At 37.9% G+C, this 72,089-nt stretch overlaps 1 protein-coding gene across 2 annotated transcripts; it reads right to left on the reverse strand.

The window, feature by feature from the left end:
- Window positions 1-11,494: 11,494 nt before the first annotated feature.
- On the reverse strand, window positions 11,495-39,414 carry GTPBP4 (GTP binding protein 4). Of its 2 annotated transcripts, none has more exons than XM_036761750.1 (17): window positions 39,297-39,414; window positions 34,485-34,655; window positions 32,501-32,604; window positions 32,272-32,408; window positions 29,106-29,206; window positions 26,505-26,597; window positions 25,855-26,046; window positions 25,704-25,769; window positions 25,289-25,378; window positions 23,804-23,914; window positions 22,266-22,343; window positions 22,025-22,076; window positions 19,381-19,481; window positions 18,129-18,326; window positions 16,902-16,967; window positions 14,244-14,387; window positions 11,495-12,283 (listed from the first exon to the last, which is right to left on the reverse strand). In XM_036761750.1, exons 1-17 carry the CDS (start codon window positions 39,342-39,344, stop codon window positions 12,131-12,133), a joined length of 1,905 nt encoding a protein of 634 aa, XP_036617645.1. In that variant the 5' UTR covers window positions 39,345-39,414; the 3' UTR covers window positions 11,495-12,130. The 2 variants fall into 2 exon arrangements, with proteins under 2 accessions (XP_036617645.1, XP_036617647.1); XM_036761752.1 differs by lacking the exon at window positions 39,297-39,414 and adding an exon at window positions 38,151-38,230.
- Window positions 39,415-72,089: the final 32,675 nt, after the last annotated feature.

The raw sequence follows: 72,089 nt of genomic DNA on the forward strand, positions 1-72,089 counted from the left end.
TCTTCTTTAAAGAACTTTCTTTAATTAAATGCATCTATGTGAATATTTTTTGCCAAACACTGACGATAATGATTGTAATTTAGAGATGGAAAGCTGTGCCCTATAGTACTATAGCTCCTTCCTGTGGTAAAAAATACATACAGCAACATTCATGACAGAAGCGAGTATAATTATGATTAAAACTAGAAGGGTTATCCAGAGGGCAACTCTTCTGATCTAGAGAAACTCTATGGCATGTCTTCCTTTTTTTTTAATGAAAATGAGCTTACTTATTTTGTGCACCTTACATTCATCTATTCATTTAACAAAAAAAATTTGTGTTAATCTGCTACTATTTGTTATTTTTTTCACTTAATAAAAGTCTATTTTCTGTCCCTTCCACCTCTCCCACCCCAATTGAGAAAAATAAAAAGGAAACCCCTCAAACAAATATTTATATAATCAAGCAAAACCAATTCTTGCATTAACCACATCCAGAAAACACACATCTCAATCTGTATCATGAATCTTCAAGAAATGGCATATTTCATCACTGGTACTCTGGACTCATGGATCAGAGTTCTTAAGTCTTTCAGAGTTATTTGTCTTTACAATGGTGTTGTTGCACGAATTGTTTTCTGAGGTCTGTTTACTACACTATCGTTTCATTTAACTCTTCCTAGGTTTATCTGAAACTATTCATCATTTATTACAGTATAGTCCTATTAGGTTGTATTGATATACTGTAATTTATTCAGCCATCCCCAGTTGATGGGAACCCCATCAGTTTATAATTGCTTGCAATTACAAAAAGGTTTATTATACTTTTTGTTCATATAGGTCATTTCCCTCTTTCTTTGATCTGTATTGGGTAAAGGGTGGTATGTCTTTTTTAAGGATTCTCAAGAAAAAACAATGCATATGCTCTTAGTTATCTCTACCTTTGTAAAGTGTGAAACAGAGTGGTTGTGGGAATATAGATACACTGCCACATTGTTGGTGGATATGTGAATCAGTTCAACTATTTTAGAAAGCAACTCAGAACTATGCAAGTAAAGAGACTAAAATTTCCCTACACTCTGAGAGATTTTACGTAAACTCCAAGGAGGCAAGTTCATCTTATACATCTAAATGTTTATAATAGGATTTTTTGGGATAGCAAAGAATTGAAAACAAAGTAGATGTCCACCAATTGGGGAATGGGTAAACAAATTGTAATAAATGAATGAAGTGAAATATTAATTATGCTACAAGAAATTATGACTATGATGAAAATATCTACAGAAGATTCACATGAAGTGAGGCAGAGTGAAATAAGAAGAGTCAAATAAAAACCTCAACATAAACAATGACTTCAAAAATATAAATGTAAAGATCAACCACAGAATAAAATCAAATGTAAATGTTGCTAAATAACAAAGAATAAGTATTATTCTAAAGAAGAGAGGTAACAAGATATTCTCACCCTGCCCCTTTTAAGAAAGAAGAAATCTACAAGCATGATACACTGCACATATCTTCAGACTTTTTCAACATATTTATCAGTTTTGCTGAGTTTTTCTTTTTTTGTCTTTAAAAATATTATTGGTTATATGGGATGGTTCTCTGAGAGGTACTGAAGGAAGGATGTTGAGGGAAACTATGGTATGGAAATAAATGACATCAATAAAAACTTTTTAAAGAAAATACACCCCAAAATCTGAAGGTAAGATATTCTCTCAGTTTTCTACTTTTAAAATTGTTTAAATGATAGTCTTTGAAAGAATTTAAAAAAGATAAGATCTTTGCCTATGCAAAATAAATAGAAATTTTTTTAGTGTCAAATATAACTTTCTTGGTGATGCCCAAAGGAAAACACAATATAAGGTTATCCTAAGTAGTTTTATATCTCTCAAATAACCTTACACTTAAAATTGGCTTACACATTTTTGAAAAATGTTTATTCTAAAGCAAATGTTTCACAGTGTAAATGTTCAGCAGTATTGGGAAGGAGAAGACAGTTATTTCTCTCAGTATTGTTCTTCTTTGAGGCAGCTAGGTAGGTGGCTCAGTGGTCACAAAGAGTCAGATATGACTGAACAACAACAATTTTTCTTAACAGCTTTAGTCAATTAGCTATCCTTGAAAAATTAATAGACATTGAAAATTATCATTATATAAATTTCAAATCTGTTCAAGTATATTATATTGAGACTACATTTTAAAATGCCTTCTTGCTTATGTAACTGTCTTTTGCCCCTTTTAGTACCCCCAGTGCTTACACATAGTAGGTGCTTAATAAATGTTTATTGATGGATTAATTATTGATTGTCATTGCCACATTTCTTGATTTTCAGTATTTATTAAAGAACAGTATGTTCCAAGTTCTAGACTGAATATTAACAAAGTAAATTGAACTCACCAAGGCCCTTTTTGAGTTGATAAAAACAGTCAGTGGTAATGTCACATGCAGTTAGACAAGTTAAACATAAATATGTTTAAAACATTAAGAAACAGAATATGGCATAATGGGGATGATCTCATGAAGTCTATGCTCTTGGTTCCATAGGGATGGATATGCACATTGACTTCCTACTGAGGGAAAGGTGCTTCATTTTGCTGTGATGACAAAGCAAATATTGATTTCCATGTGTACCAGTGACTGGGGATGTTTGTCAGCTGAGCCAGGGAGAGTCACCTCCTCCGTAGGTCATAACAGTTGTGAAAAGACCATCTTTCTTCTGAATGTGTTGTTTTTGGTGCTCTGTCAGTCTCTCTTTGACTTCCAGTCATGGAAGGAGAGGGTTTCTCTCTCCCCATATCCCCCAGCCACCATGGTGTCCATGAGCACATGGCAACTGAACATGTGCTTCATAGGCAAGCCTGAGGCTGGACCTCACACTTTGCGTTCTTCTTATGCTCTGTCTTTCCTTCCCTAAGTCTAGGTCACTGGAAAGCAATCCTGAAAAATGGAGGTTTTGAGCCTTGGTAGTAATCTCATGAGTTGGAGATGTTGGGAGTTCCTTAGTTGGTATTATGCCAGCTTCTCAACAGGGGAGTGGCTTCCTTCATTACATCACTTCTCATTGAAGGTGACTAAAATCCAGCATGCTGAAAGTGGTAATAGATGTATTTATGGAGCTTCTGTAAGGGATCTTTTAAAGCATCAAAACTGGAAGTGGTATCAAAATACTGCAGATGGAGAAATGCTGTCCTGGGGTTTTTTCCTCTTGTGGGAAAAAAGTATATATTTCAAATAGTCCAACAAACTTAATTTTAGTTAATAACAATTTTCTGGAATGTATTATTAAAGGTATGGGTTGGGAGAATTTGGAATGGGAAGCAGTGATTACTAGGAGCCAGCATGCTCAACCAGGAAAAAAAAAGGCACACCAGGCTAAACTTATTTCCTATTTTGAGAGAGTTCCAAGAAGGTAGATTAGCAGAATGCCATTGACAATGTACCTGAGTTTCAGCAAGATAGTTGGCTTGCTTGGTCTGCCACCCACAAGTCTCTTCCCACTACAATCCATCCTCCCACTCAGCTGTCAAAGTGATATTTCATGCAGAGTTCTGACTATGTCACTCCTCCCCTGAGTGAACTACAGGAGCTCTCCACTACCTCCAGGATCAGTTGTAAAATTTTCTGTTTAGAGTTCTAAGATTTGGCTCCCTGTCCCCTTTCCCATCTGCTTATACCTTACACCACACCACATACTTTTCAATCCAGCGATAGTGACCTTGCTGTCTCATGAAAAAGGCACTTCATCTCCCTTCTTGGAGAATTTTCTCTGGCTGTCTGCCACTTGTGAAATGCTCTCCCTCCTTCTCTCTCCCTCCTGGCTTCCCTGGCTTCCTTCAAGTCCCAACTAAAATCCTATCCTTCTATAGGAAACCTTTCCCAATTCCTCTGAATTCTCTTGCCTTCCCTCTGCTGATTATTCCTATTTATCCTATATATAGCTTATTTGTACATAGGCATTTGCATATTGTCTCCCCTATTTGACTGAGCTAGTTGAGGGCAGAAATTGTCTTTTTCCTTTCTTTGAATCCCTGGCACAGTGCCTGATATATAGTAGGTACTTAATAAATATTTACTGATTGACTGGGTGGAGGCGGGTAGGTAGATGAGTAATGTGATGGTAAGGTTGTTGAACTCCTAAGATCCAGGAGTCTTAGGGCAGGGGAAGCCACAGCAAGTGGCTGCTGGCTGCTTAGGACCATCTACTCTTTTTCTGTGTAACATTCAATAAGACCAGTGTTATCAACACGACCTAAGCAAAACAAGAGAGCTTGTTGGATAACTGAACTCAAAGAATACCGATTTATGGATTGAAGTCAGAATATATCAGTCTCTAGTAGAATGCCCCCTTGAGATGTGCTGGATTCTGTGCTAATAAACTTTTTTTTTTAATCAGTAACTTAGATGAAAGAATATATGAGTGTCTTGTGAAATTTGTGGATTAAACAAAGCTGTTGATGATAGCTAACACATTCGATGACAGAATCAGGATCCAAAAAGATGGCAGCATGTTTGCACAATAGGCAAAATCCAATCAGATGGAATCTTAATAGGGATGAATGTAAAGTCCTTGCATACTTGGATTCATGGAATCAACAGTGACTGTAACCTGCAGGAGGCGGGGCTGGCTGAACAAGAGGGCATGTTGTTAAATACCAGACTCCCCTTCCCCTTGTAGCCTCCAGAGCTACAAGGAGTAGAAACAAAGAACCTTGGGTTTATCTGAGTACTTTCTTGAGTCAGTAAAAGGAACAGGACTATGTGTACCCATTTAAGTTGATCCAACTAAGCACCCCACCCCACCACACCACACTCCCATATGCCTTTGTAAAAAGCTACCTCTCCCAGAGGAATGCCATGTTTCCACAGTGCTCCATTCCTCATCAGGTCCTGGATAGCCTGTTGTAGAGGTATCATGGGTGAGAATATCTCCGAAGGTTTTGAAAATAGCTTAGGAAGGAGGTCATGGAAGATTACCCCAGTGCCACACCTCATCCCAATGAGGTTTGCCTACTTGAATGTTTTTCCCATAACCTCCTTCAGTGTCAGACTAGAATCACTTATTGAAGCAGCAAAGGCAAGAGATATGCCAATATACCAAGATGTGGATTAGGTTTCCTAACCCACCCTCACTCTCCTAAACCGAGAGGAATAAACGCTGATCTTCACTGCATTCTCTAGGTGCAGCACCAAGATGCCTACACACCCAAAGGAAATGGATTGCCACATATACTAATCATTTACTGCCCTGAGGATATCAAAGGGAAAGTGGAAAACACTCCATTTCCGTGATCCATCAGATTGAGTGTGTTGTAAATATAGCAGCTCTGGAAAAGTGACCATGGTCTCGTATCCCCAGTCATTTGTGGGCTGGTGGGAGGGTGGGGGCGGGATTGTGCCTTGAGAAATGGGCATTTATACTTTTTTTTGTGTGTGTGTTTTGTTGCTAAGGTATTTCTCCAATTTTATTCTCTTTCTATTTTATGTAAATTGCCCTTTTTCAGCACTATAATGTAATGGCACATAATTAATATAACTGTCTGGTCTGGGAAGAGGATATTCAGAGAGTAAGAAAAGGAAGCTCAAAACATTAATTTTAGTAGAAATGAACCCAATACAGATTAGGAAGAACTTAAATGCACAGTATTAATAGGACTGTGCCCTTATGTACATTAAACCACTTTGAAAACTGTACCAAGGAGCCACAGTCATGATCATACATGATTTAGTAACCACCTTTCTAAAGAAAAGGAGAAATTGGGATACTATAGTCCAAATGGTAAGGAATATGTGCTTATCACCAAGTGTAATTAATCCAGCAGAACTGATAATTCTATAGAGGGAAAAATGGACCTTTAATGAAATAGAGGACTTTTCATGGTGAAAAGATTAGAACTATGTAGAAACTTTGAAGTGCAACAAAAGAGTCAAGAGAAACATAAAAAGCTAAGAATGAGTGAACAATTAGAAGGGACTAAACAAGAATAAAGTATTTATGAGGAGCTGATATATGTCCCCTTAGAATACCATCAACATCGGTGGTCTTGGAGGGAGAATAATTGTCTGGGAGTTCTATTACATTTTGATGATCTTAAAAGGAGAATGCAAAGGGAGATGAAGAGGAATACACTTGGGAGGAGGGAGAAGAAGAATGGGGGAAATTATCTTACCTAGTCAAGGTGTGTAAGGAAAAGTCTCTACAAACAAGGAGAAGGTGTACAGGAAAAGGGCAACCTCGATCTCATGTGAACTGGTCAAAGGAAAGAAGACTCAGACACACACACACACACACACACACACACACACACACACACACACACGCACACAAACACAGTTGAGTGCAAAAATACTTTTCATTCAACAGGGAAACAGGAAGGAAAGGGGAGATGGGAGGAGGAATAAGATGAAGGACAGATTAAAGGAGAGATTAATCCTAAACAAAATGAACTCTAAGGATGTACAAAAATAATTATAGGAACTCTTTGTGTGGTAGCAAAAAATTAGAAAACAAGAGAATGCCCATCAATTCAGGAATGGTTGACAAAGTTATGGTATATGAATATAATGGAATACTATTGTGTTGTAAGAAATGATGAAAAAGATAGTTTCAAAGAAATCTGAGAAGACTTGTATGCACTGGTAAAGAATGAAATAAGCAGAAACAGAACAATTATACAATAACATTATTATACATACACATAGCTTTGAAAGACTTAGGGCCTCTGATCATCACAATGACCAACCATTTTGAAAGGACTCATTATAAAACATGATATCCACCTCCTGACAGGGAGGTGATGGATTCAGAGTGCAGACTGACATTTTTTAGACATGCCCAAAGGAGGACTTGATTTTGCTTGAATATAGATGTTTCTTATAGATATTTTTTTCTCAATGAGTGCAGGAGGGAGAAAATTCATTAAGTGAAAAAAAATAAAATTTAATTTAAAAAAATGTTTAAAAGGACAACATCAAATAAAATAATTTTAAAGAAAAACAAAGCAGTAAGAAAGATAAAAAGAAATTCAGGAGTTCAATTCCCTGGTGTCTTTGATAGCTCAGAGCAAACAAGACTTTCACCCAAGTATTTTTCCACTCACAAAGAGGATGCAAGGGTTGAGCGAGCAAGATGATGCTAGGCAGGGTTTCTCTTCCAAGCAAGTGTTCCTGATAGCTCTTTCTCCCTTGCTTCGAGTGAATGCATTTAGCTCTGTCTTCTTTAATACTGGGCAAATCTGAGTGGCTTTTCCCCACCTTTAACTCCACAGACACAAGCTCCCTATATATCAACCCCCAATTGAATCCCCCTGACCTCTTCTTTCTCCATTACACATACAGCTCAGGTTTGCTTTCGGTTCTGGTCCTGACAACTCTGTATGTATACCAGACTCCCTTTTTTCCTGTCTCTATGTGTAAGTAAGGTGGATTTTTGTTATTCTTTCTTAAGAGTTTAGTTTCCCAGGATCCATGGCCATAACAACCTCTGTTTCCCAGACTCATGATTTGTAAACATCTCTACCACACTTGCACAGCATGATATGATATATAATATAAACTTTTGTGCTTAAATTGTAAATATCCACTGCGACTGCACAGTGAGATATAATTGTGAGATAATGTAAACTTATGAGGCTATTGTAGGCAATATGTTCTTTATCTGTTGCCTTATAAAGTAGGTGGGCACTGGTCAGTGAGTGGGGAACCCTTAGGGTTGAATGAGCTAGCTGGAATGCTGTGCATGCCTTGATTGCCCTCCATCAAGGTTTAGGGGGTATCTGTGTTTGCCTTAACTGCCCCCCATTGAGGCTTGCGGGGATTTAGGGGAGTGTCTCAACTGACCCCATCAAGACGTAGGGGTAGTTGCCCCACCTTCTTGCCAGCCCCTTTGACAAGGGTAGTCAGGGAATACTGTAGGAGCCAGTGGTCCCATTTATCAGTAAACCTTCTTGAGAAGACTAGACTAGAATAAAGTAAGATCATTAACCCCTCCAAAGCTGTCTTCCTGTCTTTTCTGTCTGACCAGATCAAGAGTGAAGCTGTGCTAGCAGCCCTCCTGTGTGTTTACCTGTCTTACATTATGATATTAATTCTTTGGGAAGTGATCTTAAAAATTATGTGAAAGTAGATAATAATTGCTGCGAATTTTTTGCTCACTCACCAATCCAGTCAGAAGAGTCGGCATTTCAGTGAGCCAAAATGTAACACATGTAAGTTTTTCAAAATGTAGTGCGGTTTTTTTTGAAAGTCCTATTTTTCATTTGAAAAATGATGTCCCTAACTCAGTCTAATAAAAATGACATGGCCTAAAAAAAATGTGGGGCACAGGTACTTCATATATCATGACTGATGAGTGAGTAAATTTAAACAGCACAGTCTAAGCATATAACTAACTGGGATAAGAAGTACTTCCTTACATCCTAAGCTTGGACCAGCCTTAAGTCAGGCCTTCTCTTTGCCTCAGATCTTCATCAATCCTATCCTTTGAACACTGTAACATGCAAAAGAGAGCCTAGGAACATCTTAGAATGCAATCAGTGTTATAGATGAAACCTGTGTCTCAAAGCTCATTTGCATGGGACTCTCCTCACTGGTGGAGACTTGATTAATTACACAATGCTGCCTGCCTGGGTGAGTGGCAGAGTTTTTGAGAGCTTGAGAGAAGAGAGATCCCTGTTATCTGGTTTCCAGATTCAAGAGAAGAGATACATAATTCTAGATTCTAGTTCAAAATTTTACAAAATAATACATCTCCCCACCAAAAAAATCAAAATAAGCTGAACTTATAACCAGTTTCAAATCGCTGTATCACAGGGTTAACCTAAGATTTTTAAAATGAAGCATTTTCAGTCATATTGCTCTAAGATATCAGTATTTTATAATCTTTGACTCAGCTACACTGGCCTACATGCTGCTAATTAACCCATCTTAATGTCTTTACACTGGCTGTCCCCCATACTAGAAAGCCCTGCCCCCTCAACTAATACCTTTCCCTATTACATTACCTTCCTTCTGTTCACATGCTCTTGACTGCACGAACTCTATGTACATATGTATGTATGTACACATACAGTATAAACACATACAGTGTGCACACTGTATATCATTTGCCTAGCCATTTACCTGTTTTCTCTCCATTAAAATGTAAGCTACTTGAGGGCCAGGGTTGTTTTTGTTTTTCTTTGTAGTGTGCATTAAAGCACATATTAAGTGTTTTATAGATGGTAAAGTTAAATTGAATACTGGAACCAAACTCAAGAAGACTTGAGTGAAAATCTAGCCTCAGACATTTACTGCCTATGTGACCCTGGGCAAGTCATTTACCCTAATTCCTCAACTGCAAAACAGGAATAGTAACAGTAATAATAGCTCTTATCTCCCAGGGTTGTTGTGAGGTTCAAATGATAATATTTATAAAGTCCTTAGCACAGTGCCTGGCTATGCAGTAGGTGCTGTATAAATGCATATTTCCTTCCTTATTTCTAAATGCTTGCTTTTTTTCTTTTCCATGCCTGTTCAATAAGCAGGGTGCTCAGTACAGAGAATCTTTTTCCTCAATCCAGTCAGCTAACTTTAATTGGCAATTAGCACATTCCTTCCATGCATGCTCTAATACAGAGAACTTAAAACAAATTCACAAGCAGAAACCTCATTATCTAACTAAATCTATCCAACATCTATGTCCTTGCTTATCTCCAGATAATTCCCAATACTTCTCTGGTCATTTAGCTCTGACATTGGAGCAACATGAGCAGTCTAAGATTGAATTACCAAGAGAAAGCCCATTTTGATTTTTTGAAAGACAATTCTAGAAAGGTAATAGCATATTTTGGGTTTATGGGACTAGAGATATCCAGACAAGGGGAACTAGTGGAATGTTCTTCTATATCTCTTTAGTGTAGAGATCAGATCAGAGGTTCAACAAAAACCAAGCCTGCCTGAACATGCAGCAGTGCTATGTAAACGGTTGCCCTGTGAACCATCTCTGTCCTATCCTTGGGTATAAGATGTATAAACTGAGTCTAGCTATTCCAGGTTCTCATTAATCTGGTCAATTTACATATGCCTGGACTCAATGGATTCCTCACCTGAGAAATACTTTAAACCTTGCACATGATGGTAAAGATAAGATTTGAGAACTACTTAAGAAAGATATGCAATACCCAAACAGAAATAGCCTTTTGCTAGAGCTTAGTCTGACCCTGTAAAGGCCTGGTATAACAACGTTGGTGATACTCACAAAACCACCATAAACTAGCCTTTTAATTGCCACACACAGAGTCACAGCCAGTCAGTCAACAAGCATTACTATGTGGTGGGAATTGTGCTAAGAGATACAGAGAGCTGGATAAGAGGACCTCAGGAGCCATTCGGACCAATCCTGCCCAAAAAGGAATCCTCATTGCAACATTCCTGACAAGTCATAATTCAACCTTTTTCTAAAGACTTTCAAGTTGGGAGAAGCTACTTTGTCCTGAGGTTACCCATTCTGCTTTTAGACTGACTATACGAAATTGGGCTTTTTCTTACACTGAGCCAAAATCTACCTTTCTACCACCTTTACCAACTCCTCCCGTCCTGCCATTGGGGGCCACATAGACCAAGGCTAAACTCTCTTCAAATACTTGAACAGTCATGTCACCCCAAAGTGTCAACAGTTACATCCTAGAATCCTCTATGTCTCTGAGTCAGGATAATGCTGCATATAGTCTCCCTGGATTTTAGCATAACTTTTAGTAAATATCAGGCAGAAGTTTCTGCAGCAGTGAGGCAAACTCAGCAGTAAGAGAGATGGAAGGATCCAGTGGTCCTTAGAGCATAGAACTCAAACATGGACACCTTAATAATTTTATGGTGGCCGAAAAGTTAACCAGGAGACAAGCAAAAGGAATTGGCTGAGGGGATAGGGAGTGAGGAAAGAGAAAAGCTGTTCCAGGCCTAAACCCAGACCTATTCTGGGTTTAAAACATAACCTCGGGAACTATGACTGTCTTTTTGTTTTTGCAAGCCCTCTGTCTCAAAAGATACACATGCAAATGAAAGGGTTCTTGGGAGTTGAAACATAAACCTGATTCACTAGATCCTTACAAGAGGGAAGCTACTTCCAGAGAGACAAAACAGTGACAGACATGCGGGAGAGGTCAAGATGATGTGGCAGTAGCTGACAAAAGTGCAGAAAGACGATGCTCCAACACAGGAGTATGTATCCCAAAGTTAGACTTGAGAATGTGGAGAACTAAGCCAATGAGATCATAGTAAGGGTAAACAACAGAGGCAGGACACATTAAAAAACTATTTGAGTGACCCTTGAGGAGGGGTGATCATGAGGATCATGGGGACTAGAGAAGGTTAGAAAATACTATTTGGGCCCAACTCCTAAAGCTTTCAAAATATTTTCTCAAGTTCTGCCTAACCTACTTCCCCCAGCTAAGTATATTCAAAAGACAACATCCTTTGCATCAATTTGTAACAGTAGATCAAAGAGATCAAAAATTTCTAACAGACACCAAAACCAAGTTTAGATTTAAAAATATCCCAAGCTTTACTTAAGACCAACCAAAATTCTATTTGGTTTAAAAATACAGGTCATTCACCCAATTTCCTTTTCCCTGGCATAACTGAATTTGATTATTTATAACAAAATATTTTATAAAAACAAAATGCTCATATGCAAAAAACACTTTACATTAATGGTTATACTTAATAGATTAACTGTATGGAAGGATAATTGCACAACTGATACAAAAAGTCTCTGAGCCAGAGTTCTGACATTTTAATAAAATCTCTTCCTAAGTACTTTCCTTACAGATTATACACCTTTCCATGGGTTTACAGGGTTCTTTTGGCAATATTCTTGAGTCTACCAGGTAGGGATGTTTTACCTTTGAAGAGAAACATTAGTACACAACCCCAGAGCAAGTAGTTAGGGCTTTTCTCTGCTGAAAATCAGCAGAATCATTAAAGGTCTACAGATGCACTACTCCAAAGAAACAGTAAGTGATACACCATATTTATGGTGGTGTTTATTCAGTCTATCTGCAGAGCTGCTTGAGTTGCTTCTCAATTTCCAAACCAATACTCCAGCTCTAAGATGCCACACTTAATAAGAAAATAGACATGACAGTACAGGAGTTTAAGTTCAACAGGGTATTTTTATCTTCTGTCTTTTGTACCAGATTTCCTCTTGCCAGACAATAAATGTTTCGGTTTCATATCAAACACATGTCTATCAGCTTCTCCCTTTCTCCCCAACCGATTCATCTTCCTCTGAGCCTTCTTCATAATGGTTTTAGCTTTCTTCACCATCTGTTAAGAAAATAAATATATTTTAGGATATTCCAAATTAAGATATCACTTAGCCTTTGATATACAGGAAAATTTTCAGAGTAAAGCCAAACATCAGATAGAACCCATCCAAAAAACAAGTTTCTACAAAGGGCATTTGCAACTATATATAATGGTAGACACAGCAGCCTTCCTCTCTTTTCAAAAGAAAAACTCTTCCCAGATTGATGCATTCTTTTTTTTTCTTCTTTTTAACTCAATAAGCACCTGCTTTAGGCAAGAAATTAGAGAAACAAAGATTTTAAAATTACAGTCTCTGTTTTCAAGCTTACATTCTACTGAGGGAGGTGGGATGGGAAGGCAAATAGACAAGAGATGTTCAGGTGGACATATCAAAAAGTTGGGAGTAACAGTAAAGGTTCAGGCAAAATGATCTATGGAAATCTAAGGAAGGAGAGAACAGATTCAGCTCAAGACTTCAGGAAAGGCAACTGGCTTGAACCTGGAAGGAAAAGAAGCTCGAATTGAAAAGCAAAACATCCCAGAAGGGATGATCTGTGCAAATGCTAGAGATGCGGAGCAGTGTCAATTTCAGAGAAAGTCTTGGCTCAAACCTAGCACCTTGGAAGTAACATGAAAGAAGGCTGGAAAGGTACAGTTAAACCTAAGTCTAACGCAGGGATTCAAATAACAAATTAGTATGCAAGGGTTTCAATTCTGGTCAGAATTAACTACACAAATCACGAATAAGAGTCATTTATGAATTTTGAGAATTTGTTTCAAGCCTTCTTTCTCCTGCTGCCACTCCAGATACTTCTGTTAATCAACTGACAATACATGGTGGATTTTGTGTTGATCATTTCACAGAGGTAAGTATATAAGAACATAAGTCACACTATGATGGGTTCAACATACAGCCCATTCATGCCAAAATTGTCAGAAAATATGCCATTTGATAGTTAGCCGTAACAAAAGGAATTCATCCTATCAACTTTAAAAGTACAGAAATGTGCCCCAAATATCCTTAATTTCCCCCTGAAAAACCTGCTAGGCTTCTTTCATTCTAAAAGCACCCCTGATCCAATTAATTCTTCAGGTCAGAGTATCTATTTGAATTAATAAGTTACTGCCAGTAACACTGGTCTTCCTGCAATTTTTCACACAACACTCCTTCGCCCATCCCAGGGTTTCTGCACTGGCTGGGCCTTCCCTTGGCTTCTTCAAGACTCAGCTCAGACCTCTTCTTCTCTATGAGGACTGTCCCTTGGCACAGAGATGGGAGGGAAAACTTGCCATCTTTCTGGGCAGCCTATTCCACTTCTGGACAAATCTAGTTGTCAGTAAGTTTTTCCTGACACTGACTACAAATTTGCAGCTTCCATCCACTCCATGTGGACTTGCCCCTCTGAGGCCCTCTTCCATATGATAGCCCCTGAAAATCTCGAGGAGAGCTACTTCCATTCCCATCCCTCCCTAGTTTTCTCTTTTGTAAATTAATTTCTTGAACCCTGTATTGAAGGCCCTTCACTAGCTTGGCTGCCCCACTATGGACACTACAGAGTGACTAGTTCAAGTCATGCAGCAAATTATTTCTCCTTCCATTTCATCAAAAAGCTTTACCACTTTACTGCCTGTTAGAGCTTTCTTCCATAGAAGACAACATCATTATTCATACAGAAATGTACCTTATCTTCTTTTAATGATTGTTACTTATCTACATATTCTACTATAATTTCTAAAATATGGACTAAAAATGAAAAGAAAAAATTTTAATTCCCAAACACTAAGCTGGAGAACAGATGCTGAAACACACACCTCTCTTCAGTGGAGAAATGGGAGACTACAATTATGAACTGTGACATATAATGTCAGCCATGGTAGTTGTGATTTACTTAACTGTTTTTCTTTATTAAAAGGGAGAACTCAAGAAAAAATTGTAGTATAACACAAAAGACACAAATACAACTTTAATGACACCCACCTTGGCATCTCTCAGACCAGAAACATCACGGGGTGTGCGTGAGCAACTACGGCTTCGTGTTTTCGAAGTGGGAGGAACAGACTCTTCACGTTTGCGTTTCCTAGTAACGCTCTGAGATCTTCTTGCCTGGGTGGCATAGTGGCTCTGAAATTTATAAAAATTTAGAAAAGTTCAGAATTTCATGCCCTCAGGCATAATCCCAACCACTATTTTCTTTCAACAACTCAGGAGGAAAAGGTATTTCTAAAATCACATATTAAATTATATTTGTTTAAAAGTTGAACATAAAAGAACCAAAAATAACCCATCCTTGGTTAATTATTAAGTAAAAGTTTCAATCAGTTTTCCATGCAACATGAAAATATATTACATTACTAAGCCCAGGTTTGTTCTTGTAATCTTGAGAAAAATCCATTCTTAACTAAAATTTTTACACATCATTTCTCTTATTTTAGGATTTTCTTTTACATGAGCTAAATTATTCCAGTGATGTAAAATCACAGGACTCCAACTGGAAAAGAGACCTTAGAGGATAAAACTGACTGGCAGAATGCTTGTACTGTATCAGAAAAACAATATGTATGTATATATGCATACAAAGCAACCATCAAGTAAAAACTGTAATTTCAAGTGTCAATGGGACACAAAGCAGCTGTAGACCTAGAAAAACTTCATGGGAGAAGAGGAATATCTTCAAAAGAAACGGGGAAGTTACAACATAGGTCTCAAAAAAATTGTGAAACAATCAATAAGCATCTCTCTGCAAAGCTTAGACCACCTTAAGATTACAGATCATAGATTTAGAGGTTGTAGGTCAACTTCCTCATCTTACAGATGAAAAAAATAAGCCAGCGTTAAGTGACATAAGGGCCCAAGCAAAACTGGAATTTGAAATTAGGTCTTCTGGAACCAGATCTCATATTCTTTGTATAAAATCAAGATGCCTCACCCATAGAATGAAGAAACTTTAGAATTTCCATTGAAACTAACAAGGGGCAGCTACGTGTTGCAGTGAGTAAAGCACCGGCCCTGGAGTCAGGAGGACCTGAATTCAAATCTGACCCCAGACACGTGACACATGTACTAGCTGTGTGACCTTGGGCAAGTCACTTAACCCCAATTGCCCTGCCAAAAAAGCAAACAAATAAAGTATCTAACAAAAATTTAGTGAGGAGCAGTGTTGGCTGAATAGCATTGAAGTATTTGAGAATGCATTTTACTGAGGACTGCAGGGAGAAGCATGTGAAAGTGAGAAGTATTACTTCACAAAGCAAATAATTACAATCTTTTATACTTGGAGCACAAAATTATTTTCTTGCATATCTGCCACCCTCCCTTTTTTTAAAAATAATTCTTCCTCAATTACATGTAAAAACAATTTTTAACATTCATTTTAAAAAATTTTTGAGTTCCAAATTCTATCCTTACTTCTCTCTCTTCCCCCCTCCCTGAGAGGGTAAGCAATGTGAAATAGGTTATTCATGGGCAAACATGTAAAACACTTCCATATTAGTCATTTTGTAGAAGAAAACTTGAATCAAAAAGAAAGAGAAAATGAAAAATAATATGCTCTAATATGTATTCAGATTCTATCCATCCTTTCTCTGTAGACAGATAGCATTTTTCATCATGAGTCCTTTGGGATTGTCTTGGAGCATTGTATTGCTGAGAATAGCCAAGTCATTCACAGCTATTCATGACACAATATTGCTGTTACTGTGTACAACGATCTGGTCCTGCTCACTTCACTTTGCATCCATTTATGTAAGTCTTTACAATTCTCCCCTTTTTAAATAAATACCCTATCTACTGATGCCTCAGGGTGGCATGGAAATAACTATGTGTTCCTGAATCCTGCCAGCATAGGGCAAACTCTGGCAGAAAGGCTTCAGGTACAAACCCAAATGTGGATTATACTCAAACTACCCCCTGTGAACACGCCTAGCTAAGCCCCAGGATGAAACAAAGGGAAGTCACAAAGCATGGAAGAAAATACTATGATCTGCAATGGTGCAGGAACACCCTCATCCTCACAAATGTGTGACTTCACACATTTGTATTACTCAGTAGATTTCTATCTGAACACAAAAGAGCTACAAATTGTAGAAAAATATCTTATCATTCAAGTAGCAGCATGGAAACATTTTAACAGAAAATTTTAATAACACAAATATGGAGACCTTTTCATTTCACCATAAAGGTCTAAACTATAGCCACTGGGAAATGAAGGTTCTAAAATGCACAAGTCTTCATACAAATTTCCAAATACTTACCAACAATTGTAAACAATTGGTTTCTGAAAATATTTGCCCTCCTAGATCTCTAGTATATATGGTCTTGAAATTTGAGTAAAAAGATCCTGACAACTGCTAAATTAGGCCTATAGTCTATACAAAAAATAGTAGTGTGATTAATAGGCTTAAAATCAGTCATTTCATTTATGTAATGCGCAATCTCAAATTATCAAATCTTTTAAGAGGTTCTAAGCTTAAAATCAATATTGTACGACTAATGCAAGATTATTCTTGTTTTGTCTTTTTGTTCCCATTGAAAGAAAACACCTATATCTCATTCACATTTCTCAAAAAAAATGCCTGGCTTTTCATGTAATGATATATTACCCACTCCTTATAAACAAAACCACCCATACATACTTACATCATCTTTATCATCCATGTCAATACCAAGGCTGCGCATCTCATTCTCCAATGTTTTCCGTTGAACCTAGCAAATAGAAGTAATTAATCATACTGTGTTGCATAGCACAGAAGACAGTGCTAACCTATTTGTGCAAATCAGAACATTTCTTCAAGGTCAATGGGGAAAAAATTTTTTATCATTCTTTAAAAACAATCTATGAAATAAATTCTTCTACATATCTATTTCTTATAATTGGCTAACATTTCATAACAATTGTGAACTACCATTTCTACAACTACCCACTTATGGAAAGCAGAGATGAGAGGGAGTGCATTCCAGGCAAGGGAGATGGCTAGTACAGAGACGGGAGACAAGAGGTCTGCCATGTGTGATGAAAAGCAAGAAAGCTAGTCGGCCTGAACCAGAGTAAGACTGTCCAATCTGGACTGTGCTGAGAAGGGTTTTAAAAACACCAAACAGAGGCTTTTATAATTTGATCCCAGAAGCAACAGGGCAAGGACAGCAATTACAAGGCTCCTGTAGTAATGGTGGCAATACAAGAGATGCTGGACCAGTAAAAAACAACAAGATTTGGCAACTGACTATGTGGAGGGAAAGAAGTACAGGATAATGTAGAGGTTGCACCCTAGGCAACTATAAGGACGGTACTGGTATCCGTAGCAATAGGGGAAATTTTGAAGAGGGGAGCATTTGGGGAAAAGAGAATGAGCTCTGTTTAGAACATGAAGAATTTCAGATAGCTAGTGAATATCCAGTTTAAAACGTTCAGTAAGCATCTGACTAGAACTCAAAAGAGACCTGGGTTGGATACTAAAATCTGGGATTCATCTACAGAGAGATGATAACTAAAATTAAGGGAGCTAATGAGGTCACCAGATGACAAAATTTAAACTCCATCTTAGAGTGTGTTTTGTTTTCTTAAAGAAAGATGCTTCCAGATTAAGAAAAAAATGTTATAATCTTGGAGGTGATTTATGTGAAATGTAGAATAAACTGCAGGGTGACTTTGGAATCCAGTAAAGACTGAAATGAATATAAAGGAAACGAAGAATAAGTAAAGGTATTAATTACATAGAACACAGAAAACAAAGTAGTTCAATGCAATATTGTAACTATTTCCTGACCACAAATATTAACTGAATCGTGAAATCTTCCATCAATACAGAAAAGTATTTAATGTTAGAAGACAATTCATTATCACTCTATTTTTTATTTAAGACTTACCTTTTTAGCAGTGCGAGGCATTCTGGGTCCTGACTTATCTTTCTCTTTAGACTGCAGAATTTTCAGTTTCTTTTTCTCTCGAATTTGTTTTGCCAACTGGTGAATTTCCATCATTTCCTCATCTTCAGTTTCTGATTCACTGTCATACTCTCCAGCAGCTTGTCTTAGTTCTTCCTCTTTCTCTAACTCTTTCAATTTCTTTGACAAACAAGAAATTTAATTTGCAGAAATTAAGAGTTAAGATTAAAAAATGTCAGCAAATTTTGCTTCAGAATCATCTTCCCATACATAAATATTTAAGAAGACACAAAGGACTATGTATTACAGTCTAAGTTTATTGCAACAGCCAAATCAGGCTTTACCCTATGTTTAAAAGATCAAATTGGACAAAACAAACAAACAAAAAAACCTCACACCCTCCCCACCTCCACACTGCACACTTTTATACAAGCTACATAAAGTTCCACCAGAATACAATTAGACAATGTCACCACCCCTAATTTTTAAGTTTGCTGGAAATCATTTACTTTACTAGGAGTAACAGTAAGCTTGGAATTCCTTTTCCCTTTCATCATCTCAATGGTTCCTGCTCACATTCTCTGTTTTACTATAGACATTTTAAACCACTATAAACAGAGGAGTACTTCTTTCAATTAATCTATCTGAATTTCAGCCCTTCAAGTCAACATACTTTCTACTTCTTTGAATTTGAAGGTATGAAAATAATTCACATTTCAAATGGTACTTAAAAAAGGAAAACAACTAAATTTTTCAGTCTAGAGTAACACTAACACACCATATTCAGACCAGAAAATTTGGGTCACATGGTTCCTTGAACAGCAGAGAGCAGAAAAACTAATCATTGTGTATGAGGCAATTTTCACAAAGCTGTAAATGGATCAGAAAAAAATGACCATTCACACCCAAAACTGCTGCACTTATGAAGATATAGCTTTAGGGTAACATCTCTAAAAAGATAAATTAATCTTGCAAAGTGTACAAAGCAATATCTTAACAAAAACCAGTGCAAAACAACATAATTGTTACTATTTACAGATAAGAAAATTAAAGCTCAGAAAGAAATTAAGTGACTAGCTTAGTCAAAATACTGGAGACAGTAATGCCAGAAGCCTTTCCATAATGTTTCTTTTTTAAAACTAATTTTAAAAATATCCAAGAACCTTATCTACCTTCAAATAAGGGAATATCAAGGAGAATATAACATACCAACATCAAAAAGTGACAAACTCACCTCCATAATGTCTGGGTCAATATAATCAGCTATGTTATGGCCTTCCCAGATTTCTGGTATTTTATCATATTTTTCAGATGAATTCATTAGATCCCAATATTCTAGAGAAAAATTTGGAGAAAAGAAAATTTTATAATACTCTCATAATTACATAGAAGTATATGCTTAATATGAGAATCATCAGCATTCTTAATGGAACCTAGATTACTTCTATTTTCAGCAAATTCCCTGAGAGGCTTCACCCTTTTCCAAGTACTTCTTCTTTCTTGCTTTAATGAAGCCTTTCTCTTCGTGACAGTTCTTCCCATGAAATTCTAATGGAGAGTGACCATCCCTCCCACTCACACAGCAAAGTAGATGAGGTTGGCATACTTTGTAGTACTTCATTCCACATCATATTTCACAATCATCTCAAGCTTTCCTCTTCTAAGAGGGGAAAAGTCTATTTCTATCCTCTCTCACTCTCCTATAACCTTTGTCTACTACTCTCTTAAATACACTCATCACCTCTATCTACACTCCACAAACATTAATCATACCATCACTTAAAACAACTACCAAGATAAAGTCAGAAATGTCTCTTTATGACTACAATTTCCTACCTAGCCACCTGATCTCACTCCTACAAACATCTTTTCATTCCTCAGGACATCTAGGTTCCGGACCTTCCCTAGTCTCCTAGTCCATCTCCCTGATTTTTTTTTGCCTGCTTCTACCCAGCTACAAAGATCTGTGTGACCAAGAATTCAAGTTTAGTACCCTTGTACACTAAAATGTCTCATACTCTTGTCTTTCCCCCAGTAGCTACTTTGCCAATCCCTAACCCCAAGTGCCATCACTGTATTTCTTGACTTTAGTTTCATAACTAAGGAGCAAATATATATATATATATATATATATATATGTTTATGTTTATATGTGTGTGTGTGTGTATATATATATAAGTGAATGTGCATGTATGTATATATGTATGTGTATGTATATATATATAGAGAGAGAGCGGACACAGGGTGAGTTGAAGATGAAGGGAAGATAGCTAAAAGAAATAAAATCAAATTAAGCGATGAGAGAGGAATATACTGAGAGAGGGAGATAGGGAGAGATAGAATGGGGTGGATTATCTCGCATAAAGGTGGCAAGGGGAAGCAGTTCTGTGGGAGGAGGGGAGAGGGCAGGTGAGGGGGGGAATGAGTGAATCTTGCTCTCATCAAATTTGGCCTGAGGAGGGAGTACCATACACACTCAATTGGGTATCTTACCCCACAGGAAAGAAGAGGGAAGTTAAAAAAAAGGGGGGGATGATGGAGGAGAGGGCAGATGGGGGTGGAGGTAATCAAAAACAAACACTTTGGAAAGGGGACAGGGTCAAGGGAGAAAATTCAATAAAGGGGGATGGGTTGGGAAGGAGCAAAATATAGTTAGTCTTCCACAACATGAGTATTGTGGAAGGGTTATACATAATGATACACATGTGGCCTATGTTGAATTGCTTGACTTCTTAGGGAGGGTGGGTGCGAAGGGAAGAGGGGAGAGAATTTGGAACTCAAAGTTTTAACAACAGATGTTCAAAAAAAAAAAAAAAAGTTTTTGCATGCAACTAGAAAATAAGATATACAGGCAATGGGGTGTAGAAATTTATCTTGCCCTACAAGAAAGGAAGGGAAAAAGGGATGGGAGGGGAGTGGGGTAACAGAAGGGAGGGCTGAATGGGGAACAGGGCAACCAGAATATACGTCATCTGGGGGGGGGAGGGTAGAAATGGGGAGAAAATTTGTAATTCAAACTCTTGTGAAAATCAATGCTGAAAACTATGCTAAATAAATAAATTTAAAAAAATAAAAATAAAAAAAATCTGAAAAAAAAATAAAAAAAATTTAATTAGCCAAAAATGGAAAAAAAAAAAAACCAAAAAAAAAACCCCATGCTGTTGTGCAGGCCTGACATAGTGGTAGGTAGTGTTATGCCCTGCCCCCACCCTCCAGTTTCTCCTTCTTGCCCCAGCTCTCTGCACTGTTTGTACTCCCTTCTCCACGGACCCCACTTGTTTGTACTCCCATCTCCCCGGACCCCACCATTTGTGTTCCCTTCTCCATAGAAATAATCCACAGAAATCTAATTGTGTTCTTTCCCTTTAAGTACCCTTTCTCTTGAGTAATTACTCGGAACAGTCACATGCTTGAATAAATCCACATCCAAATTTATATCCGGGTCTCGCTCACTTTTTTCGGCACAACGCTAGTACAGTAGATAGAATGTTGCACTTAAGAGTCTAAAAGACCCTAGTTTAAATCCTCGCTCAGATTCTTACTAGCTGTGGTCTCTGGTCAAGTCACTTAACCTTACTCCATTTCAAGTTTTCTTATCTATAAAATGAAATCTTTTCTGCTTCCCTTCTCCTCCCTAAATATGCCACCCACTCCCCTTCTCCTCAGAAGACCTCAACTATTTTCTCCTGGACAAAGGGCTTTCCAAGGAGCTTCTTCAAATGCTCTTTTCCACCTCAAATTTTAGTCTTTCTCCATTTTATGTGAAAAAGTAAAGTTTCTTTCTATGAAAGTATTTCACAGTTTTACTTTGTCAGGCATAAGTCAAATTCAATTTAGTATCTGAATATGTCTTCTAATACCACTTATACTGTACTTACTCTGAAGATCCAAAATATAATCATCTCCCAATTCCAGCTCAAGATCTCGTTCCTAAAGTGAAAAAATAAAGTTATCAACCAAGTTGGCTACAAAAGCCAAAATTCTCACAGTCCAAAATAATCAGTCCCTCCTGGTCAGAGAAAGGAGCTACATCAAAACCTCAACCCCACCACCATGATAGGATAGCCTCTACATTTATGAAACCAATGAAGCTCTTTATTTAAGATAAAAGAGAAGTACCCTTTTCTTTTTGGGTGCATCAGTTTCCATTCTCTTCTTGCGTGCTATCACACCCTCAGGAATGAATGGTGGCCTCTCCTGGAAACATAATTTTGGAGGATTATGCTTAGAAATGTTTTGAGGAATTTTAATTTCAGGAACGTGACAACACATTGCGACACCATAAGAATCAATGAATATGAAAAAATAAGAAGCATAGGAAGATTTAAGAGCTGATAAAGTGTTAAATAGGGAGAGCCAAAAACCTAAGGACGATAGCTATAATAGCTATAATTTTATGACACTTCCAAGATTTGCAAATTCTTTATACAGTCAGGTCAATGAACAATTTTAGGTGACTACTATGCGCCATGCACTGTGCTAAGCACTGGTGAGATGTTGTTATTGGGGTTCAGTCGTGTCCAGCTCTTTGTGACCCTATTTGAGGTTTTCTTGGCAAAGATGTGGGAGCGGTTAGCCATTTCCTTCTCCAGTTCATTTTCCAGATGAGGAAACTGAGGCAACAGGGTTAAGTGAGTTGCCCAGGATCACACAGCTAGTAAGTATGTGACGCCAGATTTGAACTCAGGTCCTAGTGACTCCAAGGCTAGTACTCCATCCACTGCACCACCTAGCAGCCCCACTGGTGATATAAAAAGAGCGAAAGACAGTGCCACAGCCCTCCAGGGCTCATTGTCGTGGAGGAGCTCACAAGGTGCTATCTCATTTGATCTTCACAGCAGCCATGTCAGGTAGGTGCTATCATTATTTTCATTTTATAGATAAGAAAACTTGAAATGGAGTAAGGTTAAGCAACTTGACCAGAGACCACAGCTAGTAAGACTCTGAGCGAGGATTTAAACTAGGGTCTTCAGGACTCCAACACTGTATCCACTGGACTCCCTACCACTATGTCAGGCCTGCACAACACATGGCCCATGGGCTGCTTGCCGTCCACCAAAGCTGCCTGTGGGAGGTATGTTGTGAAGTCCTGACTTACATCCTCTGGGGAGACGCATGTTGTGCAGGCTTGCACTATGTAATGAATGTAAATAAAAATTACAATCAAAACAAAATTCAAATGCTGTGCAATTATAATGACCAAGACCGAATTCCCAAAAGGCAAAACAAGTACAGCTCCTCTTTTTGAAGAGGTGGGGAGAGTATGAGGGGGGAACCCAGCACATACTTTGAGACTCAATCAATGTTTAGCTTTGTGGAACTTTTTGTCTGTCTTTTAAAAAAACTTCTTTATGACAAGGATTGGCATGCTACATTGAGGAGGTATTTGGGGAAATCCAGGTGATTTTAAAAAAAGGTATAAATAAAATCTTTTTAAAGACATGCCTTGCTTATTTCCATAAATTTCTCCTCTATTGAATTACATATCAATTACATGCCCAAAGTCAATTTCTAAACCTCTTTTTCAAGTCTTGGAATCTGAAACTACAAAACCACATTAACAAATCACTGCACACATCAATAATCATTTACTCAATCCAAGTCAACAACCAACAAGATAATCTTACTCCCAAAGCCCTTTAAAAAGAAACGCTTACCTTATCATCTCTTTTGCTTGGTACTGCTAAATGCAATCTGTTCAGCACTTCATTCACTTTATTTCCTTTCATTTTGGTTTCAACTCGATGAGTCAAAAGTCTATCACAAGCCTAATAAGATATTAGGAAAACAAAAAGTCTAAGCAAGAGGTGAAGTTAAAGACTGTACTAATATAGCAAACATAACAAAATACGACTCAAACCTTCCACTGGAATAAAATTAAGATACAAGCAGTCCTTGGCTCACAAATAAAGCTGCTTTCAAAAGTTCACTTGTCAATTATTCAGAACTCAAAGACAAATGTTCTCTTATAAATAATGTTGTTAATAGCAGTTGGAGCATAATCCACAAGACCTTGTTTAACCAATTCAGTTACTGAACCACCAACAGTCATATGTTATGGGTTAAGGAAAGACAGAAGGACAGGGGAGGAAAGAATAAAAAAGGCAGTTTCTCCATTCAGAGCACAAGAGCCCACCTCAAGGCCAAAGTCTCAAAAAATGACAAATGGGTTTCTGCCATCTCCCAGGCTCTCTTTCCATACTCCTCCCATCAAATGGCTGGTGTCCTCAGCTGCACTAAGACTCCCAGTTAACCACCTGTCTGAGGCCTCTTCGTTCCCAAGTTGTCCGCCCATGCTCAAGTTTTCCTACTTTACAATTAAACTCCTATGCCCTGACTGAAGTTAAGGCATCAGAAAGAAAAAAGAAATCTAACTGAACTCATACTGTTCAAATAAATGGTGGCCTCTAGGCCTTCCCAGAGCTTTTTAAGGGTAGCTCCCACAAAATGATTGTTAAGATTTTTTTTCCTTTCTTCTACTTGTTAAAAACCATAATTTCTCTGAAAAGCTTTTTTTCTCCTCTCCACCAAGAGCTGCCAGGGCAAAGACTCCTAGAGCTTGGAGAACAGGAGGGGAAGGGCAGCACAAATAAGTCATGTGTATCTATTGGATCATTTGCAAAACTGGAGCATGCCTGCAGTTGAAATCTGCTAATTTTCACTTACATCACTCTATCAGAAAAGATCCCAGGTGTTTTGGGTTCTTTCCTTGATTCTTTGATATTTCAATGATTTTGAAATATTAAATTCCCATTGATGTCATTACTCTCTCCATGATATAAACTCTAGCTCATTCCCTTCGCCTCGTTTAATGTATCAATGGCCTCTGTATTTGGCTACTATAGCAAGTTACAGCATAAAGAGGTTCTAGAGATACTACAGAAAACTGCTGTTGCTCCTTTATGATAAAACTGACAAATTATTTGCCTAAACAGTGGGGCTTCGCACATATCTAAGAGACATCAGAGCTGCAAGAATGCTTTAAAAAGCTTAAATTACCTCACAGGCATTGCAGTCAATCATATTTAGGAGTTTCAGATACTCAGTTCAAAAGTTTTAAAAAAAAGACTGCGATACTACTTTAAGAAAACACTGACCTTTTTAAAAAAAAGACTGCGATACTACTTTAAGAAAACACTGACCTCTGTTTTAACTTTAATAACACCTTCTTCCGTCAGAGTACTCGTCTCTATAACAGGAAGTCCTTCAGCTTCCAAATCTGAAAATATTTTCTGGAAATATAGAGAAAAACAGAGTATCAGTAAAATATTTCCAGTTCATTACCTAACACAGAACTCCTACTTGTGTTCAAAAATGTCAAATGTTAATTATTCTCAAGGCTACATAGTTGTAAAAAATACCAACTATTTTCAGAAGCAGAAATTCTCTCAGTACAAACACTCATTTATTTGTTTTTACAATTTTTTTACTAATCAAAACACAAATTGCTGGCTTAGAATACGATTCTTGAAGCAAAATTCTATTACAACCAAGGCATTATCTAAGAAAGAATAAGCAGAAATGAAAATGTCCTGAAAAATGAAATGTGCCTCAAACCTGGTTATCTTCTGGGAGTTCAGATATCCTCTTCACATCACATTTGTTTGCTACAATAATAAGAGGCTGATAAGAAAGAAATAATGAAATCAGTATCTTGTTATTCCATTATAAAATAACAACTTTAACCAACCTTAGTTATCAAACACACCTTATTAGCAAAAAGTGGCTTAATATTTTTAAAGAGCTCCAGTTGTTCTTCCAGACTATGCCCACACTGTTCAGACAGATCCATGACATAGAGCACAGCAGCACGAAGGTGAGCCAATGCTGTTATAGCCTGCATTTCAATGGTGTTCCTCTCTTCCAGAGGGTGATCCAGAATCCCTGGAGTGTCAACCACCTAAAAATAAGACATAATAGTTTCCAGACTTCGACAGCCTTCTGTGGTGATTGTATTTTCAAATTACAGAATCTCAGACCTTAGAAGTCATTTAGTCCAATGTCCCACCTCATTCAGAAATTCCCTTTATGACATCCTTGACAGGTAAGTCTTACAACTTTTCTAAAACATATCTAGTGAAAGTGATGTCACCTCAAAAGGCAGCGCATTCTCATATTATGCTGATGACTTCAATGTAACAGTCAACAACAACCAAAAAAAAAAAGTTTCTTCATACACAAGCCCCTCCCCTCCACACTAGATTCTACCCAATCCCGCATAGCTACAGTTCTTTTATACCTAAGTACAAGATTCTACATTCTATTTAAATTTAATCAAGATTAAATTTAGTAAGAAAGCCAAGAGTTTTGTACAGAGTACTAGCATGTAAATTTTCTCTGATTAATAAGAGCTCTCACCTGCCAACGCAAATATCTATAATCCATGTGCCCTACAAACAAAGATTTGGTTGTAAAGGCATAAGGCTGCACATCCACATCTGCTCTTGTCACCTTAAAATAAAACATAATCAGAATTTATTTTCAACCTCCAAGAAAGTAGAAATTATACACTTCTTTTCTATAAGCAACATAAATGATACACATGAATTACTGAATAATTCCATTTTCTAAAGTGGTAATATGTAAAATCCCAATAACTCTTTTCCTCCTACACTCAGGTTTATGTCAGATATCATGTTCAAAGTAAAGTCATGCATATATATCATGGGACAAAGTTGGGATAGCCCTAGAATTCAAAACATTCATATACTAAACAATATACTAAGGACTTCAATTCCCTTCCCGTAACTTTGATGAGAGCACTTGATCTGACTACAGCCCAAGTTCATTAAAATACATTTTTTAAACAGTAGGTCACAAGAAATTTCTAAGTTGGCATTTTCCTCTTGGTGTCAACTATTTCCTAGATCATAAGCTGGCCACTTCCTGAATCTACTTTTCTGAGACCACTAAAATAAGATGACTACTGGCCAGTTTGACTGTCCTAAACAGTATTATATATTGCCAGAAGAGTATACACTAGTGAATAGTATTCTGTTAAGGAAACCTAAAAAAGAACTTGAGTCACCAATTCATTATTTCAATGCATTAAAGAGCAATCAAGTAAAATGCAGTCAAAGTGAGAAACTTAAGACAAAAAAGTAATGAAGAGGCTGGTTGGATTTAGCTCAATAACTACAATATTTAAATAAAAAGAACCCACTATGATGTTGTTAAAATATTGTGTTGGTTTGAATTATTTCACTACAACTAAAATAAAAGGCTACCAATATAATGCTGCTCAGACCAAGGGTATTTCTCTATAACATTAAAACAGCTTAAGCATATCCCATTGTAATTCTGAAAAACAAGCAGTGCTGGACTCACAACCAGGAACCAGGTTCAAATTGTGGCTCTGACAATTCCTAGCTAATCAAGTCATTATGGGCAAGACATTTAACCTGAGATTTTTTTAAATTATTGCTAAAAAGAGGATAATAATGCTTTTACCCCCAGAGATGTTGCTATAAAAGCACTTTTTAAACCAAAAAAATACTAAGTGAGAGGTATCTATATCATACTGTTTGGACAGTTACCCAAGATGCACACCTGATGTTTGGCAATGATGTCAGTGGGTACTTCAGCATTAGAAGCATTAACAGCCCTATGCATCCTTCATTTTGCTTATAGTCTCATTTACAATTTTTTTAAAGGAACTAGGAGCCCTCTCTAACACTACACTGCTTAACTTCATGTTGCTTAGAACCAAATGTGCCAAAAAAATCATAGGATGTTAGAAATGAAAAAGACCTTAGAAATCAACTTAAGAGTGCAACCCTCTTCTTTGATGATTGTTTTTTAATAGGTAAGTACACTAAGGCCAAGTAAGGTTAAGGTTTTGCCCAAGCCACAGAAAGGAAATGTTAACAACTGCACTGCCCAATACACTCTTTGGATAGATTCAACCTTGACCACAGGGATGAAAACCTCTTCCCAACTCCACTCCCTTGAAGGGTGGTTAATAAGAAGTGTGTAGTTTTTTAAAAGTGAGGGTTATTTAAGAAGACACAAAGGGCTAGACTTCCAACAGCTGAAGAGGCAAGGTAGTCTAAAATGTTCTCAGTCCCCAACACAGACCTTGTAGGCACACTTAAACAAGAGACAGAATGAGGAATTAGACACACAAAAAACAAGAAAGATATACACAGAGAGACAAAACCACAGAAAACCCGAAGACATTAGATGTAAGCCCTCTGAAAAGTACTTAAATCTAGCTTCCTTATTTTCCACCTCTCTATACAATCCTTGAACACACATGTTTTTCTATGTACACACGTACTTAGAGGAAAAACTAAAAGCTTCAATCCTCTGATGGGATCACCATTATTTCCTCAAAATATAGATTCATATGAAACATAAAACCGACAAAATAACTCATCTTTACTTAGTGCCTTATAGTTTATGAAAGCCATTTTTCTCATATTGACCTAACAAGATGAGTAATACAAATATCCTTAACTCCATTTTTAAATATGAAGTAACTGAACTCTGGCCAACATCACACCTATAAAATGGTACAGCTAGGTTTCAAACCAAGGTTCTCCAAATTCCAAAGCTCTTCCCACTATACCACTCTGCTTAATATCTATAATTACAATGCTGAGAACTATGATAAGAAGTTAGGTTCAAGTGAGTGATTAATGAGGTTTGTTGTTGCTCATCCTTCATTCTCAAAGAGGACCAATGACCTCAGAAGGGTGATGTCTTGACTTGCAAGTGAATCGGATTTAAGGGAGGTAGGGCTGTTTAGAGTCATCAGCCTCACTCTCTCCTCCAGAGTCATCAGTCCAGTGGCAAGACATAGGTCAGGATGACTGGAAAAATAAGGTTTAATGAAAATTATTTATACTACTAGGGGTATTATTAAACAGTAATATCCTAGTGCATTGGTAGGACTTCTTTAGCTACTATGGAACCTTAGTTTTATATTAAAAACAACATAAATAATAACAGACCAACCTTATTGATGAAACTGGATTTTCCAACATTCGGATACCCACACAAAAGCAGAGTCCGGGTATTTGGGTCAATAGTTGGCAGACGGGATAAATGCTGACGAACTATTAAAAGTTCAAAGTGAGTGTGCTTAATTATATTCATTAACAAATGAAACAAGCAATTTAATTTCCTGTAAAAAGTATCAAAGCTATAAAACATTGTTTGAAAAACAACTAAACTCCAAATTACATTAGTGTAATGTCCAAATATAGGAGAAAGCTGCTATATACTAAACAAAAGCATAACATGATAAATTAGGAAACTTATATTTACTAGAAAATCACAGGTGGCATTTTTTTAAACTTGTAGGTACAACAGTGGGGAAAAAAAAAAGAAAATTATATGCTTTTAAATAACTTTGGTTACAAAGGCCAAGAAGAAGGAATTCATGAAGTGTGAGGTAGAGGTATATATATGTATGTATATATGTATGTGTGTATATATACATATCTATGTATCTATATATACAAAAGCATTTTTTGCTGTAGGCAAAGAATAGTAAGATAAAATTAGTGCCCACCAACTGGGGAATAGCTGACCAAACTATGGTATGTGAGTATAACAGAAATTTACTGTGCCCAAAAAAAAGAAAACCACAAGAGACACCTTCAGAGACTCTGTATTAATTAAGATACAGATAAACTGATAAAGTAAACAGAATCAGGAAAATACTTTATACGATGGCTACAATACTCTAAAGGAAAACAAGTTTGAAAGACTTAAAAGTGACCAATGCAGTAACTAATCATTGACTGCAGAAGGCTGATGAGGAAAGCAGAGGTGATGGACTATAGATGCAAAATGAGACATACATTTTAGACATGAACATTACATGAATTTGTCTTGTTTTACTATGCATATTTGTTATAAGGGAGGGGGGTTGGAGGGATGGTGATAGAGATGCTTTAAAAAAAGGGGGGGATCAATTGAACATTTAGAGAGCAGAATGAAGTTCTGAAAGGGACAAAGACAAGTAGAGCAGTGTTGGCACTATTATTAATTTTAATGTTTTTTAAAAAATAATCTATGTAATACATTCATAGTTTCATATAAAACCTTTTTCTACGCTCCTTCAACATGGAAATGTCCATTTTTTGGATGTTAAAATCATAATAAAAAAAGGAAAGCTATAAAATATAATACTTTGAGATACTTGCAAGGGTTAACTGCTTTGTCAGAGTAATGAACAAGAACTCTCAGATCAAGCCTTCCTCCAGTGCCTCACTGTGGCATGGAAGTAGCACAGGGTTCTTTAAAGTTCTGCCATTTAAGCACAAGTTCTGAAGGTCCTACATTTCGTCTTGGCCCTGAAAGGCCAAGAAATCTCAAAAGACATGGAGTATGATAATCCCAGCAATGGGCTGTTTGTTACTGAAAGATTAGCCTAAGTTTGAACAGGCTGGGTGTAGAATGACTTGGATGATTTTCTTTTTACCACATTAACTTTCAAAACCTTCTACAAAACCATAGAAATATACAATTTGCTATAATGTGATATACGCTTTCCTAAAAACCACTACACTATGCCAAAACATGCAATTAAAACAACAAAGCTTACGGGGAAAAGTGTATCAGGTCACAACACTCAAACTCAGTTCCACTGGAAGTCAGCATAGTAATGACACCAAGGAACTCCAAGCATGGGATGCCAGTCACCAATATTAGCCATTACTCCAAGAGGGATCACTCTATGGCCAGGAACACACAGAAGCAGTGCAACGTCACCCTCACCAGCCCGAATTTTGTCTGTGAGGGTGCCTTGGGGGTAGCAAGGATCGAAAAGGCCAGGTCATCATCAAGTCTGCTCTGATATTAGTCAATCAACAAACATTTATTAAATTCCTACTATGTGCCAGGCACTATGCTAAGCGCTAGGGACACAAAGAGACAAAAGACAGTTCCAGGAACTCTCAATCTACTGGGCGCAGGGGGTAATTGACCTGATGAGGGAGCTCCATCTTCCCTTCCATACTTGCGTCCCTCACCCTCAGTAGATCTCTCCTCACTGAGTCGCAGAAGAGGGCTGCCACTATACTTTCCCCAAGTTAGACCCAAACACCATGGTGGTATCCCTCGCCTAATCCATTTATAGAGGTCCCATTCCAACCCCTCCCCCCCCCATGCATGCTCCACAACTGTGGTAATTTTCCTTAATGACAAAATAAACAAATGCAAAATTCACCTTATGTTCAAATCGTTGCCTAATAAGTCAATTGCAATGGAACAAATTCACTTTTTCAAAAGAAATGTTATAGAACTGCCTATATTGTGATCTGTATAGGAGGAGCCACCAACAAAACATGAAAACAGGGAAATACTGAAAAACATGAAATACTGAAAATAATCACTGAAAGAAGACAAACAATGAAAAACTTATGTCAGTAATCAACATTTTAAAACAACTATTTCATCAATAGATGTACTCCCTTGAGTGAAATAGATCATGTCCTTCTACACATAAATGTAGATGGGTTTGAAGGTCTGATGAGCTACTACATTCAACCTTTCTGTGATAGGACCTCCAAATTGAGTGGTTATCTGGTTTATATAAATTTATTTATATAAACAATTTATATAAAGGACTATGGTCTAAGCTTTTCCAGCTTGGCAGGAGCTGCCAAAGCTCTTTTCAGAACCCATAATCACTTGACACAATGAGGATCAGAGGAAGATTCTAGATGAAGACTGACAATTAATGAAATCAGGAATTCGCTCTCAGTACATTATGTATATTTCAAACATGACAAGCATCCACAATTTTGTCCCTGTGTGTAACCCCCTTCATCAAATTTTGTCCCTGTGTGAACCCCCCCTCCACCACTGCAAACTGCAACATCTTTATGCTTCAGCAGAAGGCTTTGGGAAGTTGTTGTGGTCAAAAAAAAAAGAAAAAAAGAGAGACAGAGAGACAGAGGGGGGGGGGGGGGGGGAAGAGAAAGAAAATCACAGCCAACCAGGAAAAGAGCTTCTGATTTTAGGTAGACTGGTCCTCAGATATTTAAAGTGCTTGCAGCCCACTGGCATTCCTAAGCAGGACTTTGTTGGAGACAGCTCAAATTCATGAAATTTAATTTAAACAAGATTAAAAGTTTAAATGCAAACTGGTTTGCCTATGTATAATACATACCTTGTTCCAGATATTCCAGACTCTGTTTCTGTCTCTTGATAATTGTACACATACGCCCCAGAGCTGCACGTTTGAGCTGCTTACAGCGGTACAAAGAATCCCCATATTTCATAAGTCGTACATAATCTTTGGCAACACTTAGCAAAAGGAGAAAAGTTACATAAGATTTTAACTTTTGGCAGTGATTTGTTGGAAACACTAAAAATACTAAGAATATGAGATGTCTTACTTGTCCACTAGATTTTTGGCAATATTAATTTGTCCTAAGGCCAGCTTGTAATGATCCTTGTCATAAAGAACATTCATCAAATCAGCATAAAATGGGTGGATATCCTATAACAAAAATAAAAAAGATTAAGTACCACTTTTGATAAATAGTTTATCACCACTCTTTTCCCCAAACTAGTCTAAGATCAACTTCCTGCATCAAGTTAAAATTCCCTTTCTCTCCTCCTCACCCCTCCCTCCACCTCAATCTCTCCAACCACATCTCCCATTATTCTTATCATGCATCACTCCAATCAAGGCCATCAGTTTCAGATCCCAAACTAACCAGTACCACAGAATCATGGAAGACTTGACTGAGGAGGACTTAAAAAACAAAGTTCACAGATAAAAGGAGATCATTTGTAGGGTAATCATGAAGTTTGTGCAAAGGCATGGTGGTTGTAACTAAAACATCTTTCATGATTCTTTGAGTCCTCTGATCATCTCTTTCCTCTCTCTCTCTCCCCTTCTTTCCCTTCCTCTTCCCCCCCTCACCTCCCAGTTTGTGTATCTTAGTTTGCAACTGTCCACATTAAGGCCTTTCATCTATTTTTCTTTCCCTTCTAATAGTCTTCTCTCCAAAATTTAATAGCATTCAGCATATAGCAGATTCTCAATGTGCCTGTTAACGGACTCAACTTTTTCAATAAGTTTTTTATTTAGGTGGTCCAATAAAAATAACAGAAAAATATCGAAAAATGTTTGCTTAAAAATTTGGATTCTCCCAAAGTTATTAAAACTAACCAATTTAACCCCAAAAATGAGCTTCCCGAAATGACCAAGAAGAGTAGACACTTCATAATCATAAAATTTTAGTGCTATGAAGAACCTCAATCAGACCATGAGAACAATATGAACATGCTTTTAAGGTTTTACATTGCTTTTTTCACACTAAAAGGAGTAAGATATTTTATGAAACCACCCAAGTGAAATCCCTATTGTTAGTCACCTTACCTTTAAATGCCTCTATCTCCACTGTTCCCATGTATTCCCTTTCCCAATAAACCCCTTTGTCCTTCTGTCCCAGTGCTTCTTTTTTACTATTTTTTTTCCAAAGCAAGCTGATAGGGAGGGTCAAAGAGACAACCTTTATACTTCATCCCTACTTTCATATAACAACAGAACATGTGTTACATTCTGCCCTCTCCCTACCATCATAATCACTCACATTAAAAAATCCCCATTTCAGAAATGAGGAAATTTTGGTAAAGAGAGGTTAAGGTATTTGCCTAGGATCACATATTTAATAATGTCAAAGAAAGGAATACAACACATTATCTCCTTACTCCAATGCTTTCTTCACTATCCCACATTGTGTCCCTCTTATCAATCAAGGCAAAAAAAAAAACTTAATAAGTTAATGCTTTACTGATCACTTTCTTCCATACCACTAAAAGATATTTATACGTAAGTTAAGCAAAAGAAAGTTGTTTGCTCTACTAAAAATTAACTTTGCAATATGACTGTCTGATCATTAATGATGATCAAATAGTAATCCAACTTTCTATGTATCTGAATTTAACTTCACTGTCCATTTCTGGCCCAGCAAAAATTTAGACGTTGGCTCAATGCCTCACAATATGACTAATAGGAGGAAGTAGGTTTGTATTTCAACTCAAATAACCACAAGCTGTGTGACCTCTATCTCAACTATAAGATGAGAGTAGTAACTGTATCACTTATCTCAAAGCTACCCTGAGAATCAGATAAAAAAAATGTATTTAAAATGCTTTACAAATATTAAAGTAATATAGAAATGTCAACTATTATTAACACATGCCAGTTAAACACATATACTTTTCCAAGTCGTTTCTTAACCAAGTAATTAGCAAACTTTATCCTGCTCTTCTGTCAGATTTTACAAAATCACATTCTGAAAAGTAAATATACATCATTGTAAACTTAAAAAAAAACCATAAAAGAAATTAAATCACAGAATTACTTACATCCAATTTGGGGAAGTCAGTTAAAATCTGGGTGAGTCTATCATGGTAATTCTGCTGAGTATATTTAACTTTCCTCATGTAGAAATGTCTAATGCGGTGAATTTGGTAATGTTTATGAATGACTGTTGGAGTCTTTCGTTGAGTCTTCGATAATGTCAGGTCTATAAAGTCCTGTAATCAAAGAATTTATTGGATAAATTCAGGCTAAAAACTCTTTAAATGTTATACATTTATCTAATCTCTTTTAAAAGAAAAATACTTCAAAGGTAAACCGTTCAAGATAATTTTTTTAAATTAAAATTAGCTTAAAATTTTTTTAAATAAAATTAAAAATACTCATTTATTCATTATTTGTAAGACAAATTATATTATTGATTTGTCAGTTACAAGCCTTCCATAATCTGTTATGAATATTCTGGATCTAGAAAAAAGAAAGCTGAAACAACAGGTACAATTCTTTAATTCCCCCTTTAATATATCATTTTTCTTTTGGCAGTAGAATACACTGCAATATTTTCACAAATATGATCTAGGATATATTCTTTACACCTGTCTATGGCTTTTATTCTTAAGGATATGTTTGGTGATATAATTTTAAGTACACCCTCTCAACACCACAGCTAGAGCATGATTTCAACAATCTGGCTAGCAGCTGTTGTGGGGGTGAAAGACCAACACAAGCCCAGCCACAAGAATGCTGCCAAAGCCCAGGTTCTTTTGATCTGCTTTAATAAGGAAAGCAACAAGGGGTTAACAAGCTTACTTTAATTCAGCATACAAATACCATTCACTTAGTTCAGGGGAAAAAGCCAGCAACCTGAACTTCAAAGCAAATACAAACAAATCACAGACATTGACAGACAGACCAAATACAATCCATAGTTACCAACACCTAAGTTCAGCCTGGGAGCTCATAACAAGGGCTGGCCCAGAGTCACACGAGCCACCACTGCTGTGGGTAAGAGCTCCGAAAGAGAAAGCCAACCCCTGGTTTTGTATCTTTTTCAGGGTCAAGGGTAAGTGACACATGCGACTCACCCATGTGACCTGAAATCATCACAAAGAGGTGACTTAAGCCCATGTGGTCTAAAAACGTCTGATGTCCCAAACATGCCACTCAAACCCATGTAAACTAGGCCCTCCTCTGAGGCAAGCAGGACACCAAGGACTCCCAATCTAATCAAGGAAACAAAGGCCAAACTCTTCAAGAACACTTGGTTTAACTGAGTGCTAAGAGCCCATTTTGATTGCCAACACAAGCGCTAGATCAGGAGTCAGGAAGCCCTGAGTTCAAATTCAGCCTCAGATGCCCTGTTTGCCTCAATTTCCTTTTCTGTAAGATAGAGACAATAGTATCTACTTCCCAGATTTGTTGGGAGGATAAAATGAGGTATTTGTAAAGCACTTTCTTTGAAAACCTTAGAGTGCTATGTAGATGTCAGCTAACTAATCTAATTCCATGCCTAACAAAGTGTAAAAAAAAAAAAATCCACTCTCTTAACCTCAGTTTCCATTTCTGTAAAATGGGGATAACATCTATAGTACCAAAATGTGATAATTTATGTAAAGCACTTTGCAAACCTTCATGCATTACAAATTATTAATAGCATTGTATAATCACCCTTTACAATCTTTCCACTAAATTTTTTTTTCCAGTATCTTCCTAATCCTTTATGTCCGAATGTCTAAGCACAGTAGTACATATTTAAAAAATCCAGCTAATCACACTCAGCTGTCACACTGGTTCCACGGGAAAAGGTCTACAAATGCAGAGGGATGCTAATAAATTTGACTGAGGAACTATAGCTGAATTAAGAAAGGCAGCACAAACAGCATAAAATGCACTGGGTCATGAGACACGGGTTCAAGTCCCACCTCTGCTACATGCTGCCTATGTGACCTCTGGTAAGTCACTTAGCATCCCTGGGTCTCGTTTTTCTTACCTGCAAAATGCAGAGCTTGGATGACACAGTCTCTCAGGTCTCTTCCAGCTCTAGAGCTATGATCCTATGATTAAGTCCAATGTGGACAAATGTAGAACAAAAATTAGTATGTCCAGAATGGTTTCTCTCTCCTAGTTTGACCATATTTTAAGAGGATCATTGACCAAATCCATCAGGACCCAAGGACGGAAAAGAAAGATGGCAAAGGGGCCTTTGTTCCATGATGTAAAAGATAAATAGCTGAAAGAACATCTTTAGAACAAACTGCCTTTTGTGGATGTGATACACTTTCAAAAATAGGTAATGATTGTCTTTTAGTTATGGACAGTAAAAAAAATACATAAAAGATCATACGAGGAAAACATTATTTGACCATTAAAACCTCAAAAATTTTAAGGGAATTCCAGGGTATCTTTATTAAAAATAATTATACTTTTAGAAAACTGCCCTGGTGTGGTTTCCCTAGGAAAAAAAAAAAAAGAAACCCAAAAGGTGGAGAATGGTTACAATTACTATTGAATAACTATTTTCAAAATCACTAAAAATATTTCTACTTTGTGCTGTGCATATATTTTTGTCACAAAGACATTCTCAATTATTCGATACTGTTAAGTTTACCACAAAGAACTAATTTGTGTTACAATGTTCAACATGGCAGGTAAGTTTCCTGTTCCAAACATGTAAATTAATGAGATAATGGTGCTTAAACGGTGAGTATAATGTATCATCATGGTAAGCACAAAAGACAAAATGTGACCTAAAGCCTTAGATTAATGTCACTAAACAGTTGTGGCTGTAGAATGAGAATAATGCCACAGCATCACAAATTTAGAGACACAAGTGATTTTAGAAGGTAACTTCCTCCCTCAATTACAGATAAGGATACTGAGGCCCAGAGAAGGGATTTGCCCAAGTTCATATAGAGGCCAGAATTTGAAGACAGGTTTCTTTCCCCTGCACCATACTGCCAGAGCATCTAGTACTAATGAGATATGTGATCTATGCAGAGTAGGTGGGTGCTCAAGAGGATTCTTCACATGAAGTCCCTACTAAACATGACAGATGCTGGAATACAAAAATGAAAACAATCCCTAAAAAAAAAAGTGTGTGTGTGTGTGTGTGTGTATGTATGTGTATATATATATATATATATATATATATATATATATTTTTTTTAGGGATTGTTATGTATGTTATATATGTATGTATATACACACACATATGTATATATGCATATATATTCGATGAAGCCAGCTTACAAATCAAACATAAATTTCCAAGTACTTACACACACACACACACACACACTTACTTTTTCCTCCTGAATGGCCCTTAAGAACTTCTCTGAAGGAAGATTTCTGCCACGCTAACTAGAATGATGGAGGTTCTACTATTTTCTTTCTGTACAATGTTGACACTGTGAGCTCCAGAAAGCAGATTTTTTCACTTTTGTCATTGTACTCCCACTGCCTGACACACAGTTGAGTGTGAAATAACTGCTTGCTGACTGACAGTAAATCATCTCTAAAATTTACTCAATGAGTAAATATATGGAATGAGGGGGCACTAGATTGGTTCGTGGCCAAGCTCCAAACCCTATCTTGTCCTTAATTTCTTATAAAACGCAAAACCACAGCTTTTCCCCAGGGTGATACTGTGAAAAGAGAGGTGCAGTTTGGAATGAGGGAGGCTGGGTATGAATCCCGGTTCTGCCACCACTTACCTGTGTGAGCTTGGGCTTAAGCTCTACTGGCCTCAGTTTCCTCCTTTGGATGATGGAGGTAATCTAGATCAAAGGTTCTTACTTTTTCTTCTGTCGTGACCTCTCTGGAAGTCTGATGAACCCGATGGACCCCTTCCCACAACGTTTGTAGTCTACAGTCATAACTGGAGCAAGTGCTCACTCTCGGTTTTTTTCCCATCCAAGTTGAGAGCACCCCTGAAATTCATCCACGGATCCCTTCTGGGGACATCAGATAAATAACTCCTGGTCTACCCAATCTCCATGGTCCCTGCCAGTTTTAAAACTAAGGTCATGGAACTTTCAGCGAAGCACCCATAACAGCAGGGTGTAAAACCGCCAAGGTTCAAGATACACCAGCCTTGTCTTGGAAGAACCACATCCCTTAAAAGATCACTTACACTATTAATGATTATAGTTAAAAAGCTAGCATTTGCAAAGAGCTTTAAGGTTTGCAAGGCACTTTACAACTCATTTTTCTCATGCTCACGAAAACCATGGCAGGAAATGCTATTATTATCCCCATTTTGCAGGTGAGAAAACTGAAGCGGACAGAAATATGACTTATCAAGGGTCATGTGGTTGTTAAGACCTAAACCTGGATGATCCCAGGTCCGGCACTCGGTCGGCTGCGCCGTATCTTTCCCCCACCCTTCCAAAACCAAAAATCAATCAGGAAGAAGCAAGTCTAGATGAGCAGTCCATCTGGCGCAACACCGAAAGCCCCTGCCCCCAAAGGCTTAAGCTGCAGGGCCCGGGGAGCAAAGGAGCACAGGGTCCCCTCGGGGGTCCCCACAGGGAGAGAGGAGGCGCCTAAAGGGATCGGCAGAGGGCAGCGGCTCACGAAGGAGCACCAAGCCTTTTACGGTTCGGCCCTTGCCTGTCTCGGCCCGTCGGCCGCAGGATCCGGCGCTGCGTCCCACCCGCGCGAGCCTCCCCCGTCTCTCCCCTCCCCCGCAGCCAGAGCCCCGGAGCGGAGCCGCAGCGCACGTGTCAGCAGAGCCGCGCACACGCGCGTGCGAGCCCCGGCTGCTCCCCAGTGAGCAGCACGGATAGAGCGAAAGGACCAACACAAAAGAGGACGTGAAGCAGCGAGACAAAGGAGAAGGAGGCGCAGTTCTCCTTTACCTTGGCGGTGGGAACCACCATAATTTTCTTGAAGTTATACAACGCCATGTTGCCAGCCGGCTAGCAGCTTGAGGAGCCGGAAACAGATTTCACGGGAAATGAATGCAGAGAGAGAGAGAGGTGGGACAAGAAGGGACTTCCGCTAACGTAGAGGATGTGTCGGGCACACGAGCTGCGCAGCCGCGTGAGCGAGAGCAGAAAGCGCTTCCGGCGGAGGGCCGCTCGGAGCAGGAGTCGCCTCCCTCAAACAAGCTCCTTTGCTTCCCGGGCCCGCGGCGCCACCTTGTGTCTGGTGGCTGTCCCGGCGTGATCCTAGAACCGCAGAAACAGCGAGGCGGTGCGGGGGGCCGTCAGAGAAGATACACTCCTGTAGCCAGAGCCCGGAATTAAGTCTCGGCCTTGGTTAGAGAAAGCAGACTAGCCCCAAGTGCTGCTCCGCCCTCCTCCCCCCCACAAACTTTACGGTCCCTACAGAGTGCAGAACTGGCTCCGCGGCCTGGCTGACAGGAATTTCACTTTAACAGACGTTTATTAGGGGCGTTTTTTATACAAATCTTTAAAACCACAAAGTTTGGAGGAGAAAAAAAGTTTCCCCAGGAGAAGAGGAGCACCATGATACTATGCTTAAAGATTAAAAAAAAAAAAAAAAGCAGCTAACTGGTAATTTCATCGGTGTAGAGAACGCGTCTGCAGAGGAATTTACTCCACCTGGACAGACACCTTTGTGGCTCAAGAATCTTAGTTAGTTGCCAGGGACTTCTGAGAGATGAAAATGTACTTAGTATTACACAGTCAGTGTACTACCGAAATGATCCAAATTTGTTCTAGAATATAGGGAAATTTGGAAGGGAGAAAACTCAAGCAGGAGCGATCAGGCAAAGCTACTGAGAAGAGGGCGTCAGAGCTAGGTCTTGAAGCACCTAAGTTAGGGACAAAAAAAATACATATATACACATATATATGTATATAAAAGACACACTCATACACATATAGAGTTGGGAAGAGAAAACTAAGCTGAGAAGATCAAGGAAAGCAGAACAGGAGATCTTTAAGCCTTAGAGATAGATGAGGAAAAAGATATATTGGGACATTTAAAAGGTACTTAACATGGAATTAAACTGAGTGAGTTGAAGATACGGAGAAGTCTTGCTCCAATGCTTGAAGGTGCCAAAGTGTAGAATGATGCTGAGGAGGGACTAGTCCATTTTGGCTTGAATGGACTCTTCAGGCTCTTGCAGCTCTAGCTTTATGATTCTAAGAAACTAAAATTGAGAAAGTGGAATGACAGGTGATAATAGTCCCCATAGAAGACAGCAGGGAATCTGATCAAGGGCATTTCTCTGAGCCTGAAGCAAATGAGTAGATGGGTAAAGACACAGAGGTTTTGAGATATGGAGGAAGGAGATAATAGAGCTCATAACCTGTCTTCTCAATAGAGTAGAAGAAAAAAATCGTGTGGAAAAGAGAGGGAAGAGCGGAACTTGAGAGATGAAGGTTTGAAACGACTACAGTGGGGAGTATGACCAGTTAAAGGTAAATATGAATTTGTATCGGATCCAATCATGGGGATTGGGTTGGAGTAGGTTAGGAAGGAAGGGAGCTAGCATTTGAAGGAGTCAAGGAAGGCTTCATGGAAAAGGTAGTACTTGAGCTGCATCTTGAAGGAAGAGAAGGATTCTATTCAATGAGGAGAGGTTTCATTCTAGGCATAAGGGATAGCCAGTGCAGATGCTAGACCCCAGGGGTAAGGAACCTTCAGCCTCGGGCCATATGTGGCCATCTAGGTCCTCAAGTGCAGCCCTTTGACTGAATCCAAACTTCATAGAACAAATCCCCTTAATAAAAGGGTTTGTTCTGTAAAACTTGGACTCAGTCAAAAGGCTGCTAGACTGTAGAGGGAAGGAAGGAAAATAATATATAATAAAGTTGGAAAGTTGGGGCCAAGCTGTAAAGGAAAGGTGTTAGAAAGCTATGGGTATGCATGATGCAAAGATGTATGAGAAACTGGTTAGGGTCTTTGAGAAGTATATGTATATGTTAAATAACTATGTAGGTTGTTTTTAACCTAGGGAATATTACACTTTGGTTGGTGAGAGGTGTTGTTGTTGCTCATTTATTCAGTCATGTCTGTCTGTTCATGACCCCATGGGCTACAGTATACCAGTCTCTTCTATCCAACACTGTCTTCCAAAGTGGGTTTTTACAATAGTCTACTGGTGGGTCAGCCTGTCTCAAGTCTCTTCCCCATTCCAATCCATCCTCCAGTCCCTCAAGTGATTTTCCTTAAGTGTAGGTCCAATCATGTCTCTCTCTCTCTCTCTCTCTCTCTCTCTCTCTCTCTCTCTCTCACACACACACACACACACACACACACACACACACCACTACACCACTCCCATTGAAGAAACTCCAGAGGCTCCCTATTGCCTCTGGGATTAAATACAAAATGCTTTATTTAGCATTCAAAACCCTTTATAATCTAACTTCCTCCTACCTTTCCAGTCTTCTTACACCTTACTCCCTGGACACATACTCTTTGATCCAGGGACACTGGCCTCCTGGCTGTTCCAGGAACAAGACATTGCACCTCTCTATTCTGGGTATTTTCTTTGGCTGTCCCCCACTACCTGAAATAGTTTTCCTCTTCCACTCCAACTACTGACCACTTTGGCTTCTATTAAGTCCCCACTAAAATCCCGTTATTTGCTGGAAGCCATAGCCAACGTCCCTTAATTGTAGTGCCTTCCCTCCGTTAATCATTTCCTCCTTATCTTGTATGTAACTTGTTCGTACATATTTGTTTGCATGCTGTCTCTTCCATTATGTTGTAAGCTCTTTCAGGGCAAGACTGTCTTTTGCCTTTTTATTGTATCCCTAGTGCTTAGCACAGTGCCTGGCACACAGTAGGACTTTAATAAATGTTTACTGCTTGAGGGATTGATAAGTTCCAAGAAATGAAACAGTCCTTGCCCTCAAGTAGCTTGCATTCTGTTATACAAATGAACAAAAAATAGATTTTCCTGTCCATTTCTTTACATCCATCATCTAGAAGCAGATTCTCTCTGTCTCTCTGTCTCTGTCACTCTCTCTGTCTCTCTCTCTCTCTGTCTCTTTCTTATTCTGTCTCTCAGCACTTCTACCAGCACCACCAACTGGAGAACAATTTTCCAAAACAACATGTAAGGGGGGGGAGGGGCTGGAGTCTCTCCAGAGGAGCACTTGCTTTATATAGGTACTAGAGGTAGAAAGGCAGGAATGTAACAAGCAAGCTTGGAAAACAAACAATTTTAGAGAAGAGAAGAGGAAGGGAGAGGAAGGGCTGATCAAGTTGCAGGTGCAATCTCTGCGTAAGCTATTAGATGGTTGCTTCAAGCATAACAAGCTCCTGTGCTCTCCCTTTGTAAATGCACAAAGGAAACAGGCCTTCCTAGTCCTGAGGCTCTTATGCACATATTCAAAGACAGTTCACCTGAGTTCCAAAGCTCCCAGTACTCTAGCCTGGGTTTCTGTCTATAGTATGAAGATCCCAATCGGTAATTAATGATTTATTAAAAAATCTCTGTTCCAATCCTATTATAAGAGTCTCATCTTCCCAATTTTGTGCAACCCTAAAGGATTAATCATATGTAGATTACAGTACATTTTACAGAATGAAATACAAAGGGAAAAGTACTACCCTAATTCTCCACAGTAGCTGTGTTGATGAAGTCCATATATTAAATTCTCCTGATGATTCCTTTGGGCCTCATTAATCATATGATCACAATGACTTTTTAGGAAAGTATTCTGGATCTTTAAAATCTCTTGGGGGAATGCTTTTGTAATAACTTGCATCCTCAAGGAGATTACATTCTAATGGGGGAGACAACATGCAAACAACTGTGTACATATTCTATGGAAGGGAGAGTCTGAAAGGGGCAGTTATTAGCAGCTGAAATGGCACAGATGGTATTACTGATGCAGCTAGGGGAATTCCATTGGCAAACCAGGAGTTGAGTTATTATAAAAGTCAGCAGTGAAGAACAGAATGGATGTGAAATGATTTTTCCTTTCCCCACCATGAGATTTTAAAGCTTGAGAGTACTTCCCTAAAAAGTTCTTAGCACAGTACCTGGTCTATTGTAAATGCTCAGTGAATGATGATTTATTGATTGATTTCTATCTCCTCCCAAAGTTCTATGGCATGTTTCTTCTGTGTCTTTCTTCTGGCATTTTTTCCCTTAAAACACACAGACTCTTCTCTTACCCTAGCACCACATTAGGCACTATTTCAAGATGGAAACAGTACAGGGGAATGCAGAAGAAAAATCTGGTCTAGTAAAGTTTACAAATGTATCAATAGGTACAAAATAATTATTCTGACATCCCCTGAGCCTGGAATAATATTTTCATGAAATAGCTAATATGAATATTTGGGCATATGCAAGTAGATATATCCTATACACAAATGGAGATAGAAAGGGAAAAATGGTAGAGTAGATGTTTATATTCTTTCTCCAATCTCCATATATCTAGCAGTCATGTAAAAAAGTAGGATCCTGAGGCAATGAGTGAAGAGGACCTTAGAATGACACTTAACTCCTGGAACATCCTATTTTCTCCTCTTTCTTCTACAGGCAAATTTCCAGAATTGGTGATGTATGCATATTGTTTCCATTTCCCCAACAACAGTTCAGCAAGTAAATATTTAGGACTTACAGTGTTTTATACTAGGTATACTTTCTTTCAATCACTTTGACTTCTGTTCCACTCAGTCCACTGAAACAGTATTCTCAGAGGTCACCATTGGCTTCCTAATTGCTCAATTCAGTGTCCTTTTCTCAGTACTCTTTTACCTTGACCTTTCTGCAACATATAACCCTGTTGATTACCTCCACCCTTTGAATTCTCTTTTCTCCTAATTGCTGTGATATTGTACCATCCAGGTTTATACTTCTACCTCTCTATTTGCTTCTGTTTACTGTCTCCTCATCCAAAATTTAAGCATTCCCCTAGATTCTTTGCTCCGCTCTTTGAATTTCTATTTCTAAACTCTGTTCTTCGTACATTTCATCATCCCCCTCTGATAGCCCCGAATCTCAATCCTGTGCCAATCTATACATCACAATCCTTGAGTGCTTTCTCTGGTTCCAGTCCAACATTTCTAATTATCTGCTATATATTTCTATCACCATGATCTGTTTTCACCTCAAAGTCAGTATTTGAAACTAGATTCATTATCTTTACCAATAAATCAACTTCTATTCTTGAATTCTGTTTTTATTCATGATACCACCCTTCTTCCAAAAATCCAGATTCAAATCCTTAATAGTCAGCTTGAGCTTTTCCTTCTCTCATCCCCCAATCAACAAGTCCTAAAAATTCTTATTTTCATGATATCTCTCATACCTATCCTTTACATTCTCACTACCACAACCCTACTTTAGATTCTGAAACCTTGCCTTATAATCATTACAACAAACTTCTTACTGGTCATCCTACTTTTTAGTCTTCCCCATTCTAAACCATCTTGAACCTAGCCACTAGATCTTTTTAAAGTAGCCTTCCTGTTATGTCACTCTCCCATAGCAAACTTGTGCCAATGACTTTTTAAAGTTGTTTTTAATATTTTTATATTTAATTTTTATCCATTCTACCTTGTCAAAATCACTTAGAGTATTGATTTTGTTATTTATCATGTCAGTGATTGAAAACCATTATCTAAAGGATTACATCCAACAAACATTTATCAAACACTTGCCATATGCAAGGTGTCATGCTAGGTACTGGGAATACAAATGAACAAGACTTCTGTCCAAAAAGTTATGATCTAATGTGGATGTTAGAGGGAAAGAACAAGTACAAATAAATAAGTATGTCACAAGGAAGAGCAAGTTAAATGCAAAGGAAAGGTAGGTACTACGAGAAATTTGAGTAGAGAGATTTACATTTCAGCTAGGGAGGGACTGTGGAAAGGTCAGGTAAGTCTGCATGTAGATGGGAAGCATCTGACCTGGGCCTTGGAGGAAATGAAATACATTAACAAAGATGGCAGGGATGGAATATATGTGCATATATACATATACATATGTATATGTATGTATGTATGTATATATAAATATACATATATATTACAGATGTGAGGAATCTATGAGCAAAGATATGGACATAGGAGAGGATAGAATAGTAGATAGAGACTGTGGACTGGAACACAGTACAAAAGAAGATACACAGAGTATGAGAAAAGAAGGCTGGATAAGTAGGTTGGAATGATATTGTATAGGATTTTGAATACCAAAATCAGAAAGTTGTATCTCAGTATTGAAGCAGCGAAGGTTTTCAAGAAGTGTACATACCATGGTCAGAACTGTGACTTAAAAAAAGAAGTAGTGTTATCTAATGGATAGATAGCTGGCCTTGGAGTCAATGAGACTTGGGTTTAAGTTCTAAGTTTCGCCTCATATTTATACTCCCTCAAACACCCTAACTTTATGGCTCTCAACTTACTCGTTTCATATTACTTACTTCATATTACTTACTCTTCCACTCCACCTCAGCCACATATAAAGATGATCTTGCTATCACCCACAAATTCATTGCTTCCATGTTCATGAATTCTGGAATTCCCTTATCTGATCACAGTCCATTGTTATTTCATGCCTCCCTTTGCTTTGCAACCCAAAACTCTGTTCTTCCACACTGTGACCTCTAATTTCTCAACCCTTCAGTTCTTTCCCAGCCTACAACCCCTCCTCGTTTTCCCATCTTGGCCTGTTGGTGAACCAGTTCAACTCTACACTGTCCTCTTAAGTCCCTTGGTCTCTTATTGTACAGCTTTTCTTGCCCTGACAAGTGTCAGACTTAATCACCCTCATCAGGCACACCTATTCATGTGCCACTGAAGGAAGCTAGAGAAAATCACAAAGCTGTGCTAACTGGACCCGTTGCAAGTTTATGCTACACAACTTCAACTGGACCTTCATTAATACAACACAATTCTTTTATACCTCCTCCGTTAGCTATCATACTTGCCATAGTAGTTCTCTCAAACCTTTTATCCCTTTTGTAACCTCCACTGTATCCCCTTCCCTCTATCCTTTCAGCTAAAGACTTTGCCTCATCTCTTACTGGAAAGACTTTGTGTCTGAACTTTGTTGGCTAATTAAAAGAGGATTCTACCATTTTGATAAAGGCATTGCAATAAACTTTTAATGCCAAGTTCCTTGTTAGGGACTGCTATTTTTCCATACGTGACTAAATGTATATCTTAGAGAGTTTGGAACCTGAATTATTAGCCAGCTCTTCAGTGAGTAAGCATATCATATGAAAATAAAAATCAGCCCCCTTCAAAAAAACCAAACCTCATTTCACAGTATTTATTCACATTTGGAGGGAGCTGAAAAATGGGGCATTTGAGAATAAGACCCCTTTCTAAGCCACTTGATTTTAAATTGTGCAGCCAGAAAAGTATGCCTGTGAGTGTATGAGTCATGACTCATCCCTGGCCACTTAGCTATAACCTCAGTGATGAGGTACAAAGCACTACACACAATCTGCATGTTGATGAGAGTCAGCATTCTTCTCCATTCTACTCATGCTTGTGCCATTCCTGTGCAAAGCTTTTCCAGCAGCAGGTGTGCATCTCAGATCTGCAAGAAGCAATTCCGGACATACTATTGACACTGTCTATCTCTTGGGAAATTTGGGTTGTTGAGTACCCTCTCCAAGAAGAACAGCTGGAAAAGATCCATGTAGCTCAAGGTAGATCGCTAGTATGTGGCTTATTTGGGACCATTTCCTGGAAATATCCTGTTACCAGGAATCCTAACACAAAGTTTCTTGAGACAGTCAAAGGTAAGACTTGCTTATAGGGGATGTTTCTTTGCAACTTTTTCTTGTAGTTGCTTTCTGTAAGAGCTATACAACCACATATATAACATTTTTCAGGATTCTAAGTTGTAGGATTGGGTTTCTATTTACTTCCACACACACCCCTATTATTCTGCTCTATACTTGATGAATATGTATGTGTATATACCAGGGAAGTGAGTTTGAATTACTTGCCTAAAAGGAAGCTTTGTGTCAGGATTAGCAATATAACCAGAGGCTAGTTTTCAGAAGTTAAAAGGTGGGAAGCCTTCCTTCACTAACTGACTCCTAGAGCCTATGTGGTTTTCTCCTTTAAAAAAATTGAATTGAAACTTAGAGGCTTTACCATTTATTTTGATGCATTGATCATATGTTGTCTTATGTTTTCTAATTATTTCACATGCTTGTCTTGCATCTCAAAAAAGAATTATTATACTTAGGAGTAGGGCTATGTTTCATACATCTTCATAACCCACTTAGCACCTAGGATTGGTCAGAGCGCACAGTAGGCACTTAAAATGGGTCGTTATAGCTGGTTTGAGTGAATTATTGCATAGACACTACTTTCATACACAGGTATAAGGTTAATACCTGTGGTTTTATTTGTACAAGGAAACACTGAAGAAACAGTGCCTTCTCTGCAACACACAGTCTTAAAAAGTTGCCTAGGTCACAGGGAGAAAAAAGACTTGTTCTTAGATATAATATAGGTCTGATACAGGACCTGAGCTTTCAGTCTCCTTTACCATAGTGCCTCTCACCTTGTTCTTAATAATCATTTGGAATTTGGGAGAATATATGACTTAGAATAAAGGACTGAGGAGTCCTTTAGGATCCAAACTAAAATTGGACTCATCTGGTTCTCTGGCTGCAAACAGATTAGAATCCTAAAATGGATCACAAAATTATATTGCTTTCTTAGGGATTCTCAATACTTAGAACTCAGACCTTTAACAGAGGAAGTCTCCTTGGCTTGTCCTAGCACGTCATGTCTCCCGCTGTGGTGACCTTATTAATCTAAAGGCTTCAGAATTCTTTGAATTCCAAGGGTGCAGGATAGGGATTCCCTAAAGGTCAGTATATACTCAATTGAGCTTGTACCAAGCTTCGAATAGCCCTTAACAAGCAGACACATTTCACTCATGTTTGTGGGTCAAGCTGATGAACTTACAGAGCTGGTTTGATAACATTTCATCAGCCTACAGTGTTTATGTACCACACTCAGTTTTTCCCATCAGCACTGTTCAGGACTGAAGTAGAACAGGTCTATTTTTGTCCTAGACTTTTGACCCATTGTCAGCTTGCACATCATATACAATGACATCTCAGCCATTAGCACCCAACAGTGTAAACTGTACATACAATTTGATACATGTCCATAAAACTTATAGCTTTTAAAATGAAAGGTTCAAAAAATTCACTAATAATCATGACTATATGGCTACCTAGGATATTTTGATCAAATAACTAATCACTATGTTTTTTCCCTAATACAATATTTGGGTACCAAGTTCACAGCTAGTTCAAACTCCTCGGGCATCATCTCCATTTTGTAAAGGAGCACATGGAAATAAATTAGAGATAGAACGCACAAATAGAAGTTGTGTCTTTCTCCTTAGTATATCCATAATTTGCCTTGTTCTATTCACTTCCCTAAACTTCTCGGTGTAGCAGAGAAGCTAACTTGCTTCTTGTCCTCTGCTTTTGCTTTTAGGTCACTGCTTTGCTGCTATCACTCAACATTCTCCAACACTCACCATATCTCCATCATCACAATTGTGTATCAACCTTAAGCATACTCTCTGCTCTTCCTCATTGATCTTGGAAACAGGCTCATAGTCTTCTATTTAAGATATTTCTTTTGCCATTATCTTTAACAACTTTAACATCTATGTTTATGACCTTTGTAAATCCTGACCTCATAGTTTCATGACCTCTTCAGCTCCACTGCTGGAAAAAACTCACAGAATGGCAGATTTTATCTATTATTTGTTTATGCTTAGATGAACCCTTACTGATGCTCTCTACTCTTTTTACCTATTCCAAATATTTCCTGGAACTTGTACTGCCATTCTTTTTGTGTTCTCAATAGATGACCTCAGCAATTACCTTACTGAAATCAAGGCAGTCTGAAAATATTTCCTCAATTCCCACCCCGCTTCACCCTGCTCCATTTTACATGTCTTCACCTGTTCTGAGTCCAAAGAAAAGATGTCTTTCCTGGACAAGACTAACCTCTTGATCTATGCATTTGACCCCATTCCACTTCTGACATGTACTAAACATATGACCTTGATCTCTGAATCTCAGTTTCCTGAGCTATAAAATGGGGATAATGTTCATACTACATACAAATTGTGAGGAAAACTCTTTGTAAGCTTCAAAGCACTAAATAAATAACAGATGATTATATTATTACATTTCAACTCATTATGATGGTAATAATCCCCTCCAATCTCCCAGGGAACCTCATTCTATTCATTTTCTCTTCACTATCTTGTCTTCAATTTCTGCCTCTCCTTCCCTTCTGCATATATATATAGACCCAGGTCTCCCCTATCCTAAAAGACATTAATATTTCTTTTTTGGTTTTATTTTTTGGAGGGGGGAAGGCAGGGCAATTGGGGTTAAGTGACTTGCCCGAGGTCACATAGCTAGTAAGTGTGTCAAGTGTCTGGGGTCAATTTGAACTCAGGTCCTCCTGACTCCAGGGCCAGTGCTCTACTCACTGCACCACCTAGCTGCCCCCGACATTACTATTTCTTAACAAGCCCACTTCCTTCTCAAGCTGTTGTTACAAATCCACAACTCTCTTTTTTAATTGACAAACAATGCTCTCTAAAATGTCAGCTATGGCTTCCTAATTTAAAATTCCAATGAATAACTTTTTCTCAATCTTCATCTCCCTTTTTTTCTTTGCAGCCATTGACACTGTTGACCACAACTATTCCTTGGAGTTTCCTAATCCTTTGCCTTTATCAAATTGTTCTTCTATGTAACTGCTCCTTTAGTTGGTCCTATCCTTGGCTTTCTTCAGCTCTCTTTTTCTACCCACCAGCATGGTGATGTCTTCTTCTACCACAGTCTCAACTATCACCCCAAGTGGACGACTCCACCTGCCAAGGAAAGCATTTGAGCAGTTGTTGTTCTTGTTCAGTCATTTTCAATCCTGCCTGACCCTTCATGACCCCATTTGGGGTTTTCTTGGCAAGGATACTGGAGAGGTTTGCCATTGCCTTCTCCAGCTCATTTTACAGATGAGGAACTGAGGCAAACAGGGTTCAGTGACTTGCTCAGGGTCACACAGCTAGTAAATGTCTAAGACCAGATTTGAACTCAGGAAGATGAATCTTCATGACTCCAGCCCTGATGCTGTATCCATTGCACCACCTAGTTGCCCCCTTTAAGCAGTGGCTTGATGCAATTTTACTTGTGTACCAGGAAGACCAATCTAGAAGTTAAATGCAGGATGAATCGGTGGGGAAAAACAGTGATGGCACATTCCACTCTATGTGTCTATAATTAAACTCCTTATTCTTCCCCAGTCCTTACCAGAATTCTGCACCTATTCCTAACTTTTCTATCTTTGTCAATGGCACCACCATTCCACCAATTACCCATGTTATAAACCCAGGGTCGTCCTTGATTCCTCTCTGTGCATTATCATCTCACATATTTTATCATTTGTCAAATTCTATTGCTTCTTTGCTTCTACCATCTCTCTATTATATCTATCCCTTCATTACCATTCTGATTGCTTCTACACTAGTTCACTTATACTGTTGAAAAAAGCCTTCTGCCAGGTTTCTCTTCAGTGTCTTCCTTCCTAATCCTTCCTACTTGTTACTGCCAGATCAACTTTCCTGATAGGTAGATAAAATTACATCAATCCATTGCTTAAAAATTTTTTGTGACTTCCTATGATGTTCCAAATTGATAGCAACATCCAACTTGACTTTAAAGGTATACCACAGTCATTTCCAACCTAACTTTGTAGCTTTTTCTCACACTACTCCCCTTCACATATTCTGTGCTCCAGACGACTGGATTACTCATAATATCTTCAATGTATATAATGGTTTTTCACCTCTGCCCATTCTATTCACTATGTCTGAAATAGAGTACCTAGGTAACACAGTGGATAGAGCATTACATCTCAAGTCAGGAAGACCTGCGTTCATTTTGTGAGTTCAAATACAGCCTCAGATATTTACTAGCTGTGTGATGCTGTGCAAATTACTTAACTTCTGCCTGCCTCAGTTTGCTCACCTGTAAAATGTCTAATAATAATGCCTCTCAGGGTTGTTATGAGGAGCAAATGAAATATATTTGTAAAGTGCTTTGCAAACCTTAAAGCACTATATAAATGATAGGTATTAAAGAAAGCTGTTCGAATGTCCTCTCTTTTCAGCCCTATCTCTTGATATCTTATGCATTCTTCTATCAGAATTCCATAATCTCTGATATAGAGATATTCTAAGAATGTTGTTGTTCAGTTGTTTCAGTCATGTCTGACTCTTCATGACCCCATTTAATGTTTTCTTGATAAAGATACTGGAGTGGTTTGCCATTTCCTTCTCTAGTTCATTTTACAGATGAGGCAAACATAGTTAAGTGACTTGCCCTGGGTCACATAGCTAGTAAGTGTCTTAGGCCAGATTTAAACTCAGGAAGATGAGTCTTCCTGGCTTCAGGCCCAGCACTCCATCCACTGTGCCACCCAGCTGCCCCACATTCTAAGGATGAGGGTTTGGCTTAGAAGCTACTATCATTGATTAAATTCTATTGACTTTGTGATGCAGATTCATTATTTCCTTGTTTTTTTTTTTTCCAGAAACTTTAGCAGTACGTACAAGTACACAAGACTCACACACTAAAGGAGATACAATAGTAGACACATTTTAAAAGATACCACAATACACTTGACTCCCGAAGCTGCACTGGAACCATTGCAACCTGTTGTGCTTGGGCCTTCATTTTGGCCACCTACAGAATGTTATACGCAAGGCATGTTGTGTTGCAGACACCAACAGTGGAAATCCTGCTTCTCCCTGCTTAAATGTGCTGGTTGAAGGCTGCTCTAGGGTGAGAAGAGTGGTGTACTTCTTGAGATTGAGTATAACTGCTACCTCTGACTATTCTGTTTTCTCCTCTGTTCATTCAAGGCATAGCTTAAATTCCATCTCTTTTTTTCTTTTTTTCTTTCTTTTTTTTTGGCAAGTCTGTTGGGAATAAGTGTCTTGCCCAGGGTCACACAGTTAGTAAGTGTCAAGTGCCTGAGACTGGATTTGATTTTAGGTTCTCCTGACTCCAGGGCCAGTGCTCTATCCACTGTGGCACCTAGCTACCCCAATTTCCATCTCTTTCAAGAATCTTACCTGAACCCCTCAAATGGAAGTAATTTCTCCCTCATCTGATCTCTCAGTCTTTATACTCCTATTTGGCACTTACCATATTCTTCTATGTATTTATGTAGACATACTAGTTCTCTTATAGGTAGTAAACTCTTTGGGGACAGAGATCCTATCTTTTTTCTTTGTCCCTTCCCCAACACCTAGTACACTGTGTCTCATGCAATAACTATTTAATAAATGTTTGTGTGAATAAAGAAATGAGTAAACCTGTAAATGAAACCATAAAAGCAGCCGGATATTTCAGTCTTAATGATTTAAATTTTATTAAAGATTTTAAAGCTCTTAATTTCATTTTCTTCAAGCTACTAAATTTACTCAATAAATTAAAAACATTGACTGTTGTTTTGGCCCATTTCAGAGTTATCTTTTTTAATAGTCCTAGGAAAACGGTAAGGTGGATTCTGAATGAGGTTCTATGCTGTGAACAATTGCACAACAACAGAATTATTACTGTAGTCATAATAATCACAGTAGTATAAATGACATACATACATGAGTATTATCCTTTCTGTAAGTATGGGCTTTTGTTTTATACTAGAAAACCCCCATAGAGGATGATTCTTTCCCATGCTCAAAAAATTAGTAACCATGGCCAGGTCAGTAGCTAATTGATAAGGGACATTTTCATATGTTCATTCAAATAACAGAGATATGTTATCTTAGCATTTGTATTAGCACAAACATATTGGTATGTCAATCACTGCAATTGTTCTGCAGCTTCTCCATGATTTCAGGTATGCTGTTCTAACAACTTTTTGTTTGTTTGTTTTTTTTGGAAGGGGAGGGCAGGGCAATTGGGGTTAAGTGACTTGCCCAAGGTCACACAGCTAGTAAGTGTGTCAAGTGTCTGAGGCCAGATTTGAACTCAGGTCCTCCTGACTCCAGGGCCAGTGCTCTACTCACTGCGCCACCTAGCACCCCTCTAACAACTTTTTAATGAGAGTGCTTCAATCTCTTTCTTTAGAGTCTTTTTGGAACAGTAAAGGTGCTGAAGTCCATGTATTTCTATTTGTAGGAATAGTTTCCAATTGTCTCAAATATCTAGAGTAACTAAGTTTAGAATTTCTATTACATACCTTAAGAAAGAGTCAAATAGGGCAGCTAGGTGGCACAGTGAGTAGAGCACCGGCCCTGGCATCAAATTCGGACTCAGACACTTGATGCATGTACTAGCTGTGTGACCTTCAGGCAAGTCACTTAACCCCAATTGCCCTGCCAAAAAAACAAAAATGAGAAAGAGTCAAATACTACCCATTTAATTGAACAGATAAGATATATATATATATATAGAAAAAGCCGAGAACATACAGAATAAACAGTCTCCATTTAACAAATACTCTTAATAAATGATTCCATGGAAGCCACTGCTTCCCATGTCCCATTTCTGCTATAGGCTAGTGTTACTTTGTGGTACCCAGTTGAAACCCAGCTACGAGAGTCTTATTTATCTCTTATTGGAATGCCCTATTAACAAACCTCTCTCTTCTTGGGCCTTCAGTTTCAAAGAAGTTTGGTAACATAAGTGTAAACGATTCTAACATTCTTATTGCTGGGACTGCAGAACAGAGGAGAGCTGTGTTTCTAGGATAATGACCTATAAATCAATGATTTTCTCATAGAAAAAAATGTTATAAAGGATGATTAGGTCCTATGGTACTTAAAATAAAGATATGCTTGATCTATTGACGTAGAGTGGTAAAGTAGTTAGAGCCCTCGACTCAACGTTACGATAGTTTTAATCCACCTGTAAATATCTTCTACCTATTCAATCATAGACTATTTACTTTACCTCCCAAAACCTCAGTTTCTTCATTTGTAAAATGAGTATAAAAAGACTCACAATAACTTCCTCACAGAGTTAATGTGATAAAAGTGCTTTACAAATCTTGAAGTACTTTTTAAAAAATTCAATCCAATTTTATTTTATTTTCAATCCTGAATTCTCTCTTCCCCTTTCTCCTACCCTGTCCATTGACAAGGCAAGAAAAACAAAATCCATTACAAATATACGTAGTCAAGCAAAATAAATTCCCACATTAGCCATGTTCAAAAAAAAAGAAAAAAAAGAAAACATGCCTCAACTTGCGTTTGGAATCCATCAGCTCTCTCTGGAGGGGACAGGGTATTTCATCATGAGACCCTTGGAGCTGTACTAGTGTGTTTGTTGATCAGAGTTCCCACCCAAGTCTATCAGAGTTGTTTATCTTTACAGTATTGTTGTTGTGTAAATTCCTGGTTCTGCTCACTTCATTGTACATTAGTTTATGCAAGTTTTCCTAGGTTTTTTTTTTTTTTAGCCATCCCCTCTTTAAGTACCAGGTACTATGTGCATAAGCAAATTATAATTATCTCATAAGTGTGCACATTTCCTCCACCATTTACAAATTGTAAGCCATCTACTCATCATCCTGTTTGATCCTTTTCAATGTCTTTCTCCTCCATAGCCTTCATAAAGGGTCTATCCAACTCTTTAAAAGTCTTTCTCTAGTTATTTAATATTTTAAAATTAACCTTCATTAAGGTTACAAGTGAAAAACTTAGGCTGTCTGCTTTAATATACATGATTAGTCCACCTCCTTTTTTGGTCTTAAATGTCTTGGTTGATGTTTATATGCTAATTCTTACAAGCAGTTCACTGTTATTATTTGGTAATATTTTGTTTTCTATTTATATTTTTCTTCCCACAAGGTGGAGAGGACAGGAAAAATAGGGGGAAAGTGGAAGCAGTACAAAAGGGCTATCTAGCATTGTCCTTTTGGAATAATGTTAGTCAATTCAATTACTTCTGGCTGAAGTAACAAGAGCAGATTCCCCTATTCAATCTCTTTACCCCTTATGGGAAAGAGTGCAAAGTGATTTCGGAGGAAAAGCTTAGTTAAAGGGGACCCCTACTCTTAAATAGTAACACCACTGACTTGTTAGATAAAAGATCAACATCAGTACTAAATTAGAAGAAATTATAAATAAAAGAAGACAAAATGGGTGATTACTACACAACCTGACACATCCAAATGGGCATCAGCTCTCTGAATCCAGCAGAGCATGGCACCTAAGGGGGACTTTGGTGGTGACTCCATGAAAGGAGAAAAGGACTTTCAAAATGAAGAACTTTGAGTTAACTCTTTGCTACATGTTCTCTTTATCTTGATCCCACTCTTCCCAGGAATCTTAGGTGTGTAAGAGGAGAATATACTTCCAGATTGGAGGGATGTTTCTCTAATAACTGTCCTTGCTATACTTGCTTAGCAAACATCCCTTTCTCAGAGCTAAATAATTCTGGCTGGCTAATGATAATCAATGTAGAGCATACCAGATGGAGCTCATGAGCAACAGTACTAGAGCCTCTCCCTTCCCCATCCCAGGAACTATGAAGGATATTCCTAGGATCCTTAGAGGAGGAAGAGGAGTCAGCCACTCTTTGGGACCCTGCTCACCAATGTGAATGGGATTTGGGAGAAGTAGCCCAAGAGAAAATATAACATTAAGATCATATGAGATTCTTTGATAGATGCAACAACAGAGATAACTTTGTTTATATATCTATATATGCATATATATATAATCAACAAAAGTTTTTGTCGGTTTCATAGAGGATGTCCATAGCAGAGTACAAATGAAAAATGGATTCCCCATAAATGTGAAGTTCCCCTGATACCTGGTTTGTGGCTAGCATTGGCTAACTGCATCAAACCCCCAAAATACTAGTCTTTTAAATAGTTATTTCACAAAAAGAGTTTAGCCTGATAATCCCCGTAGGAAAAAGTAAATGGATGAAAAGTTGCGTAGGGTGAGAAGGCATGAATGAATTGCAATCTATACAACTAGAAGATACACCCACATCAATTAGATCATGAGTTGATTGAGGCACTGAAGTGGGAACTACAAGTTACATATTAAAATCAAGGGTCTAGGGCTACAGATAGTCATCTCTTTGCAAGGAAAGTGATATGGAAAATTGAAGTATTTAACAACCCCAACAATTTCATAATTATGAAATAACCAAATGGTTGAGGCAGATGTTTTCATGGTTTGATTTTCTCAAAAAAATTGTCTGTCTCTCTGCTTTCTTGTCCATAGTTGAACGCAATTTAACAAAATATATCCAGGTGCACCATTAGCCCATACTGCTAAATTTGTTAAGCTTCTGTCTCTACACAGATGACCCCCAAATCTGTATTTCCACCTTTAACATCTTTCCAAAGCATCTGACTTGCATTTTCAATTAGCTACTTAATCAGGCCAAGTGCCTAGTGACATTTCAAAATCATCATGTTCCAAAACAGAACTTGCTATCTTCCCTCCAAAACAAGTCTTCCTTCTGGCTTTCCTGTTTCTGTCAATGGCACAATCATTCACCCATACTTGCTGTGTTACATTACCAAATCCACGATGATGCTTATTCTACAAAATACTTCTCAGGGGCAGGGATTATAACTACTTGCATTTAATTTATAGTGTCCCCCTCCTAGGTATTTAAAGCGCTAAAAGTGTCAAAAGGAAAGTCATTACGGTTGATTATAAGTTTTTAAAAATGTGGTTCTATGAAGCATATCAGTTAGTTAAAAGGTCCTGAACATGATGGCAAGGGAACCCTAATATTATTAGTTATCTGCTAAGAAACAGCAGGTGGTGCTTTTGAGTCAGAACACTTCACTCTTGCTTTGCTAACTACATCACATCTTTCGAAACTATAACAAGTTTAGGATCAAAATATAGGTTTTGTGCTGGAAGAGATTTCAAGATTCATCTAAACAAGCTTCCTAATGTTACAGTAGAAACAGTCTTCATGGTAGGAAGTAACTTGTATAAGGTCACCCAGCTGTAAAGGGCTTTCACCTAAGGCTGTTTGATTCCATGTCCAGCACTTTTTCCACTACACTTCACTGGCCTTCTCTGATAACAGTTCAAAACATTACATTCTGTACCAATGCAAATGACAATAGAGTGGAACTGCTATTACAACTTTTTTTTAAAAAATTGACAGTTCCTTTCACAGGCTAAAAATGTGTCCTTCAGAAGGCATACAATGAATGGAGTATTTCATTGATATAAACCATGTCAGTGGTTACCACCCCTCTCTGATGAAAGGGTAGATCCATGAACTCCAAAATTTCCACTTAAGGTGTAATCTCAGCTCAAAACACCTCATTTCTCACGTAGCTGCTGTACTCAGTAACATATCTGACCTCTCCACCATGCCCCTAAGTTGGGTACCTTCCCCCATGCCCACCCTTGCTTTTCACCTTTCTTTTGTGTGTTGTTTCCCCCCATTATAATGTAAGCTGCTTGAGGTCAGAAACTGTTTTTTTTCTTATTTGTATCTCCAGTACTTAGCATAGTGCCTGGTACATTATAGGTGCTTAATAAATGTATATTGACTATGACTATGATTTGCATAGCTCATTTTAAGTTTGGCAATATGTATGGATTTGTCTTGTATACCTCTGGTCATCATGGTTTTTCTTGAGAGTTGCCTAGAGTTCAAGCCATTATGCCATGATTAGGAACTATGTACAGAGACTACATGAGGCTACTTATGCACCAAGGTTTACCCTACTAGTTATCAGTAAACTAGGAATTAGAACCCAGGTTACATGACTCCAACTTAACATCCTTTCTATTACAACATGCTGCATTAGTCCTGCTACCTCTATCCTCAGGGTTTGGTAATCATCTCCATTAATATGTGACTTCTGTCATCTTGCTCTTGAAACTTTTGATAACTTAATTATTTTAATTTTTTATTTTCTAAATAAGATCAGAATGACCTCATATTTCCTTAATCCTAAAGCTTTTGTGTTTTAGCAAAGAAACTCTCTCATGAAAAACATGTCTCTCTCATCTTCCTAGCCCACATAAAATTTGTCCTTATAGCATTCTACTATACCATTCTAACTCATGGCATGCCACATAGTCTTAGAAAAATTTAAGGTATAGTTCAGCCAGAAGTCAATAGAGAGACATATGGTGGATATAAATAAGGTGCACCCAGTTACCACTGAAGAACTGTGCACCAGAAGTAGCACAAAATAAATCATCAAAGAGATGTATGTCCAGAAAAGGAAGCGGGTCAGTCATGTACCAAGAGCAAGGGACAACAGATGAAGTCCATGAGTTCTACTGGTAACATAAAGAGATCTAGAGGAAGCTTGCTAGCATAGTAGGTAGAACCCACTGTGGAGGATTTATGGGAGTACTTGGACAAAAGTTGGCTAGGTGGAACGGTGGATAGAGCACTCGACCTAGAGGCAGGAAGCTCCTTTGCCTGAGTTCAAATCCACCCCCAGATACTTACTAGCTGTGTGACCCTGGGCAAGTCACTTAATCCTGTTTGCCTTAGTTCCTCATCTGTAAAATCAGCTGGCGAAGGACATAGCAAACCAGTCCAGCATCCTTGCCAAGAAAATCCCAAATAGGGTTACAAAGACTTGGACATAATTGAAAAATGACACGAAAACAAAAATGGACAAGGGTCACACAGGATGTTAATGAAGTCACAGAAGAGTTGTCATCTGCTCCAGTGGAGGGAATATGTACTTTGGTGAAGTCTGCTGAAGTATTAAAGCATTCTATCACCTATAACAAATTAAACAAAATGAAGCAATAGGCTAAATTTTCTCATTTCTTCTTAGAAATAAGGCCTTAGTTGGTTCTCTACATAAGTGGGGTCAAACTCAAATAGAATGAGTCCCTAAACCTTATATAAGTATCCCTGCAGGCTGCATATTGACTTAGGGAACTGAATATTAACATTACCTGTGTTCTATTATACTTTTAATTTATTTTATTAAATATTTCCCAATTACATTTTAATCTGGTTCTAGCTAAACTCTAGTGATAAATCTATGATTTAGCCAGCTGGCCATGTGTCTGATGCCTCTGTTCAACAAAGATTCCGTACCTAATGACTCTGCAGCACAATTAAAGATGCTTCCTAAAATAGCCAATTTTTGTCTCTAAACCAGAACACCAATCAAGTTGGTAAATCAAAGAACTGCTTTATTTTGAAGAGAAATAGTTTGTTAGCTTAAATGAGGCCCTGTGCCTGATAAATATCAATATGTAGAAAATATTGACCAGGCCTACACTCAGGCAGTGTGATACCAGGGAAGGAGCCTGGGCCCTGAAGTCAGAAGATTTGGTTTTAAATCCTTCCTATGCTTGCTACCCATGTGACTTTGGCAAGCACATGACCTCCCTGGGCCTCGTTTTCCTCCTCTGTAAAATAAAAAGGTTGAACTAGTTAGCCTTTGAGGATGCATTCTGAAAAGTGCAAAAATCATCTATTTTAGGAATTTAAGCACATTATTATTTATATACAGACCATGCTAACTAATAAAGGTGAAGACTTGAATTTTTTAAAACATAGTTTCCAATATCTCCCTGTCTGTGTATAGTAATTGTTGTGGGGGGTATTTTTAAAATCAACATTTATCTGCCAAAGGTTGAATGGCACATGGTTGAATAGGCGCATGGAGCCTAGAAAATGATCATTCTTTCCCTCCCTCTCCCTCTCCCTCTCCCTCTCCCCCTCCCTCTCCCTCTCTCTCTCTCACACACACACACACACACACACACACACACACACACACCCCCTAATGAATCTCCCCTTAAAAATTATGCCTACCTTTTACGTTATTTAAAGTTTGCCTAACTTTGAGTAATAGAGTAATACTTTGGGAATGAGGTTTCACTTATTCAATAAATGGTGGGTAGAAGGACATAAGCCTTAGAGTAAGATTTTAGCTCTACAATGTATCTAGCTACTTAACAGTTAAGTGTCCACTTAACACTTAAACAGATAACTTATAAGTAATAAACTGCTTCTATCAAATATATCCAGATGTTCTTGACAATAAGTTTGTAAGAAACTATTATAAGTGAATTTAATGTAAGCTGATTTGCCTTCATCTAGAGCTTGAAAAAAATGTAAGAGCCAGTTACAAGATGAATTACTTTAACATTTCTTATGTAAGGTTTAATAGTTGCTCAGTTAGAAAAAGCAATAGAAACCTGTTGGGATGGTCTGGTGAAAGGAGCTGGTGATTTACTCTTTGTATTCAGTCAGTATCTAAACACTTGTATGTTTGTCCTTTGTAGCCTTGACCTATCAGGATACTATATTACCCATTAGCACTGTACATTCTCCTTGACATATCAGTTAGCTCATTCTGGCTTTTACATGTGTAACCAGAATGGCCTTTGTTTTCTTTGAGTGACTCAATTTATCTCAGTGAGCTTTACTAGGTGCTAAGCCCCAGGCGCAAACCCCATTAGGTGTTAATGTAATCCATGTGGATGTGAACCTCCCAGGGTCCTAAGGGGAGGGGCCAACTCAAGAACCAATCACCAGAGCCTGAGCTCTGGTGATTCAGATGATGTTTGATGTCTGAAGCCCTATAAGAAGGGAGGACAGAGCCGTTTGTGTGGGGCTCTGGAGATGGTGATGATGAGGAGACTCTGGGCAGCTGTAGCTAAGGAGCCCTCCAGCTTGTAAACCCGGATGTTGAAATTTTGTTGAACTCTGGTAACCATGTGTTGGGATTGAATCAGACAAAGTCTGTTGATGTTTGTAATTTGTTTGCATTTTGTTTTGAAGTTCATGGTGCTGGTTTTTTCCCCTGAACTAACTGAATGATATTTGAATGCTGAATTAAAAGTAAGCTTGTCAACCCCTTCACCTTGTTTTCCTTAACTAAGCAGATCGAAAGAACCTGTGCTGTTGGCAGCTTTATGGGTGCTGGCTATGGGTGAATCTTATACCCCCACAGAAGCTGCTAGCCGGGTTGTTGAAACAACATGTCTGAGCAATTCTTCTTTATTCTTTCTTGAAGTTCCCTGATTTTATATTTTACACATATCCATTTTTTATCTTTTTAATATAAATTCTTTATTACTTTCCATTAATAGATATCAGTATTTGATACCAGTATTCAAGTATATAACGAGAACACAAGAAAAGAAAAAAATGATTATGAAAAATAAAACAAAAAATCCAGTAGATTATAAGTCACTATAATCTTATACTTCGGTTATTTATTTAATTGTTAATCCTACCCCATAGACTAATTTTAATAAAGGAATACCACATGATCCTTGCTTCTGTGATTCTTTTGAACCTCTGTACTCTGTATTTAAAATTAATTTGTTGCTCTTATTTATCATACATGTGCATTGTTCTTTTGGTTTTGCTTTCTTCACCCTATCATTCCACAATTATTGCTGTATTTCTTCCAATTCTTTAGATTCATTATTTCTTATAGTAATATTTTGTTACCTTCACATACCATAATTTATTCAGGAACCATGTAATACAGTGAAAGCATTAGATTTGGAACCGAAAGACATGGAGTAAAAGCCAAGCTCTGCCATTTACTAGCTGTCTTCTCAAAGACTTTAGCTATGAAAGGGAAGATAGACAGTGCATGATAGCTACTGGAGATGGACAGAAGTTGAGGTAACATGAATGTATTTGTAAACAACAGGGAAGCAGCCTGTAGACAGAAAAGACTGAAGATTAGTGAGGTGATGAGAGTGATATATAGGATGATCTGCTGGAGAAGGTGAGATGGAGAGGGATCACTTTTGTATATAGAGAAGTGTGCCTTTGTAAGGAGAAGGCACACTTCCTCCTATGAGACTGAAGTGGAGGAAGAGGTAAGGGGGAAAGCATCTGAGTGATGTGAGATAAAGAACACAATGCCTGGCATATAGTGTGTACTTAATAAAATGCTTGTTGATTTGATTGCCTTATCTTAGGCAAGTTACTTAACCCCTCTCAGCCTCAATTTCCTCATTTGTAAAATGAGTTGCACTAGAGATGACTTCTCAGGTCTCTTATGGCTCAAACTGTGATCTTAGTTTGTTGTCAGTTCTTTGCTGTGATGGTGCTGACTTGTTCTTTTCTTCCCCTTCCCTCAATTTGAACTTATCAGAAAACTTTCTTTGGAACCACATTGGTCTCTTTTGAGCTTCATTTTTGCTTCCTCATTAGGATCATTCATAGTAGTGTCATCTAACTTTCATTTCTGAGAACCTCCCATGTGTCTTACATAGTCTTCCCCTTTTCAGTTTCAGGACAAAAGATTATACATCTTTTTCCTCTGAACTCTTTGAAACCTACTTTTCTAAAGTCTGTGGCATATATTTGGCTATACCTACGCTCCATTCCATAGTCGTCACAAACTATAAGATGACATGGTCAATTTTTCTTCAATATTCCAATCGTTTTCACTTTCCACAGAAATGTTTGCTCATTAATTTGAATTCCACTTTACAAACCACTTCCTCTGTGTTGGTCAGAATTTGGTGCAGAGTGGTAGTTCTTTTTTGTTTCCTCTGTATTTATTGAAATTAATTTCTCAGTAAAGCAAGTCAATTTTTCAGAAGCTATGCTTCCTATCAAAATGAAATTTCTGGTAGATGCAAAGGTAGGTGAAGTTCCCCCATCATTATAGTCTTGCCTCAGCAAGTTTTATTCTCTAAGAAACTTATCCATTTTTTTTGTTGACTGGCAGGTCTGTAGTATATACCTAGAATAATATTGCTCTTAATTTTCCTTTTTTGTCCATTACCCAAGTGTTCTGCACCATATTTTATGCACTTTTGAAGTCTCAATCTTCCCCTTTACCCTAACTTTCCATATTATAGATAGATACCATTTAGTTAGAAGTGGAACAGGGCAAGAGACTATGGATAGATCATGACAAGAAAAAAATCCATCACTAGTACTTGATAAACAACCAAATTTCATTCCCTCTTTAGGGTTAGTTGGTAGTGTTATCTTTGTATTAGATAGAAAGATTATTTTGAGTTTTTATGATATTACAAAGATCCCTTTTGTTAATCCTCTAGTTTTCTCTAATTTTTATCTTCTGTCACCACAGGAAATGTCTTCTTTATTGAACACTGAATTTCAAGTAAGACCTAACTCATAGCCAATAAAGCACAGTAAATAGTATATTGGGCAAAACCTCCAGGCTTAGAATGCTTCTAGATTTGCTAGGAGAGAAGTGGTTGGTGCCTAACCGTCCTGGCCACCCATTCATCTAATTATTTATTTATTTATTCTATTCTCACTTATGCCATATGTCTTATATCATAGTCTTCCATTTAAGTGCTGAGTCACCAGAAATTTGGGGATCAGCTTATGGTCCTACTGTTCCCTGTCAGATTGATAGTAGCAGTTTTGGGGAGCCATGCTACCTTTTTTTTCCTCAGTCCCAGCTGCATGTTAGAGAACAGCATTGACATAATTTTTATTTTGTCATGGTACTTATGACCACTTTTGGGGGGAGATTTTTGTTGAAAAGAAAATTTTAGTAAAGTATAATGTGGCAGTATGCTTAAAAGAGAATGTGGTGGATCCTGAATAAACTAAAATAGTTTGTATGGCTCGAGGGATAAGTACAAGAGAGTAGCTAATTGAAAGGTCTGGGAATAAAACATTACACAATATTAGGAAAAACACAAGAAAGCACTCTCTGATTATGGATTTCAACCTGCTTCACACTTTGTTATCACCATTGGGACCCCAAAATTAATTGCCTCAAGTACTGAGATGTTTAGTGGCTATGAATTGCCTCATGAGTTATCTAAAGCAATCCTCAGGACTTCTCAGTGTATGTAGCCCACCCTGGCTCACTCAGCATGATGGGCAGGCTGCAGAGCATTTTCTTTTCCCAGAAAAAAAAAGTATGTTTACACTTTCTCTAACAAGGAAAACAGAGGAGAGTTTTTCTGCCTGTCTCTGTTGTAATAGTATTGTGTGTTCCAGGGAAGTGTGACACTGGAACTTACAAAATGATAATAAGTTACTAGTTTAACTAGCCCCAGAAACATCCTAAAAAGATTATGCATCCAGCCTAATAGGCAAAAAATAATAGAATTTCTTCAGACAAGGTTTTTTTCTTCCATAAAAGAAATTTCCTCTTCCCTTTATTCTTATTACTTTGGTCCCTGCTATAAATTACACAATGTCAATTCTTAACATTATTGAAAATGTGGATTTTCTCCTATAACTTTTCTGTCCTGAGAATCTTGGCTTTCTAATCCATGGCGTGGATTAGAATGGGGTGACAAATGAAATGTTTGATAAAATATTTCATTCTAAGTACATATAATGGTAGGCTATATATGAATGTAGTTCATTTATGATCTACCTTCAAGACAGGTTTTCTCTGATAGACAGCCGTCAAATGTAGATATAAATTTTTTCCAGTAATATCACATACTGCTAGCCTTTTTCTACACTCTTCCCCCAATAATTACCCAATATTCTGCAACTAGCCTATCTCCAAGTTTTCTCTTGTTACTTCCACTCCAAAGAATTACCTCCAAAGGACACCATTCCAGAAATGCTTTTAGTAGTGTGTTAGGTTTTCAGATGCTCTAAACCTGAACCCTTAGTAGCAGAGGTATGCTGATAAATGTTTAACAACCCAGCTAATACGCGTTATTAACACCAGATAATCAACAAGCAATAAATCAAGCCCTGATTTGTAGATTGCCAATTTCTAAGGTATAATTGTGTCCACTGAAAATTTAACAAATACTCTTACATGCCAGTTAAATCTGGCTCCAGCACACCTCTACTCAGAATACATTCTGAGGTGGCCTAGAACTAACTAGAGATATATTTAGGTTAGTATCTGATTTACTGAGAATTGTTCTTGAGATTTGTTTCAAGGTCACTGACTAAGAAAATTGGAGACTCTCAAACCAACCCAAGTTTTTCAAAGGTTGAGTGCATAATCAAACGGTGCCTCCACATTAATGCAGAACTATTTCAGGCCTCCTGTTCCAGACTCTTTTCCGTAGGATGACCTGAAGGATTTATAGAACTGATCCCAGCTCCTGGAGTATGGGGCAAAGGAGAAGCTAGAGTAAAAGGTGGACATTCTGCCACTTCCAAAGTGTTCCAGATTTTTCCTGCTTATTGGTTAAATAGAGGAGTCAGTTGGCAAATACTATTGGAGCAACTCTAGGCTTTATATTATGGGCAAGTCATGGGATCATAGCTCTAGAGCTAGAAGGACCTTGGGGGTGACCTAGTCCAACTCCTTCATTTTACAGATAAGGAAACTGGGGAGCAAGAGAGGTGAAAGTACGTGCCAAAGGCCACATAATTTACAAATGGCAGAAGGGGGATTCCAGCACAATTCCTCTCATTCCAAATATAGCACTCTTTCTAGTGGATCACATTACAGTATTTATAAATTACTTATTATGTGGACTTACTAGAGAGACATACATTATTTAAAACAAGCCCAACAATATGGCATTTGGACAATGAGGTAATGGCCCAAGATAGGGGAACTTTTCCTTTTCCTAGGATAGCACCAAAGAAAAGAAATTCTTTTTTTAATTTTAAAACATATGATTTTGTGCTGCAGTAGCTCTGTTCCTAGAAAAGTAGAGAGAGGCAAAGAGTGATCACTTTGGCACATATTTAAGTGTATGAATCATAGCAGCTTAGAACTCAGTCCCTATTTGAAGTTTAGTAGTCTCCAAGTGGTAGTCATCTAGCCTCTCCTTTAACAAATTTTAACAGTGATAAGGCTCAATAACATGGCAACCTATTCCATTTTTAGATCTCTCTTCTTTCTTCAGTACTTTAAAGATCTGAAAATTTACCATTGTGGGTCCTCCTTCTATCAAACAAATCATGTTCTCACCACCCTTCACTGGAGGGACTTTGCTATGGAAAAACAAAAATAAAAATCTCTTACTATCTGTTGGCCCACTTTCTGGAAATTATTGCATAGGATCACAGATCTCAAACTGGAATGGGCCAAAGAAACAGATGATCGGGGAAGTTAAGTGACTTGCTAGGGTCATAATGGTAGTAAATTTCAGAAGTAGGATTTGAAACAAAGTCCTCTTACACCAGAGACAGTGCCTTTCAGCTGTAGCATACTATCCCCCAGTAGGGTACAGGAGTTGATCTTTGACCGGCTATTCCAAAGCTCAGAATATAATCACAGAAGATAATCAGTTACTAAGGTATTGAATTAATTATGAAAATCCAGCTACAGGGTTTTCTATTTACGAAGTATAAATAAGCTTCTCCATTGAGTTGGAAGGGGAGCTTGGAATTGGGAGGCTCAAAATTGGCCATCACCCTATAGGCATGTAGCTAAGCCTGGGAGAGGCATAGTGGCATATGTGCTCCCTACTGTTGCCAGGGAGGTTGAGGTTAGTAAATCCTTTGAGCTTAGGAGTTCTGAGCTACAGCAGGGCTAAAGCAAATTGGGTGTCTACATTCAATCTGGCACCAAGATAGTGTGTCCCCCAAGAATAGGGAACCACCTGGCTGCCTAAGGAGGGGTAAATCAGCCCAGGTTGGAAACAGTGTAGGTCAAGTCTTCCATGCCGATCAGTAGTGAGGTCAGGCCCTTGACTGGTCACTGCATCTCCAGTCTGGGTGAGATAGGGAGACCCAATATTAAAAAACAAACAAAAGATAGATAGCTAAGCTTCCAACCCTGCAGTAAGTTAACTCCTAGGGCCACAGAATTTGGAGCTGGAAAAAGCCTTAGCAATCATCTAGTTCAAACCCTTCACTTTTTGAATGAATAAACTGAAGTCCAGAGATGTTTTATGATTTTCCCAAGGACACACAGATTGACTAAACTGGTCCTTTGATGAGGAGATATGTAATTCTTGACTTGGCCTGTTCTTAAAGCCTGGTACAACAGAGCTTGTATTCTGTTGGCATAACCTTTGAAAACCTGGACTCACCTCCATGACATAAAGTGATATAAGAATACAATTTTAAGGGAACAATTCTAATTGCTTTAAATTCAATAAAAAGTTTTTGCTTGAGTCAAAATATGCCTCCCTTTGGATTCCACCCGTTGATCCTAGTTCTGTCCTCTGGAAGAATAAACCTAATCCCTCTTTTACCTGAAAGCCCTTCAGTGGTTTGAATATGGTTATATCTTTTCTTCTCCAAGCTAAATAATACTTCCAGTTCTAATAATTAACAATTACTAATGTTTATAGATAGATTTAATGGTTGCAAAGCACTTTACATATGTTATCACATTTGATTCTCATAACAACCCTAGGAGGTAGGTGCTATTATTATCCCATTTTGCAGATGAAAAAACTGAGGCAGGTTAAGTGACTTGCCCAAGGTCACATCACTAGTATCTCTTCAAACTCTGGTTTTCCTGATGCCAAATCCAGCACAGTATTCACTGTGCCACCTAGCTACTTCTATCAAAATATAAAGGACATGTTTTTTAAGCTTCTTACCATCCTAGTCAAGAGAACTGAAGGATCATACTATTGCTCATGATCTACCCCCAAAAGGACAGACTCTTAATATTTCTTCTGTTTTAAAAGTTGTAAGAAAACATGTTGTTGAGTAAGGAGAAACTAACAAGCCTGAGTTTCCATGTATAGAATTTACTGTTCTGAAAAAATAAAACTTAGTAATATTAATTTAATACATTGATTTGACTAATATAATATATGGCATAATGTATCCACCTATAATATAATGCCTCATACCCATTACATAGGCATAAGGGCACCTCTCAGTCTTGGGATCACTTGCTCACTCCAGCCTGCCCTCACACTCAAATTCTCTCTAGGGTAACCCTATTGAAGGCAAATATGCACTCCTTACTCAACTGCTTAAGCTCTCAAACCCCCATCAGTGTTCTTCCATTTATACAAATCCAACCATTCATAATGATGGCACTATTGGGTCTCACACATAACTATTTAGCAATAAGGCAAAATAAATAAGAATCACATCACTCATATATTAAAACATATTAAAATATATCACAATCCATAGGTGAATCTGGATTATACTATTTCACCAAAGCACTCAGTATCTATGACAGAAGAGTGGCTACACACTTACAGAAATCTGACAGGGAAACATGAGTGAGAAAAAACCATGTGCTTGGGGTAACTCACAACTCAGGATTACTGTTCTTGATGCCATTAGTTCATCCAGGAACAACTGCTCTACAGAAAACTATTTCTCTGCTAATTATTCTCCTCTTCCTCACCTTACTCCAACTGGGAAAATCCTCATTCCTTCTACTCTTGAACTAATGACATTTTATTTCGACTCACAATCACCCGGAAAAATATGTTAAGGAATTGGCCTCTTACTTTAGTTTGCAGTTCTCTTTAAGAATTACAAAGCTCATCAAGCTAGCTTTCTCTAGACAGTACAGACAAGACAACCAACTATTCCCCAGCTAAGATGCTCTGCCCACCAATCCAGTTGTAGCAAACAGACCTCTCTACAAAACAGCTACAAAGCCCATCTTTCCCCTCTGCTTTTCCCTCTCAAACTAGAGGTGTCTGCAGAGAATGTTCATGTCTAAGAAACTTCTCGGACTCTAGGTGGCACTGAAGGACAATACCTATCATGAAAGTTCTTGTCCTGTGAGATGGAGTCTTTCTCCAGACAATCAGGAATATCATTAACTTAATGCTCTAACTAGCATCTTTACCCCTCCAAGTTAGTGGATCCTTTTCCTCCTAGCTATTTCTGTAACCTTCACTTTTCATTTGCCAGGTTTTTTACATGCATTGTCACTAACTCCAATGACTTAAATAATCAAATCAACAAGTAATTGGTAAATACTTACTATATGGCAGGAATTATGTAACGTGCTGAGGATAAAAGTACAAAGAATGAAACAATTCCTACTTACAAGTAGCTAGATGATACTTAAGAGTTACACCTTTCATTGAGGAGGTAAAAATTCAATGAATCTCCCCTATAAAATAAGAAATATTTGTTTAATTATCCCATGGTCTACACACAGTTGATTATTCATTTTTGAGTTTTTCCTTCTTAAGTATTAAAAGTTACATGCAAATGAGGTAAGCATCCACAATGCCCTGCAGCTCCAGCCATTCGATAGTATTCAAAGAAGTCCAGTTTGAAACTCTTTGCCACTGACAACTGTTTTTGTTTTTGTTTTGGCACTTCAATTATAGCAGTTTTGAAAAAAAATAAATAAGAGTTCTCTATATGCCCCCTTTAAAAATATCAAACTATTTACTTACAAAACAGGCATCATCTATATCCTTCACAATGTGATTTGAGCCTTTATGTTTATTTTGCAGTTCATTTTCTGCACCTTTTGAAATTCAATTATCAAGCCAAAATGAAAAATAAGTCTCTTTATACATAGTTTTTAGCATTTTTTTTATTAAACCAAAGTTCTTTTCCTAGAACTCCTTTTAGGCACCAAATTGTTTACATATGAAAGGGTCATTACCATATATCCTTTACCAGTTGATTTAATTCTTTTGTCTTTATGCAAAATAATTTTCCTGTCCTTATTGGCATCAAACTGTTTCATATAAAAGGACAGTATCTTAAAAGGTCAGTATCTTACAGTGATACATAGTAATCATAAAATTTACAGCCAAAAAGAAACTTAGCATCTAGTACAATCCCTTCATTGTACAGATAAAGGTAAAGCCTAGAGAGGTTCTAGGTCATACAAACAGGAATTTGAACCCAGGCTTTCTGAGTACAATCAATAACTACTTCCACTATATCACCAGTTATTATCTTGGTGTGGTGATTGGCCATAAAAGAAAGCATTAACATATTGGAATTAGCATTACTTTCATATAGGCAAACCATTTTTTATTTTGTTTTGTTTTGATCTTCTTTTACTGAGAAGTATGGATGTTTACCATTTGCTATATTGGTAGCATCATTGGCATTGATACCCAGGTTAAAAAACAGATACTGCTTCTTAGTCTCTATGTCCTGAAATTCTTGACCCATTTATCATGCCTCAAGTATGATGTTGTACCCATCCCCCCAGCCCTCTCCTATGAACACAGCCCAAACCTATGCATAAGAGACCCAAGAAGTCTTGAGTGCTAGAGGGTTTTAAAAGCAGTAGAAGCTCTTGGCCATGAATCTGTATCAACTGTCTAAGAGCCAGGTCACAGCAGATGGTAGGAAGAGAACAAGATCACAACTTGTGACATAAAGGAATGAAAAGGACGCAATGAAAATAGGTTGGAGTCCCATTGTATTTGGAATCCTTAAGATGTTTGGAACATAGGGTTAGAATGAAGGGAAAGTACCCTGAAGGGGGAAAGGTCAAACCAGGAATCCTGTCTCTTCTAATTCAAGTTCTCTAAACACCCTAAAAATAACTACACTTCAGCATTGAGTGAGCAAAAGGTCCTTTGTCCCAACTCAAAAAAAAAAATCTCCCTCACTTACCTGAATTTCTTGTCTTTCATTTCACAAGGAGTCAGTCAAAAAAGTAAGGGAAGAGTAGATCCTTGTTTTGTTTAGAGACAGCATTAGAAAAATCAACAGTGCTGAGATGAGGAGAGTGTCACCATGAGAGAAAGGTGATACGATGTCACAGTTATGCCTCTTGTCTTTACTTGTCTTCTGTGTCCACACAAAGTCCTGCCCACTACACATTAGCCAGAACAGGTGCCAGTTCTGAAGTGTATGAATTATCTAAGTCTTGTGTTTCTTCTCTTTACTTCTGATTTTTATTTCATTGCTTACTGAAAACCTGAAGAGCAAAGGAAGTAAAAGACAATAAACCTCTTGCTAATTAATTTGATTCCTCTTTAGCATCTATGGTTAAAAAAAAAAAGATAGGGGAGGGAGTAGGGAGAAATATAAAAAGTGTAATACAATGCTCTATATTACAATTAGAGCCCAATAAATAACAGCAATAACTGGCATTTATTTGAGCCTCACAACTACTACAAGCATTATCCTTGATATTACAGAAGAAGAAACTGGGTCAAAGAGGTTAAGTGATTTGCCCAGTATTTCATCCATAGTAAGTGTAGGAAGTAGATTTTTAATGCTTTACTTCTTAACTTGATCTGCTCTAATGTCCAGCACTCTATCCACTACACTACATTGCCTCTTTTTTAAACTTTTTTTTGAGGGAGGAAGGCAGGACAATTGGGGTTAAGTGACTTGCCCAAGGTCACACAGCTAGGAAGTGTGTCAAGTGTCTGAGGCCAGATTTGAACTCAGGTCCTCCTGACTTCAGGGCCAGTGCTCTACTCACTGCTCCATCTAGCTGCCCCATTGGTTAAACTTTTAATTAATAAATTAAACCATATACCTTATGATAAGTTTAAAATAAAATCCACTTCTGCCAATGTCATGTGCTTATTGTGGAAAAAATTGATATGTCAGGTCATTTAGATGGGGGAGGGGGATTGGAGAGTTCCTGAATATTTCCTTTTTAAAAAAATTTACTTTTCCCCCAATTACATGTATAAACAATTTATAAAATTTATTTTAAAAACTGACTTCCAAGGGTGGGGCCAAAATGGTGGAATAAAAGTAGGGACTGCTTGAGCTCTCCCCTAAACTCCTCCAAATACCTGTAAAAAATGACTCTAAACAAATTCTAGAGCAGCAGAACCCACAAAATGAGAGAATGAAACAAATTTCCAGCCCAAGACAACCTAGAAGTTCAACAGGAAAGGTCTGTTGCACCAGTCTGAGAGAAGAACACAGTCCAACATGGCCGCACCAGCA

Source organism: Trichosurus vulpecula, chromosome 5, assembly GCF_011100635.1.
Source record: "Trichosurus vulpecula isolate mTriVul1 chromosome 5, mTriVul1.pri, whole genome shotgun sequence".
Lineage (NCBI taxonomy): Eukaryota > Metazoa > Chordata > Mammalia > Diprotodontia > Phalangeridae > Trichosurus > Trichosurus vulpecula.

Excerpts from the sequence above, each read along its gene's own strand:
- GTPBP4 (XM_036761750.1), bottom strand. The coding sequence starts at position 39,344 with ATGGCGTTGTATAACTTCAAGAAAATTATGGTGGTTCCCACCGCCAAG. Across the intron at positions 29,207-32,271 it reads TCTGGAATATCTGGAACAAG|TTCGTCAGCATTTATCCCGT; the intron begins GTATGTATTATA and ends AACTTTTAATAG. Across the intron at positions 26,598-29,105 it reads AATCCAGTTTCATCAATAAG|GTGACAAGAGCAGATGTGGA; the intron begins GTTGGTCTGTTA and ends TTTTATTTTAAG.